The following is a 71729-nucleotide window of genomic DNA, read 5'->3' on the forward strand; positions in this document are numbered from 1 at the left end:
TCCAGTGCCTGCCAAAGACTGCAAGTGGGGGTTACAGAGCTAGCACTGAGTATCCTTAGGACAAGAATCTGGCTTCAACCTCGCTCCATGATCTGAAATCCAAATGTGGATACAAATATGGATACAAATATTTAAGAGTATGAAAAAAACAAAGGTTAGTTATTGCCTAAATGGAAAAGCATCTCTTCAGTTTGGGGGTAGTTTTTGCAGTTAATTTACACAATTCTGTTTATTACTATTAAAATGTTCTGCCTATTTATTCATTAGAAAACCTTGTAAAATAATGATTATTATTGATTTGTATTCCAAAAATTTCAATTGCAAATAAATTCTCATACCTGTCTTAAAAAAAAAAGAGTATGAGTGAGGGAAAAAAATAACCTAGTATTGCCACTCATATAACAATTAAAGGTCTCATGTTTTCATAGAATGTTTATAATCACTCATAAATATAAAATCACCTGATATGTCTGGCCACATTTTATAATGTTGAACTTAGATGGTAAGCATAGATAGCTCTTTAAATTCTACCAAAGCCCATCATGTGGATTCAGAGACAAGAGCTGAATATTCGGGAGATAAAGATTCCTAGCTGTTTCTCAGCATCTCCTTTGCACACTGGAAAATGCTAGAGTTACTCAAGATTCTGTTCTGGATTTTCTCCTCATGTTAATCCTTCCCTGCCTGAGTTTTTTCAAATTTATCAGGTTGAAGAGTGGACTCCATTTTCCTTCCCAAATTTGTGTTCCTTTTGTCCCCCAACTGTGTCAACAGCATCAGCTATGGCCTAAGGTAAGGACTCCACTCTCTCTCACAGCTCACATTCAACTTCCCTCTCTCCAATTCACTTTCTCCAAATTCCCTGCCCTCAGCCCCAGGCCAGGGAAGCACCCACTCCTGCTAGATTACAGTGGTAGCCTCCCTGCCTCTTGGCATCCTCCAGGCTAATCTTGCCTAAAATTCAACTCTGCTCCCATCCTGCCCCTCCTTAAATCAATTCTAGTATCTCCATAGAATTCAGTCCAGATTATTAACATGGCCTGGAAGGCCTCCAGGATCTGACTTCTTTCTTGCTCCTCCTCATCTGGACCTTTACAAGTTCCAGTCATTCCAAAGTTCTTTCACTGCTGATGGCCTCTTGCTGTCTCTCATCTCCAAGCCCATGCTTGGAGACTCACAAGAGTCTTCCTGAACTAGATTCTTATTCCTTTTAGGTTCACAGAGAAGACATCCCTTCCCTCTAAGAAGTCTTCCCTAACCTCCAAGTTGGGGTTAGGCTCCTCCTATGTGCTCTGACATCACTGTGCACCCTAACATTCGCTTACAGCACTATATTCCAACTTTATGTTTTATTGATTGTTTGCTCAACTAACTCTATGCAGGCAGGGCTGTATCCTCCATGCTTGACATGGAGTCTTGGGCATTTCTGGCGTTGTAAGTATTTATTATAATGAATTGGATAAAGATAAACTCCTCTCCAGCCAGGCTGGAGATCCCAGTTGTACACATTCTGGAGAGTTCGGGGGTGGGGGGGGGTGTGCATTCTGTGGCCCATGATTCAAGAGGTCTGCCTTCTCTAGTCATCTTCTTCATTACAGTCTCATGAAAAAATGAGTGTTATTCTAACGGGGGCTCTCAATTGCAGCAGTGAGTCTGCAATGGGGTGGGGGCACTGGTGGCTAGACAAGAAAGTTGTAGCAAGTCCCTCAAGGCAAGGACATTATCCATTCTGTTTACTACTGTAACCCTAATGCCTAATATAGAGCCAGACACAAGGCATATGCTCAATAAATGTTTCTTGACTCAATCAACTCTCTCTCTCTCTCTCTCTCTCTCTCTTTTTTATTTTTGGCTGCACGGCTTGGATTTTAGTTCCCTGAGCAGGGATTGAACCTGGGCCCACGGCAGTGAAAGTGCTGAGTCCTAACCACTGGACCACCAAGGAATTCCCTGAATCAATTCTCTCTAGCTGAGAGGAAACTCTGATTGGCACATGCCATAAGTTTTTTTTTTTTAACTCACTTTAAAAAAATTTTAATTTTATTTTATATTAGAGTATAGTTTATTTACAATGTTGTGTTAGTTTCAGGTGTGCCATAAGTTTTTGATGAATTGAAAAATGGGAAAAGAAACTCTTCCAAAATCAAGGTTGGGGGAAGTCTGGTGGGGGAGGGTGGCTGTCTGGGAGATGCATGCATGGGACACCTTGCCCTACCAAGTGCATCCTCTCAAAGTCCAGGCGTCTGGTGCACAAGACACCCCAGAGGCTCCCTAACAGGTCCTCACCCCAAGGCTAAGGCCTCAACTTCTCTTTTTCCTGACTTTCTTACAGACCCTCTTGTTGGTGATGCCAGGCCCGTCTTCTCATTTCAGTTGCTTTTTCTACTCCTTCCTGGCTCATCCCTGCCTTCTTGCCTAGGCCCCATTTTTTTGAGAGGGCCTGAAACATTGGGGGTTAATAGTTGGGAACCAAGATGCCCCTGACCCACCCTTAATTGTGAATATGAACTAGAAAACTAGACTGGCCTTCACCCAGCTCTGGAGGCCAATCCAGGGGAAGCAGAGAACTGAGGATGACTGTGACAGTGACTTCTTGTGGAAAAGCCTGAAGAAAGACGAGAAAGAGAAAATTTATCTAGTGCCTTCCTGGGCTTCTTATACCTCATTTCATTTAACCTTCACAACAATCTGGTGGGGGGTAATGCAGACATTATGTCCATTCATACAGATGAGGAGACTGAGGCTCAGAGACATGACCTATCTTCACCAGATCACACTGTAACTGGAATCTGTTAGGCAGATCCTGGCACTGCTGTATACAAGTTGCTTAACCCCTCTGACTTCGTTTGCTCCTCTGTTAAACGGGGGTAATCATGCACAACCCAAAGGGTTGTCTTGGGGATTAAATAATACCCTGATTAAATAATGTGGCTCATATTCAAACTTATGTACTATAATTAATGTAGTTGTGGAACCCAGTTTCCACTGGCTTTCCCCTGAACAACGTTTCAGCTGGAAGCTTTTTGCTTTGCTTTTCTTTTTTTTAAAAATAACATCACTGTGCCTTGCTGTACTCCTGGGACTTCCAGAGGACAAGGCCCTTTCTTCAGTCAAGCTGACCTAAACAGAGCCAGCCCCCCTTCCCCTCCCAAGCCACAGCTGTGTGTTGGAAAGCTGGATGCTGAGGCCCCTAATAAAGAGCAGACCTCCCAATCTCCTTGTTCCTTCCCTCTCCCCTCACACGATTTTCAAATTAAAAGTAACTAAAAGCTAAGGCCTAAGACAAGGAGAGGGGAGTAGGAGGTACAGAAACATCCCTAGATTGAGGAAGTGAAGCTCTCTCCCTAGGAAAAGGGTATCCAAAAATCCAGATCCAGAGGGGTCTAGTCCTACCACATCTTTCCCAACTCCACAGTCTCTGGTCCTCAGGTCAGTAAGCAGGCTGAAGTGTTAGAGACCCTAGCAGAGGGTGTCTCTGGTCTCCAACCATGGGGAACTGCTTTCTACGTCTCTCTGGAGACAAATCTCTGGAGAGAGAGCAACAAGGAACCCAGAAGAGACGCTGCCCGCTTAGCCAGCCACTGGGAAGAAGAGGAGGTGTGCCAGGGGCCCCAGAGAGAACTGTCACCCCAAGTTACACAGGCCAGTCTGGACCCTCTTTCTCCTCCTTTTCTAAGACTTGGGCCTCTCTGTGTTCTGAGCGGGCAGAGGCTCGCAGCAAGCTTCCAAGCCTCAGCCGGGGCAGACCCGAGGCAAGGGCGGGGTCCCCGGCGCTCTGCGGGGACTCCACACATCTGTGTACCACGTCCACAAGCCTCCTCCGAGCCTTCCCGACGAAGGTCCCTTCGGTGGGCCCACGGAGGCGTCTCTTCCAGGCCCAATCAAGAATGGAAGGGGGGTGGGAAAAGGGACAGTTAGAGCCTTTTTTCCCCTCCCAACCATCAAACGGCCCTTTATTTTCAATTCAGAAAGCCAGAAATGTGCCCCACCCCCATCAATTTCATTTGAAAAACCAGTTGCAGGTTGGTTTAAATGTGATTTTCGTTAACTAACGGCTTTGATAACTGCTGCAACCAAAGGTCTCCTAAAGCTGAAGGACCTTCTGAATTCTCCGAGGAAAGTAGAATTGGGGGGTGGAGCTGGAGAGGAGGGGAGGAGCAAAGGAGAAACAAAAAGCCAACTCAGCGGGAAACGCCCACGAAAGCCGAAGGTGTGACGCCCTGAGCTGCGGCAGCGGTCTCCCAGGGGTGGGGTGGGGACCGAAAGCGCGAGCCCGGGAAGCAGGGCAGGGGGAGATTTTGTTTTTGTTCTCAGGAACCATTTCGATTTGGTTGTAAACACTTTGTGGAGTCCTCTTTTTGATGGCTGGCTCTGCTACATCTTTTGCCTCCACTTTCATAGTCGCTTGAGCGCCTAGATGCGCAAGGTCACGCCAGAAACACCGCACTCCCCAAACTTCCCACATGGCTCAACTCCCGAGTTGGGCCTCCTTCCCAGAGGGTCGCAGCTGCCCAGACTCCGGGTTTGGGGAGAAAACCCTCATTCTTAACCCCTTGATGATCCCTCAAAGGGAAAAGCATAAGAGGTTGAAAATCAAAATCCGGGTGCAGGCTGAGACCTTCGCTCAGCTGCCCAAGCCGGCGAGGGTCACTCCTCGGGTCGCACAGGGTGGCCTGGTCACCCGCGATGCCCCAGGCAGAAGCCGACGAGAAGAGGCTCCTCAGTCCGCCTCGGCCAGGAGGCGCTTCTTGCCCGCTGCGGCTCCAGGACCACCCAGGACACCGGGCATCGGGGGAGCAATCTGGAGGATCTTAGAACAACACGGGGAGAGCGAAGCTCGGCTCGCCCCACCTCCAGCGACGCCCGGGCTGACTGACGGGCGCAGCCCCGACCTCTGCAAGCCTCTGGCCAGCTGCGGAGGGCGGACAGCAAGATTCAAACCCGCCTATGAGCAGTGGGAGGGGCAGCTGGTCAGGACTCGTCTTAAGGAACGAACATCTTAAGGAACGAACCGCCTCTTTCCGAGGACCTCCAGCCCCGAGGTTGCTCCTGACCACTGGGTTTATTTTGCTTTTGCTGGAGAGGCAGATGTTGCCCTGTCTCCATCTTTGCTCGGCCCAGACTCGGCGAAAACCTCTCCCAACCATTTGCTTCTCTGCGCCACCCCCCACCGGTGTTCTATGCCGGGAGTCTGCTCCCCAGGCCTTTAAACCGTCTGGAATGTCACACATGGAAACCTTTAGCAAATGTTTGTTAATGATCATAACAAAGGCATCATTCAAATTAGGCAGGTAATTACTACCAGAAGGACAACTGAGTGCTTACTTGCTCATCCATTCTCTCTGCTTTAAACTCGCGAGGAGTTATGGCCCGAAGACACCCTCCGCCCAGTCCGTTTTTCGGGCCCCTTTAAGCTTCTCTGAAATGAACTGTGAAGTTACCATTTGTGGGCGGGGAGTGCTGGGGCCCTGCGTTCGGGAGATCCCGGCGTGACCGGTCTGGCAATTTCTTAGCAGCAAAGCAGGCCTTCCTGGGTAGGCCCTGCTCCCTGCCTCGCTTCCTACCCTCTTGGGTACTTGGTATAAAAACTTAAGATCTCAGCTTGACTTTTTAAATTGCATGAAAGCCAGCACCCGCTTTCCACCTATTATTCCGCACTCCGTTTTTTTTTTTTTGGGGGGGGTGTCTTTAGTCCCCGTTCATTATCTACAAACATTACGGTATCCTGTTAGCATTCCGAACAAGGGGCTGTTCATATATTCGCCTTCAATGATTTCCTGAAGGAACATGTGGAAGTAATAGTGAGCAGGGCAGTCACCCGAACTGAAGATGCACGAGAGGCGGTTGCGCAGAAGGGCTGGGGGTATAGGGCCCCTAGCCCAGCCTCAAGCGTCTTCCCCTGCCTGACATCCCAGGAACCGGTCCCAGTTCAATACAGTACCCCTTGGAGTACTTCTCTGTGACCATCCCCTGCAGGCTGTCCCGCGTCCATCCTCGGGATGAGGGAAAGGGTGATGGCTGTCCCACGTTCCGGCCTAAACCAGGCCGCGCTGGCCGTTCTCAGGAGTGTGTGTGTTGTGTGTGTGGGGAGTGAGGGTGGGGGAGGGATGAGCCCCTCCACCCAGCAAGAGAATTCAAAATTAGAGAAAGCGGGGAAGGTGAACGCGCTCCCCTCCCCCGCCCTCGCTAGGCAGCCCCACTCCGCCCAGGTCTGGTTCCTGGAGCGTCAGCGCCCCCTTTCCTTCTCGAGCAGGATCGCTTTCTCCCGGCGCTGTCTCCTGCCTCGCGCCCCCGTCAAAGGGTTTGGGGCTCCGTTCTCAACCCCCGGGCATAGGTAAGGTCCGACCTAGGCGGCGGGAAGGAGCGTAGGGAGAGTCAAATTGCACACACACCCCCCCCACACACACCTCCCCCCCCGCCCCGAGCGCGGAGGTGACAGGCTGTTTGTAGAGGATTCCCCAGATGCTCAAGCCTGAGCCTTTTTGTGTGCGTGATAGAAGCCAGGACAACCTCGCCCAGATAACCATGAAAACAAAGACATGACAAGATAAGTGCTCCAAGGGAGTAAAGGTCGTTCTGTCGGAGAATGTTCCAAACCTATGCAGACCCTCGACTCTTTGTACCCTCCTTCAAACCCGTTTTCAAACAAAACCAAACAAAACCAAAGCAAACCAAAAAACACCCATCATCTTCTTATTAGACTCAACAGTTTGCCTAATCCCATTAAAGGATTAGCAACTGCACGGCACTTTCCCTAAAAGACCCCAGATTCAAAACGATGCAACCGCTCGGAGACCTCTCCCGACGGCCCCAATTATAGTAGGGCTAGGAATTCCTACAGAAGGGACACTTCTCGATTCCGGATTTATATTCTCTCTGGGCATTAACTGCAATTTAACGTGTTCTTTTTCTTCCTTTCAAAGAAAATACAAAGCAACATAGCTGCGTAGGAAAATGTCCCCCAGATCAGGAGGCAAACTCATTCTGGAAATGATGGGCAGTTTGTATCTTCGCGAACCCCTTCCCCGGCAGAGCATCCACACCTCCCCCTTCCACCCCCCCACCCCATCTGGTCTGCTTCTCCCCGCCCCCCAGTTGTTGTCGAAGTCTGGAGGTTGGGGCTGGACCCCCTGATTGCGTAAGAGCGAAAAGCGAAGGCGCAATCTGGAGGCTGGAGATTCAGAGCGCACGGAGTTCGAGGGAAACTCTTATTTTGAAGAGGCCAAGGGGAGGGGGGGGGCTTCATTTCCTGACAGCTATTTACTTAGAGCAAATGATTAGTTTTAGAAGGATGGACTATAACATTGAATCAATTACAAAACGCGGTTTTTGAGCCCATTACGGTTGGAGCTAGAGTGAGAGAAACAGAGGAGGGGACTACAGGAGAGGACTGAAGGCCGTGGACACATTTTTTGCTCCATATGTAGGATTTTCATTGCGAGTTGACATAGGAGGAGAAGGTAAGGGAGGAGAAAAAGGATTTTTGTTTCTAAGAGAAGTCCCTAATCAGGCCTTTTGGGCTACAAGAAGTGAAGTAACTTCACTTAAAGTTTGGGCGATCAGAAAAAAAAATTGGAGTTGAATGCTAGTTGTGTGTCCAGAGAGTAATTTATTTTGAATAAACTTCACTTGGAGGAAAGATAACTATAGAGTTCGAAAGTCTAGGCATTTAAAAAAAAACACATTTTCCAGACCTATTTTTAAAAGCAGTGTTTTTCTAACAACTCTATGGCCTCCCAAAGAAATTGTTTAGGGTTACATTTTTGAGGTTTCTTTTGGGATTGGGGGTGGTATTCCTGTATACTGGGACTAGCACCTAGTAATGCTGGGAGTTGGGGCAGAGGTGTTTGCCCTCTTCCTGGCACTGGGTCCTGGAAGGCGACAGGTTTTTAACGAGTATTTTCATTCCTCGCCCGCGGTTTGGCGCGACAGCGCTGTAGCGGGTGGTGTGGAGCGCGGCCGGTGGACCGAGGGAGGTGGGGAGAGAAGAGCGCGGAGTAGGGCGCGGAAGGGGTTGAGGGGAGAGGAGGCGTAAAAGGATCGGCTGGAGAGGGCCGGACCTTGGGTGCCCGCCGGGTGCACATGGCACCGACCCAGGGCGCGTAATTACTGGACGGCGCTGCGCCCGGTGCGAGCCGGGGCCAGACTCAGCACAGCCTTGGCGGCTTCGAGACGAGCAGAGGAGGCGCAGATTTGGGCGAGGTTTGGGGAGCTCGTCGGAGGTTTGTGGGATCAGTAAAGTGCGAGGGAGAGCGGGCGCCAGCCCCGCAGTGCGCTCTGGTTGCGCGCTCTAGCGCGGGGGCGACGGCGGCCAGGGCAGGCAGGCAGGCGGTCTGGAGTAATGACAAACACATTTGGCCCCGAGTGAAGAAGTCATCGTCGCCTCGCATTCCAGCAACTGGGATTTGAGGAATTTCGAACTGCGCTCCAAGGGGCTCTCATTGTGCGCGGTGGTCCCCACCCCCACCAATCTCTGCGCGCCCCCTTCCTCGGTCGAACCGTTTATGCAAAGCCCGGGGCTCTGCTCCTGCCCAGTCCCGGCCATAGGAAGGAAAGAAGGAAGGTCGCCAAAAAAGTGGAGAACTTCTTGTGGGGGAAGTTAGGGACAACTCGTAACGGAGAAACTTGGTTCCCAGGTAAGACAGGAAGATGGGAGGCGAACTACCTCCCTCGGGGCACCCGGACCCTGCACCCCCCTCGCATGCCCCTTTCCGCGCGAGGATGCGTGGCACTCGCCGCCCGTGCTTCACCCTCTCCGGTGTCCCCGTTTCTGTTCCACCCCCTGCGCCGGCCAGAGTCTCTGCCCGCCTCGGAGCTTTCTCCTCGCTCCCCTCCTTCTTCCACCGTCTATCCCCATGGAAATCGGCTTTTATACGTGAGATTAACTTCTCCAGGCAGCGCCAGGGGAGCGGGCGGCGTCCACTTGGCTCGGAAACAACTGGGATCAGCGGTTCAGGTCGGAAAGGGTCTCGGCCAGCTCAGAGTGAGAGGGAGTGTGGCTTGACCGGAGTACCGCTGTCTGAGGGGGCCAGGAACCCCGGCCGCCTGGCCAGGTGTGAAGGAGCTGCCAGTAGCCTGGCCAAGCGTCTCAGTCGTGGAGGAAGCGAGGGGCTGTCGGTTCGCTGTCTCTCCCGCCGTCAGAGCGCCCCCCCGCCCTTTGCTCCCCCAGCCCTGCTAGGACCCCAGGATGTATAGAAAGAGTGCCTGGAAGAGATTTCCATCTCCAAGGGTGAGAGGCAGACTGGGGCTGGAGAGGGAGCGTGAATAACCCTTATCAGGTCTGGACTGCCCCGCGCCCGGCCCGGCCGCCTGGAAAAGCCCCTGGCTTCGCTGTGTAGGAAATGGCTTTTTGGCTCCCCATCCGAATTGCTCAACGTTTTGGACCGCCTCGCCTCGCCGCGGTCGCTCTCGAACAGAACTAGGCAGCTTTTTAGAGCAGGGAGAGACATCCGGGGCAAAAGGGGCACGACAACTAGCCGCACAGCTCACCGGACTAACACCCCAGAGACCGGCGAGCCCTGGGGCCGCTGGAGGGGAGGAAGGGGCCCCCGGGACGTGAGCACCTCACTTGTTTCCGCTCTGGCTCTGGTTTTAACATTCCCTCCCATCCCCAATCTCCACCTCCATCTGACCGACCCAGGCCCTGGTGCTGCTGCTTTGCTCCCCTTCCCTCTTTCCCTTCTCTCTTGCCTTTCTCCTCTCCACAGTCCTTACGGTAAAGGGGGCCCTTCCTCCACTCCCCGACAGGCGAGGGCCCGACCAGCCTCACTGACACCCTGGTGAGTCCCTGCTTCGGGCTCCTGGACAGTCTTGTTTTTGGTTTGACCCAAGTGTAGCTGGACTCCAGGATTGGAGTCCCAAGAGCGAGGGGTGGTGGCGAGTGGGAGATAGACGAGGTGGGAGAAGGCACCAGGAAGGAGCCCTCAGCTGCCCCTCGGTCCTTGCACCAGCCTTTAGACCGAGAGGGACTCGAAACGGAGCCTTGGCTCCTGGCCCCAGGTCCGCTTTCCTCCGGGGGCACGGACTGGGGAGGGGTGTAGGGGGAGGGGCATCGGGCCGGGCTTTCCAGCTGCAAACGCGTCTGGCGCCGAGGCGGGCCCGTTTTGTGCCTCCTGGGGACCGGCCGTGGGCGGTGCGCAGTGCCGGGACGCATCCTGGGGACGTGGTGACCGGCGCCTTCCTGCAGACCTCGGTGGGTGGGACTCCTTCTGGCCTCCGGGGAGCTGCGATAGGGTTACATGTTGTTGATGGAAAAGTGGCAATTCAGGGGGGGAAATCTAAAAGTTTGCTCGGTCGCCGAAAGGTACGGCTCTCAGCCTCCCTTGCGTCTGGTCTTACGGGGTCCGCGCGCAGCATCAGCCAGCGGGGTACGCGAGGCGGGGGGTAAGGTTTGTGGTCTTGCCTCGAGCGCGGGAGGCAGAGTCGGGGCAAACTGCTTTTCCCCACAACACTCTAGTCCGGGCTCTGCCGGTGCTTGTCTTTTGCTGTAGTGGCTGGGTGGTATTTCCTTTTGTTGTAAACTGAACAGTGAGCCAGGGATCCGTTGGAAAAGTAGATTGTAGGGGATGGACGACCTCGGAATCAGGGTGCTTCCTTCTCCGCCTATTGCAGTCTTCCCCTTCCTCGCGAAAGGGGAGCGAGAGGCGCAGGCGGCGCTTGTGTGCTCAGGGCAGCCTCGGCTGTGCGAGCGTCGGGCAAGGGGGACACTGGGGAAAGGCTGGGTTCTTAAAAGCGCAGGAGGTGCAGCCACAGCGGCCTTCTCTGCGAGCAGCTGTCCGCGGCCGTGTCACTTTCCGGCCCATAGGAGGCGCTAGCGCACGACTGTAACCCTAAACCCACCCGGTCCTTCTCCCTCCACCCCGTCCGGCCCCCTCTCAGGTCTCAGACGAAAACAATGCAAACGCCTAACGTCGTGCCTGGGGCGCAGCGGCGGACGCGGGCGCTAAACCTGGGAGCGAGCGGTCGTTGCCCCCAGCCCCGGGGTGACTGAGCTGCGGAGGACGTGGACCAGCGGGAGGGGGAGAGGCCCGCTCGGTGTTCGTGTGGGCGTGGTGGGGCGGGAGGCCGGACGGTGCCAGCGCGGAACGACCCCGGCGAAGGTGGGCGAGCAGCGGTCCCCGCTGCGCTGTCGGGGACCGGGAGCCAGAGCGGCCGGCCGGAGCGAGGAGGTAGCCGGGTAAGATTCTCGGGGCTACCGCGCCCTCTAGCGGGCGTCCGGCTCGCAGTCCGGCTCTCCGCCAGCCTCCGGCGGTCCGCGCAGCCGCCGGGTCGGAGCGCAGCGCTGAGACCCAGGGGAAGACTAGCCTCGGTCACCTTAACCCCTCCTGGAGGCCTCAGATTGACGCCTCGCAGGCACTTTGTGTGCCCGGATGGCGCTGGGTGGGAGAGAGGGGCGGAGGTCTCCGGGTTTGGGGATAAGGGTAGGGGCGTCATAGTAATTAAATGTGGGAGAAGCGGAGGATGTAAAATCCTAGGCGCTCTTGGGGGCGGGGCGGCGGTGTCAAGCCCCTCGAAAGTTCTCCTGCCGCTCAGGCGGCCTCTTGCTGTTTGTTTTACGACCCTGCGTTATTGTGCAATGGTGAACAGTCGTTTCCAATCAGCCCGCAATTCCCGGGCTGTGCGGCCGTCGCGGCCTCCGCCGGGGGGTTTACGAGGGGTGACAGTGGCATGCGAACAGATTGGGTAGCGCGGGCCCGGCCACGGCGTTGGGACCCCCACCTAGAGCTGCCCAGGTGATCTCCCTCCCCTGAGCGGGTGGAAACTGCAAGGTGGGGAGAGCGTTAGCGAAACAAAACCCTGAACCGCCCGACCTCCTCCCGAGTGGCTCTCCCTGCTGAACTTTCTAAACCTTTGCGACCTGGGATGGCAGCGCCATTTTCCTCGCTCCCGAAGCTCTGTCTCTCCGGCCGACCCTCTAGCAGGGGTGATGGTGATGGTGATGGTGGTGATGTCTGGACTTCAGCGAATTCTCTTGGGGCCCCGCGGAACTTTAAGCCATTTCGCAGGCAGTTACCCTATTCCTGTTTCTATTCTGAGGGCTTTGAGCTGAGGTCACCACGAAACGTAAATGTACAACCCAATAAAAAAAGAGATTGGAAGTTAAGGTTTGGGACATTTTGGATTGCCTGTCCCTTGGACCAATACTGCCACCTGCTGGTTTTACTTGAGAACTGCAACGACCCTTTGCGAGAATGGGCTTCGCGGATATTCTAAGCGAGTCGTGGCACCAGGAAGATGCATTTTCCACCCGGTAGGACCAAGTTTTCTTTTTCTGTGAAGTTGCAAGAATCATTGGGCTGACAACATTTATTTTATGGACTCCTGGGTAGTCTTTCGCCTTAGTTGTTAATCCTTTGTATTTACCTAATGAGCAAAGTGCTGACCTACCACATCTGATTATCAGAGCAGACCTGTGAAGAAGATAGGTGGGTTATTTGCATTTCCTTTTACAGTGAAGCCCTAGTGTTGGGGACTTGATGAGATCAAGTATACTACAAGCTGCTACACCGAAGGTTGTCCCATTAGGTGTCACACCGGTTTGGTGACAATCAAAAGGAAGTGACATTGTAGTCTCCCGTGGTTAAATATCTGGTGCAGGAGAGCAGAAAGGTTTATGAGCTCAGACCGTCCCATAAAATGTTCCCATGTAAAAATACTGCAGCCCCCACCCATCACTGGAATGTCTAATGGAACTCAAGGAGATAAAAACAGTAAAACAGGCTCTGGTGAGGTGCGGATCCCAGTAAACACACCCTCGCTGAAGTTGCCACCAGGGTAGACCAGCATTTGGATTGCCTGGGCTGAAGTTACAAGAACATTTGTCGCAGGGAAAAAGCAGCACATGTAATTTTCACAGTTAGAATAAACTGAAGAGAGCTGAAATTAACTGAACCTCGGAAATCTGAATCTTGAAGTCGTCCGTGGCTTTTGGGACTGTGAGAGAGTCTTCTGTGGCCTCTAATCATGCCAGGGTGGGGTGAAATTCAGTATTCAGTGGCTCTGCAGCGGGATGCATTGTGCAGCTGGTGATCCGGAAGCCAGCTCTCTGGCTTTGTGAGAAGAATGCCATGCTCTCTCTTCTGGAAATAGTGCCCTTGCATTGCTTGCCCTCTGCTTACTCTCTAGCTTAGCATGTTGTTTTTGACTGTAGAGTCATAGTTAATGGCTCTTTGCTTCTGTTTGCAGGGACAGAGATGGCAACCTGTTAAAGAGAAAGAATAGTGGCTGCAAACAGATCTGTTTCTCTGTTTACATGACTGTATATATTGGTTCAACTTGAAACAGTCTTGATAACTACACCAGCCTTCACCACGTGCGAGTTCAGATCCTATTCTCCACTACGCAGGTGGTACAGGGCCAGTCAAGTGGCCTCTGGGGCCTGACTGTCTCAGTAAGTAGAAGCTGCAGTAGCCCCTCTGATGTCCCGCTCATCTAAAACGTTTTTGGAGCCTGCAGAAGAAGAGGCAGTATGAAAACTAACAGCTGCAGTTTCTGAAGCCCTTTCAATTAAACTATAGAATTTAGTCTTTATAATAATGCAGTAAGGCAAGCCAGTAAGTCAGGTGTTCTTAGTCCTGGTTTACAGAAGAGACTGAGATTCAGAGAGGTGGCCTAGGTGTCAGATGTGGGATCAGAACCTGCTCTAATGCCATTTCTATCATATCTTCTGAGAGAAGGAATGAAGGACCAGAGAATGGGGGGTGGGAGGAGAGACCACACGCATTTGTCTGAGAGTGAACACGGAAGAGATCTCTTTTCTCCAGTCATTTCTCTAACCTGTGGCAATGAGCTGTGAGTATAGAGGATTGAGACTGAAGTCCAGCACACGGCTGGCATGAGAGAAATGATTATGATTTTAAAAATTGTTTTTTGGATGAAATCCATTGTTCCTCCTTGCAAAGTGATTTATTCTTGCTGACTCATAACATGCTGTGTTTCTCTGAATCTGTAACCTCAATTACTTATATTTGCATGTCCGACTTTTGGATGAGCTCTAGAATAGGGGTTACCGATTAAGGATGAGCATTTATTTACTCCCAGAGTAAAAAAGCACTGGAAGTAGCAACATGACTCCTAGAGATTCTCACTCCAGGGCCAATAGGAAGGGAAGCCTCCGTTCTTTCCAGTTGTTTTCTATTACTTCCTTGTAGGGCTAACAGTCTGCAATTATTCACGAGTAAATTTTCTGAGTTACAGACGAGTAATGACATGAAACTTCACAAATATGCCTAAATTTCTAGCCAGGGAACCACTCTTATCAGAGAAGAGAGGTTGAAATCATAAGTAAACACATGTTGATTTTCAGTATTTTTATCATTATCGCTTGCTCTGAGGCCCTGTTTTCATTGCCCACTTTGTATGTCAGTAAGTAATCCTCCCTGGCATCGGGTCCCCCATATCTGGATGCACAGAAGGAAACATGGTGGGGCCTGGCCGGGGCAAAACGCTCATCAGAGCCTGCACTGTAAAAGCAGTGAGCCCCTCTCTTAAGCTCGGGAATGCTTTAAAGATGCATCATATTGGCAAGCCCAGCTGAAGGAATGCAGGATATAAATGTGATAAAACCCAAGATCAAGCTGGCTCTGGAGGGCTCCTTTGAAGTTTGCTAAGTGGATTATCAGTGGGAGGCTGATATTTATATGTACAAACACACAGGCCGTTACTGCTAATTGTGGTAAGTCAGTCTTTCCAGCCTGGGTCTGGGGCCCGCTGTGCCCGTCACCGCAGCAGTGAGGAGGCCCTGCATCCCTGGGCACACGCCAGGATCCTTGGAAGCCATCAGCCAGCTAGCATTGTGCAAATTGCATTTGGGTTCACAGCACATTGTGCTGTTCTCACTGCGGCAGTGAGCAGAGGAGGAAAGCAGGGCCCCAGTTTGCATTAGGAAATAGTTGGGGGTGGAGGGAGCACAGAAGGTTGAAACACTGACCTTCCCTTGAGAGAGAACATATGGTGGATTGCAGAGAGCGTGGATTTTGCATTACACAGACTTGGTGTTACAATCCGGGCTTTACCACCAACAGTGTGATTTTGGGTCATTTGCTAAACCTCTCTGAGCCTCAAGCGGCACTTTTTAAAATCAGATATTTCACAGGGTTATTATTAACACACATGGTATGCACATGACAACTTTGGCTTAATAAATATTGGTTTCTCGTTCCTGCTTTGGAGAAAACAGAATTATCATTTTTTCCTGTCCAGCACACTCACTGTTACCAGCATTCCATGTTTCACTCTGTCATTCTTCCTCCTCCATTTAACTGGTAGAATTTAAAAGGGCAGAAATCTGATGTCTGCAGGTAGGCCAGTTGCCACTTCCAAGCAAGAATACATGATGAAGCTGTCAGGCTCCACCAAAAACGACTAGGCTATTATCAGCTGGATCCTCTGCAACCAAAAAAAAAGAAGAAAACAAGGCTAAACACAGGCATACATGAATTTCTTCTTTTGTTTTGTTTTTTAGACAGCTTACTCAGGAATCATGTACACACATCAAAGTCAGTGATGGAACAAATTAAGTCCCATGAACTCATTTCCATTGCATGAGTTGGGGTTTTGAGCAACTCAGAGACCCAGTACCTCCCAGGCCAAGGCTTAGGTGATTTTTATGGGTCATCTTAAACCTTGCGCCCCTGCCCAGGCCCCTCAGCGGAGCCTCTTTAATTGAAACTTGGGTGCTCAACAGCTCCAATACCTGCAAGCACATCATGGTTGACTTCAGGAAGATGACTTTCTCAATGACTTCATGTGGGAAGTGAAGGGGGAGATAATAAAATTTGTGGGGTGTGCATGGAAAGAAAAGGATAAAGGAGAGGGGCCTTTTCAGAGGGTGGACCAGAACGGATTTTTCAGTGGTTTTACTGCAGGGCAATATGGGTCCTTCTTTTCATTTTTCCCTCCGTTAATTTTCCTTATCCACCATTTCTTGCCCACTGCTTTTCCCTGTTTTGTCTTAGGGACATTCAGTTTCAGTCTCTCTCTCTCTCTACTTCTCTTTCATTCCCTAGAACTTGTTGCAGGAAATCAGGGTGGAGAACTTGGCTTTTGCAGGTACAGGTACCTGTGTGAAAACGAATCATCCATTGAATTTCATCCTGTGGTTTACTGCCTCCCTGAAACACAAGAATTTAACCACACTTTTCTCTCGCACTTCCTCTCCGTTTTTCACTTCCGTTACTGGTCCTCCTTCCATGCCTGTGCCCTCGGCTTTTCTGTGCCTTGTTTAGCTTGACTGTGAATGTAGCAGGTCGTTGGAGAACTTGGGCTGGAGGCCCAGGCCTGAGCCTGGTACAGGCCTGCCTATAACATCCTCTAAGTGACATTGGGTTAGTGCAACTTGTAAAACGTCTATACCAGAATGGCTCTTAAGTATTAAGATATTTGTTGGCAGCCTAAGCATCTTTTCCAAAAGGTGCCGAGGATGTGACCAAGTATTTTCTGCTGGCGAAACACGAAGCAAATGACAACACATTTTGAGTGAAAACAGCTCAAGTTTAGAAGTTGACTAAATACATGTTTATTTGTTTTTTGCAATCTTAATTTAAATGGTTTAAGAGGAACGGTCCTTCTGTACTTTTGGACATATTCCAAGACAATAAAGTGAGACTTTTTGGAATTTGAAAGCTGCAGGCAATCAAAAAGGGTTTTGGCTTCAGATGGCTCCTGTCTTGATCTCGGGGCCCAACAAGGCCATCAGATTTCTGCTTCTTAGGCATCTTACTGTTTTAACTGTGAATCTTAAACCAGGATGTTGTTGACTAAAATGATGCTGTTAACATAAAACTGATGAGTAGTAAGAACCTGCTGTATAAAAAAATAAATTAAATAAAAGTTAAAAAAAATAAATAAAATGGCAATTTAATAACTAAAAAAAGAAAAAAACACCATTTTCCATAGCGCAAAGCACAAAGAGAACTAGGCTCACGGGTTGTTTTATTGACTAACATTGTTTCTGTTTGACTTTTGACTTTTTCAGTTTTCCAGAACTATGGGGACTTCCCATTGGGCACTCCTGATCTTAGGCTGTCTCCTCACAGGTATGGATCCCAAGCCTGTCTGAGTTCATTGTCCTAGGGGAAATCTTTTTTTTCCTAAGTTCTGTGCTTTGCGGGTATATGACCTATACTGTGCATACTGCAAACAGTCCAAAAGAGTAAAGAGAAGTAGAAACCTATGGGACATTATCTAGAATGACCACAAACCTTCATTTCTCTCTGCTGTATTGCACTAATTCCAATTCAAAAAGAATGTTCTTTATATGTGTACTCATGGCGTTGAAATATTGTTAGGAATAATAGTCTAAATTTGCCCACCGCCCTCTTCCATTTCCTGGGACATGGGTTTCCAGTAGAGGTGGATCAGGGAAATTCAAGAATGTTCAAAGGAAACAAATAATGGAAAATTCTCATCTAGAAAATCATACCTGTCTAAAGTTATACGTGTCTTAGGTGGAAGATGCTTTAATTGCTACAAAATCTTAGAATCACCTTTGGCCTTGAAATTGAATTAATAGACTATTTGACTCCTGGGGAAGCTTACTAACTGTTTTCCAACAGGAGGATGCCTTTGGGGCCATTTGTTGAAATATTTATTGGACTTTCTTAGTTTTCATCCAGATATTTATAAATTGCAGATGTTCACCATGACACCAGTGTTTTTCTAGTCTGAGGATTTAACTTAAGCCTATTAGTCTCTTTAGGTCTTATCTAGATGGATATGGTAGAACTGAGCATTATCAGTGATTTAGGAGTTCTGAAGTCCACTCAGTATTCCGCATCAGCAGGAAAGTGACCCAGGTGTACTTACCACTTCCCTGTTAATAAAGCTGATAATCATAGTGGACACATACTGAAGTTGGGTGGGATTCCCACACCAGGCTCAGAGGGAGGTTAGAGAACATTAATGAATAATTAATTAAGTCATAATATCTCTTCTACCAGTTTTATAGACAGAGGAAGCTAGACTGACATTTTAAGTTCTAAGATGAACTTAAGAGTTTTTGCTCTCGGGCTTGACTATTCTTTTTGAATTGAAATCCACATCCTTCTGCTTTGGTTTCTGGAAGTCATTAGAGAGGCGGCACGCCAGAGGGTAGAGAAGAACGGAAGATGCGTACTTCTTGAGCACGAATCTGCCTTGTGTCTGCGTTCCCTGTCCACAGTAAAGAATGCACGTGTGCTTGAGCTTACGCTATCTTGGGATATTTCATGGTCACACATAAGAGTGTAAAATATGGAGTTGGAGTCAGATGTCCTCTATCCATTGGAGTGTTTGGAGGGGTGAATCCAGGGGTGCTTGGCGGGACTATTGAGGCCTTAGGAGCATTTGCTGCTCTCAGCAGATGCGGTGCTGTTATAATGGGGGGCCTTTCATGGGCATCCAGGCTAACGGATTTTTGCGTAGAAATGGTCATTGTTCATAGAATCTGCTCTGGGTGAGACTGTCCTTTTGGACTGCATCCTATTCAGAGCATGTTTCCTTTTACAGGGCCGAGCCTCATCCTCTGCCAGCTTTCATTACCCTCCATCCTGCCCAATGAAAACGAGAGGGTTGTGCAGCTGAATTCATCCTTTTCTCTGAGATGCTTTGGGGAGAATGAAGTGAGCTGGCAGTACCCCATGTCTGAAGACGAGAACCCCAATGTGGAAATCAGAAATGAGGAGAACAACAGTGGCCTTTTTGTGACGGTGCTGGAAGTGGTCAGTGCCTCGGCGGCCCACACAGGGCTGTACACTTGCTATTACAACCACACGCAGTTGGAAGAAAGCGAGATCGAGGGCAGACGCATTTACATCTATGTGCCAGGTGAGTTGCCTGGGTCTCCTGGACCAAGCTTATTGTCGTCCTGTCTCTCCTGTTAATTGTATGAGAGTTTTTATAAGTATAAAAATCATAAATTTTCATCGGAGAAAACTATAGACAAACACACTTAAATCAAGATCATTTGTCATGCCGTCATCTAGAAATAGTCACTGTTAATATTTTGGAACTGTATTAAGTTTTGAAAATCATTGTCATTGTGGTATCTTTTTTTTTTTTTTTTTTTGTTTTTTGTTTTTTGTTTTTTGCGGTACGCGGGCCTCTCACTGTTGTGGCCTCTCCCGTTGTGGAGCACAGGCTCCGGACGCGCAGGCTCAGCGGCCATGGCTCACGGGCCCAGCCGCTCCGCGGCATGTGGGATCCTCCTGGACCGGGGCACGAACCCATGTCCCCTGCATTGGCAGGCGGACTCTCAACCACTGCGCCACCAGGGAAGCCCCCCTGTGGTATCTTTTATTGGCATTGTGCAGGATGTCTGAAATGTTCTCATTTCTATTCAGTTTGATCAAGTTCAACAAATATTTACTGTGTATGCTTTGTGTGAAGGCACTGCTAAGTGCTGGGTCCACAAAGTAATTAGTAGGCCTTATCTTGGACTTGCTCATATTTCATTATAATAGTTTCCAAATAACCATGCTATTTCTTTAATTCTATAAAACATATACAGGCGTACCTTGGAGATGTTACAGGTTTGGCTCCTGACCCCCTCATTAAAGCCAATATCACAATAAAGCGAGTCACACACATTTTTTTTGGTTTTCCAGTGGATATAAAAGTTATGTTTGAATTATACTGCAGCCTATTAAGTGTGCAATAGCATTATGTCTTAAAAAAACAACGTACATACCATAAGTGTAAAATATTTTATTGCTAGAAATATCATCATCTGAGCCTTCAGTGAGTTGCAATCTTTTTGCAATAGTAACATCAAATATCACTGATCACAGATTACTGTAACAAAGATAATAACAATGAAAAAGTTTGAAGTATTCCAAGAATTACTAATATGTGACACAGAAACACAGACCGAGGGAATGCTGTTGGAAAAAATGGCACTGATAGATTTTCTTGATGGAGCGTTGCCACAAACCTTCAATTTGTAAAAAATTCAGTATCTGCGAAGCGCAATAAAGCAACGTGCAGTACACCGAGGTGTGTCTGTATTCACTCTTGATGAGTTGGAATAGATTTTTTTCTTTTTAATAAAAATTCAGGTTGATGTTATCTCTTGTCCTCCAAGAAGCACATGCCAGGATAGGAGTAAGGTGGGATTAAGTATGTAAGGATTTTACTAGGAGAGAGGTTTGTGAGAGAAAATGGGGAGGGATCCAGCAGAGGCTGGGAGAGCTGTCTGCCTGCATTGTAAGTGTGACCCTGAATGAAGGAGAGTGGGAAGGAAGGTGACGTAGATGAGTCCTAGACCTCTGGGCAAAGGAAGCTGGGGAGTCCTCCAGCCTAAGGAACCCCTGTTCCACACAGTCATTGTCTGGAAGCATCTCTGGAGGGCATGGCCTAGGGTTGTGATGGATTTCAGAGCCAGACCCTGTTGCTGGAGGAAGGTGTGGCGCTTTCCCACAGCTGCCACCCTAATTAACTAGCCTTAGCCGTGAGCTTGAGATGCATTTGGTCTACCACCCTCCTAGCATTACCTGGGTACTCCTTTGTAATGATCTATGTCTATATCTGTACTGATATCTATATCTGTACCTGTATCTATATTTGTATCTGTATCTATTGGCTTCTTCCAAGGACAGTTGTTAAAAGAAGGACCACCATGTTATCTAAACATTGCATAGGTAACACATGATGGTAGGGGAGACTTGCATTTTAAAGGGAGCTCTGGCTGATGTGTAATGGATATCAAACTGTATATTTTAACCTGAAATTAACTTGCAGCTTTGTTTGCTGGAATCTTTGCTAACAGAGTTCAAGAATTTGGAACTCTAAACACAAATTCAAGTCATGGCAATTTTAATATATAGATGGGTGAATTAAAGAAGAATACAGCCAGAGTACTTAGTTTCAAATAAACAAACATATAAACCATTTACAGCTCTTGCCATCCGTGTCATTTTAGCAGAGGTAGAGTAAGGGGGTTTCAGAAGTGTATCTTCATACCTTTCTGTCTTTTCAAGTTTTAAAAATTGGCTCCTTTTCCTGCCTTCTGTAACTGTGGGTGCTCCATGGATCTAGACCCTCTTCACTTCTGTTCTGACACTCTTATCTGTATCAGCCTTCCTTCCTAGCAATCAAAAAAAATTGTTTCAAAAGTGGTAGGTATTTAGAATGTCACCCATCATTCCCACCATAAATACCGCCCCCCTCTCCCGTTGTGAAGGCAATGGTAGGAAGGTAGGTTTGTTAAAGGTCCCTGGGTCTTGGAGTTTTGATCTGCCTAAGATTGCACAAAGATTTTTTTTTTTTTTTTTTTTTTTTTTTGGCTGTGCTGTGCAGCTTGTGGGATTTTAGTTCCCCGACCAGGGATCGAACCCTGGGCTCTTGGCAGTGAGAGTGAGGAGTTCTAACCACTGAACTGCCAGGAAGTCCCAGTCCAAAGGTTCTTCTTGTTCCTCCCTTGCTGTAGCACAAACATCATCTGGCTACACCCTGCATTGTCAGAGATCTTGTTTGAATTATGAAGAGTTGTACATCCTTTGCGAAACTGATGCTTGAGACTCTCAGTACTTCTTTCCATAGTAGCTTAAGTAGCTGATTTTCTTTTGAAAAGGAAATTCTCAAGCTATGGGATTATACATTTTATTTATTATTTGAGAGTCACTTTTTTAAATAGGTAGGTTTCTGTACTACTTTTCAATAATACTGACTATAGGCCATAAGCATTGTCAAAAGCATTGCATAATTTAAAAATTATAAGTATTTTCTCATGTTTTGAACAGACCTGATTATTTTGTTGTCCATTTTTTTGTTGTTTTTGGTAGTTGTTTAAATTTTTACCTCAATTCCTGACTAATATTTATATTTATCATCAGTATTTTTTATGAGGGTATAGGCAATTTGGTATTGTTCATACTTTTAAAAAGTATGAACCTTCTAGCTTTTATGATGCTTAATGTCAGTGGGGTGACACTTCTATATATATGTGTGAAGGTAAAATTCATACCTTTGAATTTGATTAATGGCAAAGGAATAATTTTTCTGCATATATGTGTAAGATGAAATTAATCCCTAACATGTTTTTCTTTCTTTTTCAAACCTCAGACCCAGATGTAGCCTTCGTACCTCTAGGAATGACAGATTACTTGGTCATCGTGGAGGACGACGATTCTGCCATCATCCCTTGTCGAACGACTGATCCTGAGACACCAGTGATCTTACTCAGCAGTGACGGGGTGGTGCATGCCTCCTATGACAGCAGACAAGGCTTTAATGGAACCTTCACTGTCGGACCCTATATCTGTGAGGCCACTGTCAGGGGGAAGAAGTTCCAGACCATCCCATTCAATGTTTATGCTTTAAAAGGTACTTGTGCCCTTTCCCTCCTTCTTAAAATAAGAGTTACAGGCAAAACAGTCAGATGCATGTAGGTTTTTTTTTTTTTTTTGATATTAGTCCCTGGTGATGGGAGACCCCAAATTCTGATATGGGAACTTAAGATCCCACCTTTACCGTACAATGTTAAGCTGACTTCTGTGGCTGTAACAGTACGAAGCTTAGCAATACCAAAGGCAAAAGCTTTCCTACCCCTGTAAGATTTTGTGTTTCATGGGTTGACTTCAAAATACTCTAAGGAATTCTTTTCTTGCATAAGCCTCTTACTGTTTAGTCACATTCCTGACTACAAAGGCCCTAACAACAAACACATACCTGTGAGGGTTGGACCCCTAGGTTAATTTTAGTAACTTAAGAAAAGTGATTTTGATTTTGAGAAAAGCTGGTGGTTGTCGACTTCACCCCTTTGATGCGAGTGGTTAATGCAAATGGGAAAGTATAAACCATGCTTGGGGCAACAGATTTATCTAACACTTACTTGTAGGTGTGGCGTTAGCAAGAGTGTGCCATTTAACTTTTGTGAAGGGCTTATTTTATGCCTGGCTCTGTGCTAGGTTCTCGAAGTGCTGAAAATACCTGGGAAGCGGAGTGGGAGAGAAGAGGAGAATAAGCGATGGGGTGGGAACTAGTGCCTATAGGGGCGTGCAGGTCAGTAAAGGCTGAGTAGATCCATCAGCAAAGGCGGCTGCAGTCGTAATTAACCCAAATTAACCCAAATGCTTGCGGATTCAAATGTGGTCTTCTCTTTAATTGGAGTTTATTTTTACTGTTGTTATTGTTCTGCGTGTGTGTGTGTGTGTGTGTGTTACTTTGTGCCAAATTATGTATGTCAACGCAAATCAAGGCTTCTGAGATTTTCAATATTTTGTCTTGATCAGGGTGGTCTGCAAATTATTTTCAGGGTCATCTTAAAAAAGCCCAGCCCGTATAAGATCCTAACTATACTGTGGATATTTAGGTCCTTGTGTTTGTTCTTTTTTAAAACAGCAACATCAGAACTTGATCTGGAAATGGAAGCTCTTAAAACTGTATATAAGGCAGGGGAATCGATTGTGGTCACCTGCGCCGTCTTTAACAATGAGGTTGTGGACCTTCAGTGGACTTACCCTGGACAAGTGGTAGGTACCTTCACGGCCCCTGGTGGCATGGAACGGAGTACAGGAGGGGTCCAAAGACGCATCGCTGATGGGGCACGACATTGACCTCCTCTAGACCTCAGCTTCCCATCTCTAAGCTGCTCACTGACCAGATGACTTCATGGCTCTTGGAGCAATGGGAGAGTCTGAGATGATGACAGCTGGCCAGAATGCGTAGATATTTCACACTGAGCCCGTTTTCTCATAAGTATGAAAGAAACCGGAAGGTTCTGTGGCTACAAGATAACAACCAAAAAAATTTAAAAATGAATGGATTTTAAAATATGCTGATTGCTGAGAGAGTCATGAATTCTCCTTTTCTTGGCTTTCATGGCTTTGGATTCTGAGGCATTTGATAATGTTGATTGCCTACCCCCTTCTATTTCTGCTTTGTGGACACCCATGATACTTCTGCCTCCTGCCTGCCTGGTCTTTCTTTGCATGGTTTTCTTCAGTGAACAGGCATAACTTGAGTCATTCAACAAAGATTTAATGATGTTTGCCAAATCCCAAGCACTCTGTTAAAAGCTGGCCCATGTACAGAAAGAGGGAGAAGGAGGGAGGAATGGAGATGGAAACGGGGAAGGGGAGCCACTGTGCCATCTCTGATCCGTGGGAATTTACACATAGGGTCTCATTCATTCTGTTTTTTTTTTTTTTTAATTGAAGTATAGTTAATTTACAATGTGGTGTTAGTTTCGTGTACAGTACATGGATTCAGTTATACATACATATATTCTTTTTCAGATTCTTTTCCATTATAGCTTATTATAAGATATTGAATATAGTTCCCTGTGCTATACAGTAGGTCTTTGTTGTTTTCCTGTTTTATATATAGCGGTGTGTATATGTTAATCCTGGGTCTCATTCATTCTAATGCATTGTAGTAAGTGTATATGAACCGTTGTGAAAGGCTATGATGGTCCCACACAGAAACAATTAACAGTGTTTAATGCAGGGGCCTCATGGAGAACAAAAAACATATATGTATATGTATGCCTTTTTTCCCCCTTCACTCCTAGTTTGCAAATTTCGGCTCCTTGCTCTTTTTTTGGGCATTTTATAGTGTCTCTTCTTTTATTCATTTCTCTCCCCCATGCTTTTGCTGCCCCTTTCCTTTCTCTCCAGGGCATCTGATTGGAAGTTGGGCATTTTCATATATTGCCTTATAAACCTCATGTATTGAAGAGACATTCATATATATATATATATATATATATATATATATCTTCACTGAAATGTAAAGCTATCTGATTTTTCTGTTCATACCTGATTGCCTTTAATCCTTAAAACAGAAACATTTCATTTATTGGAGATAATTTTTTTTTCCCCTCGAAACCAAACTATGTGCTGTTTGGATAATCAAAGTATTGGTTTATGAATCATATTTTTGTTTGATATTTAAAATAATGTAGGTTTATTGTTGTAACTTCATAAAATTTAGAGAAACAGAGGAAAAGTCACTTCCCAGAACACCCCCATTATAATTTTAGGGTAGACCCTTTAAATACTTTATAAATGTAATAATTAATAGCTACTATACTTTATTTTATTTTTTTTTTGCGGTACGCGGGCCTCTCACTGTCGTGGCCTCTCTCGTTGCGGAGCACAGGCCCCGGACGCGCAGGCCCAGCGGCCATGGCTCACGGGCCCAGCTGCTCCGCGGCACGTGGGATCTTCCGGGACCGGGGTACGAACCCATGTCCCCTGAATCAGCAGGCGGACTCTCAACCACTGCGCCACCAGGAAAGCCGCCGATAACTACTATACTTTAAAATAGTACTTTGTTATGTAGTTTTCCTGTGGCAATATAGCACAGACACCTTCCTATGTCTTTTTTTTTTTTTTTTGCGGTACGTGGGCCTCTCACTGCTGTGGCCTCTCCCGTTGTGGAGCACAGGCTCCGGACGCGCAGGCTCACCGGCCATGGCTCACGGGCCCAGCCGCTCCGCGGTATGTGGGATCTTCCCGGACCGGGGCACGAACCCACGTCCCCTGCATTGGCAGGCGGACTCTCAACCACTGCGCCACCAGGGAAGCCCTAAATATCTTTTTAAAACAGGATTTTCAAAGGAGTGAGCTTGAAAAAAACCTTTTATTCAATTAGACTTTATTTTTTAGGGCAGTTTTAAGTTCACAGCAAAATTGAGGAGAAAGTACCAAGATTTCTTGCATAGCTCCTGGGCTCACAGGAGAGCGGCCTCCCCCATAACATCCCCACAGGGCAGTACACTTGTTACCATCCGCGAACCCATATCGGTGCATCATTATCTCCCAGAGTCCGCAGCTTACGTGAGGGTTCACTCTTAGGAGCTAGCTTGTTAAAGTCGGTTTTCCTCCCCTTTATCTGTAGAAAGGCAAAGGCATCACAATGCTGGAGGAAACCAAGGTCCCGTCCATCAAACTGGTGTACACTCTGATGGTCCCTGAGGCCACGGTGAAAGATAGTGGAGATTATGAATGTGCTGCCCGCCAGGCCACCAAGGAGGTCAAAGAAATGAAGAAAGTCACCATCTCTGTGCATGGTACATTCTGCGTTCTAAAATGTCCATCGGCTGTGCTGCTCGGGGATCCACTATGCAGTAATCATTGTTTAACGGAAACTTTTCCCTGTACAGAGAAAGGGTTTATTGAAATCAAACCCAACTTCAGCCCTTTGGAAGCTGTCAACCTGCATGAAGTCAAACATTTTGTGGTGGACGTTCAGGCCTACCCCCCTCCCAGGATAGCCTGGCTGAAGGACAACCTGACTCTGATTGAGAATCTCACGGAGATCACCACTGACATAGAAAAGATTCAGGAAATAAGGTAAAGAGACACCCTTCCTGAGTATGTCTTTTCTTGTTATTGTGTATTCCTATATAGACTGAGGTTTGTGCGTGTCTTACAACCCAAACCAAGAGTCCATATAGAAAATTTAGCAGTCAGAAATAGGAGATAGTGGAAATCAAGTACCTTTCCTGATAACATTGCAGTGCAGTAATAGTATGTTGGTAAGTTTATGATCAAACAAGAAAAAGAAGAACTGAAAATCTCTGCTCCCAATGAAAGATACATTCCTGGATTCAGCAAGGGATGGAGGAAAGAAAGTAAAATTGGACCCACTTGTATGGTGATTACAGTTCCAGGGCAATTAGCACATAAACCTACATGAAACAAAACATTGCTGGCTTAATTTGAAATGCATTTGCCCCAGTGAGGCCTCCATGGGAAATAAGAGCAGTGTCTGGTTAAATGTGGTTAGGAGAAGACATACAGTGAATAGTTTGGATCCCTGCCCTCTGAGGAGTCAGGAGACTGCTGTCATCTCTTAACCAGTGGTGGAGTTTTGGGTAAGTCACCCTTCAGCCTCAGTTTTCCCATCTATAATGTAGGGTTAATAATACCTTGTGTCCTTCAAGGCGAGGAACTGGACCAGATGATATTTTGAGGTCTCTTGCAGTTTTAAGCTGTGATTAGAATTTAAGAGTAGAAGGTACCTCTTGAAGGGCTCAGCTAATCCAGCCCTGCACCTTTGTCAGAAACCATCCCAGGGAGACACAGTCCTCTATTTCAAGCCTTCAGGGAAGAAGAGAAGACAGAACCCCTCTGTCATCTGTTCGCTTAACCTCAGGATTTGCTTTCTTCTTTCTGAACTAAATTCCATGTGTAATTGAGAAGCAACATCTGGGAAAATGGACGTGGAAACCTCTGTGGAACAGTGATGGAAAAAGAAGTGGGATACTGAATCTGGAAGGCTTTCTGATGACACGAAATGGAGGTGCACAAAGAGGTGGGCAGTGCCCAACTTTCCACTAGGCTGTGAGGCCAGAGAGGAATAAGGTGATCCTGGCACAGCCAACACTTGAGACACCTGTCTGAGCGCTGTCTGCAAGCTACAGTCAATAGCGACGGCCAGACAGTGGTCATCAGCTGAGTGGTCCAGGAGAGCGGCCTGTTCAGGTGCTTTGAGAGTTCCTCCAGCACATCTGGTCCCCAGCATGGGCAAGGGAACATAGGATGCATATGATGGAGGGCTGTCTGACTTACTTGAAACTTGTGGATCCAAGCTTCCCTGGTGGCACAATGGTTAAGAATCCACCGGCCAGTGCAGGGATATGGGTTCAAGCCCTGGTCCGGGAAGATCCCACATGCTGCGGAGCAACTAAGCCCGTGCGCCACAACTACTGAGCCTGAGCTCTAGAGCCTGCAAGCCGCAACTACTGAACCCATGTGCCTAGAGCCCGTGCTCTGCAACAAGAGAAGCCACCACAACGAGAAGCCTGCGTACCGCAACGAAGAGTAGCCCCTGCTCGCCGCAACTAAAGAAAGCCTGCGCGCAGCAACGAAGACCCAATGCAGCCAAAAATAAATAAATAAAATAAATAAATAAAAAAAAAAAAACTAGTGGATCCACCAGCTTCCTTGGCTGAACAAGTGCAGAAAATGAATGACAAAAGACTGTCTGGTCATTGGCAGCCAGGTGTGCTAAGGGGACTCTAAGGAAGTCCATTCCAGAGTGTGTCCAGCGTGGTGTGGCAGAGGGAAAGCCAGCCCAGCATGCTCTCGTCACAGGTCCCAACACCTGGCGTCTTGGGCCAGAAGACTACATTAGCAGGGTATTTTGGAGCCTCTGAAATGCTTTCCTATAGGTTATTTCATGTAATTAATGCTCAAAATGACACTTGCATACAGCTTTCCAATGCTACATGTAAGGAACCTGAGGCATGGAGAGGTTCAGTCATGCCCCAGGTCTCCTCCCTTCATGACCAGTGCTCTTCCTCTCACTCCACCTTCCTTTCACTCACAGTTCCACACTGTACTGTTTTTTTTATTTTTAATTATAAATTTATTTATTTATTTATTTTTATTTTCGGGTGTGTTGGAGCTTTGTTGCTGTGCACAGGCTTTCTCTAGTTGTGGCAAGTGGGGGCTACTCTTCGTTGCAGAGCATGGGCTCTAGGTGCGAGGGCTCGGTAGTTGTGGCTCATGGGCTCTAGAGTGCAGGCTCAGTAGTTGTGGAGCACAGGCTTAGTTGCTCTGTGGCATGTGGGATCTTCCCGGACCAGGGCTCGAACCCATGTCCCCTGCCTTGGCAGGCAGATTCTTAACCGTTGCACCACCAGGGAAGCCTATCACACTGTGCTGTTTTGTTAATGACAGTCAAATGGGCCATTACTTTATAGATGCACACACACACACACACTCATGGCCAAATGTCATTTATTATACGTGTAAGAAACCTTTTGGAGAAACTTCCCATTAATGAAGGATGAAGGACTATGTTTCTCTAATTTATTTATTTTTTAAGATGAATCCTGTACTTTAAAATCATTCAAGCCTAAAGACAGTGCATTGTAAGAAACCTTATTCTACTCCTGTCCTCGTGTTCCTCGGTACCCCCTCCTCTCCACCCCCAGGGGAATACTTTTGTTAGGTTCTTATGAAACCTTCCAGAGTTTCTTAAAGCAAATACAAGCAAGCAGGAATTTTTATACCCTAGTGACCTCTTCGTATCACTACAGAGACAGTGTCCTCATTCTTTCTTCCAAGGATGTTCCATTATTTGCCTAATCACTCAAATGATGAATATTTAGGGGAAGCAAGTATTTTTTAAGAAGGTAAAAATCAAGGGTTAAAAAAAAAAGGGTAAGTTGGTGGGTTTATTCCCATTTAGAAGTCTGGCCTTAGCAGAGCTGACTGCTCTTGTAGCCACATAAGCCATTGCTCATCTCAGGTTGTCCCGTCTTATGTTAAAGAATTAAGTGTCTATGACTCAGACCTTCAGTGTGTAGAAAGTGTATCCAAAATCCCAGAAAAGCAATGATATGGGCAAGAAAAAAAAGATGTTTTTACTTTTTTACAAAAAAACAAAATTCGAACTGAATATGGTTATTACTTAATGATTAGAATTTATTTGACTACAACTTGCTGAAACAAAGTCCTTTTCTTTTAAGGTATCGAAGCAAATTAAAGCTGATCCGAGCTAAGGAAGAAGACAGCGGCCATTATACTATTGTAGTTCAAAATGAAGATGATGTGAAGAGCTATACTTTTGAACTGTTAACTCAAGGTATGTAAGGCCATATAAAGATAATGCCAGCTCAGTGGATGCGTGACTGAGAGTCTCCCAAGGAGAGCCTGGCACTTTTCCCCCAGGTCATGGAGGGAAAAGCAGCCCTTTTAGGGGAGAAGCAGGGACTGTAGATGTCACATGTCAGGGATAGCTTTGTTGGACTTATAAATCCACATAATTCTGGGAGGTTCCAGGCTAGTCTGGAATACTTTGGGAATTCCTAGGCTCCACTAGCTTCCTTACCATCTGCTTCTCAATGTGGTCTGGGAAGAGTGACATGATGCTTTTTGGTCTGGATGACCTTAGAGTGTTTGGCCTTTTTGCTTTGCTTTCCTTGTAGACCTCGTGCAGTGGCCCTTCCCAGAAAGGAGTGCCCAAGTCTTTACATTTTGGTTCAGAACCTAGTCACCTACCTTGGGCCACATACTGTCTTAGGTGGGCTCATTTGACCCTCACAGTCAATCTATGATACAAGTAACAGCATATTTCTAAATTATTTGATCCCAGGTTAAAAAAAATCTTTAAAACCTAATAATATCCCATAGATGCACTTTGGTAAATGCTGCTTTAGATTATACCATTTAGATGAATCCATTAGATGATTCCCAAGCTATAATATAATTTTAAGAGCCTTCTTGCCTTTCAGGCCAAATAACCACAGGGGCTTTTTGCTTTCTTCACTGCGTATTTAAAACACCACAGGGCACAAATGCTAAATCACTGAAAATGTGACCATGCTCTTACCCAGGTGGGTCTGTCGAAACTGGAGTGTTACTGTGCACATGACTCAGTGGCTGCTTGATTTGTAGGTTTGAATGTCACGCGGACGAGTTCTGAACTCATGGAATTCCACTTCGTAATAATTCCCAGAAGTTCTGGGACACGAACCATTCAATTCTGATTTCTTTTCACCTCTTGCAGTTCCGTCATCCATTCTGGACTTGGTCGACGACCACCATGGCTCTAATGGGGGCCAGACAGTGAGATGCACAGCTGAAGGAACCCCTCTTCCTGATATTGAGTGGATGATTTGCAAGGATATTAAGAAGTATGGAAATCACACATTCCTTTTCCATTTGTGGTCAGCATGTTTCTTCCTTGGGACAAAGGACCTCAAGTGCATTTTACTTCTTTTGCTGGCCCCTTTTTTTGAGTTTGTGATTCTTATGTGGCCTAAGTCTCATAAACTACAAGACAGGGTTCCGAACATGGACCTCGTGTGTGTGTGCAGCATGCACGCAGGTGCACTTCTGTGTTCTTGAGTAGCTGCAAGAAGGTCGACAGCTTTCAGCAGATTCTCAAAGGGTCTAATCTGAAAAGAGCATGAATCTAAAGAACTGCTGTAAGAGGATTTTTACTACCCTGGCCCACAGTTTCACCTCACATTTCATCTGTGGTGAATGTTATTTAGTGGCTAGACTGGCATGTGAAAATAAATGAAGGTACTGCCCAGGTGACTTCTCACTACCTGCTCTGTGGTGGGAGTTAAGGTACCTGTGCCTCCTTCAGCCCCCATCCCTCACCCTTCTCCGGCGGGCACATGAGCAGCACATTTGCACTCCCACCTGTAGTGACTGCTGTGCTCAGAAGCCTCATTGCTTCTCCTGGAGACAGAGACTCCTAGACCTGCGCCCCCCACAGGCCACAAGGCAGCAGACTTGGATCCAGACTGGAGCTGGAATTGAGGTCTAACCCTAGTGATACCTGAGGGGGTCCTCGCAGTGTGGGTGGAGAGAAGAGAGGGCAGCAGGCCTTTTCGGAGGGGTGGGACATTGGGATAGTTAAACATTCTTGAAGTCCAGGTTGCTCATGGGTTCAAGGCTTGGGATGGGTAGTTCTATTGGATTGAACTTGTTTATCTCTGCCTCGTCTTCATAACCAGTTAACTTTTAAATACCCACATGTAGCTTATTCTCTCTTGGAGAACAAGGTGTTGAATGTTAATCTGCACATAAAATAAGAAAATCGACCTGTAACCCCCCAAATGCAGACAAAGTCAGGGCTGCTTGCCGTCTTAGATGATTCTCACTGCTCCACCCACCCCCATGACTCCCCGTAATTGGCTCTATACCTACACCCTTTTTCTCCGTCTCCAGATGTAATAACGAAACTTCATGGACGATTTTGGCCAACAATGTCTCAAACATCATCACGGAGGTCCACCCTCGAGACAGGAGCATGGTGGAGGGCCAAGTGACATTTGCCAAAGTGGAGGAGACCATTGCAGTACGATGCCTGGCTAAGAATCTCCTCGGGGTGGAGAGCCGAGAGCTGAAGTTGGTGGCTCCCAGTGAGTAGCTCGTGGGTCAGGACAATGCTAAATCAGCAGCCGAGCCCTTCCTCTCTCAAGCAGAACTTTGAATCCCAGATGGGGTCCTGTAGGAATGAAGGTCCCTCGGTAGAAATTTAGCTCCGGATGCTCTTAATGGGCCTTCTCTGGGCATCTCTGTGGGAGCCCTTTCTTTCAGATTCAAATCCCAAACCGCATTGTGCAGAGGCCCCTCGGCATTTTGCTTGTCTAACCTTATAGCTACCCAGTCTCTTTGGTCTGAGCGTGTGGGGATGGAGGATGGGGAATTTCCACCTTGTTGCTCTTCATAACAGTTGAGACAGGTTGAATTCTTAAAAAAAAAAAAAAAAAATCAATGAAGCCAAAAGCAATATAAGTAAACTGCAACCTTACATAATAACTGAACTTGATTTTCTGAACTTATGTTCTAAATTTATGCTACTAATGGTAGCTGTCAATCTCACTTATTAATATTTATATTCCAATTCATATTTTGTCCAGAAGGATAATGTTGGAGGACCTTTGGGGAAAGTATTTTGTTCCCAACTGAATTTTGTCCCTTTCTCTTCTAAGGGAAGAGCTGGAGTAGTTTCATACATGTAGATAACTGAGAGATGGTCTTGCTCATCTCCCAAATAAGCCTGGCAGCTCTTATGCTTCTCCACCAGTAGTGGAAGATTTCTGGCCCAGAAACAGCCACCCTGCCTTCCTGCCTTCCCGCGTGTTTGTGCAAATTCTCCACCGTGCCTCTCTCTCTCTCTCTCTCTCTCGTCCTCTAGCTCTGCGTTCTGAACTCACGGTGGCGGCCGCAGTTCTGGTGTTGTTGGTGATTGTGATCATCTCACTCATTGTCCTGGTTGTCATTTGGAAACAGGTATATATATATTTTAAAGAACTAAAAATATTTGAAACCAATAAGAACAAGAAGAAGAGCAACCTAGTTCAGGGCTTGGCACAAAGAAGGAGCTCAGTAACAACATGATGAGTGAATGTTATTGAATCCTACTGTGTCCAGTCATTTTGCTGCTGTGGTTAAGCTTTGGTACATTCAGACGTTGGTAATTCACCAGCTACCTGTCCTGGTCATTTATAGAAACCAAGGTATGAAATTCGTTGGAGGGTCATTGAATCAATCAGCCCCGATGGACATGAATATATTTATGTGGACCCGATGCAACTGCCTTATGACTCGAGATGGGAGTTTCCAAGAGATGGACTAGTGCTTGGTAAGCTCCCACTGGGGTGATCTCCCAAGACTCCATTTGATTTGTACGCAACTTTACTCTTTACAGGCCTGTGGAAGAATAAAGGATCTGAGCTTGTGCTTAGTAAAAGCTAAGCATTAGAAATTGGCTTTCAGAAATATTTTTCTCTCTTGAAAATGAGTTAATTGAATCACAGCAATGATTTTTTTTAACCTCCTTCCCTAGCAAATTACAGTTAAAGAAAATTTTACAAAGGGAGAAGAGAATATGAGGAGGCCTGCCAAAGATACCATTAAAGTGGCTTTGCTTTGGAAATGACACCAATTGAAAATGAGACAAATTTCTACAACTAAAAAGGAACAGATGAGAAATGAATTAGGACAGTCGGAAAATATATTTTGACTCAGTACATTCTGAGGATTATTAGATACTTCTTTAAAATATAGAATATAAAAATATAGGTTCCTTTTAAAACAAACATGAAAAAATCATCAAGCCAGCTTATCACAAGCTTTTCAAATATTTCAATCTTGGGCCGAGACCAAGAAATGAAGCTTTAGTCCAAGGGATTTTTTTTGTTTTTTTAAAATCACATTCTGAATGAATGAAAACAGGACAAAGACAAATGAAAGTTAGAGCTAGAGGTTGTGTCATCATGACTCTTCTGACAGTATGTACTTCAGAGGATGCCAAAGGCATTTTAAAATTATCCACTCATCTCATTCCAAAATACAGCCAAGTTAGGTCTTCTTAGAGAGTTACTTAAACTGAAATCAAACAAGACACCCTATTCACATACCTATACCTGGGAACTAAGCTTTCTTTATTATATTTTCTCCCTTGTTTTACAAAAAGGGATGAGGAGCTTAGGGAAGTTAAAAAGTAATAAAATATGGAGAAAAAGGGCAACATCCCTAACGTACCAAGAGACATTCCTGTGTCTCTCTGCTTCTGTGTACTATCAAGTTGCTAGGGAAGCAGTACCTTTCCAGCAACAGTTTCCAGCCATGCAGACACGCAGTCACAGGCAGTGTTGGATGTTAGTGCCCTTTTATGAGCCGAGTCTTTCCCTGGCTTGGCAGAAACATCTGTTTTAGACTGTGAGCTCTTTTAAGCGTGGGGACCAGAGCTTCCATTTCATTTTGTATCTCCCAGCATGTGGCAAAGTGTTGTGCTCCTAGGGCATGTTTAGCCTTTGCTCTTCCTAGTCTTCCTAAGAAACAGGCAGTGAGGGAGCCAGCCCGAAGCTGTCTTCATCACTGCTTAGAATCCGTGATATCTTGAATACTGAAGTATTTCCAGTGGATAAAGGCTTATTGATGCAAAAGATGCCCCTGTTTGTGTGCGGAAAACAGAAGGGTAGAGAACCAGGAGGTTTGGGCCAGAGCCACAGAAAGCAAGTGCCACAGAGCCCACGATTTGGCCCGGTTCTCCAGCTGGTAGACAGAATGCTCACACCAGGGAGGGCTATACCCTCCTTCTTCCCGCCTGTGTTTTCCTGTCCTTTGCAAATGTTATTTGACAAAAGCAGTTATACTAATTTCCTCCCCTGTGGGCTCGATTCTGGTTTTGACATGATGACTTGGAGGAATCATTATGCTTCCTCCATATGGGAGAAACACCACCCAGCTGTGTACCCATGAGCGCTGGCCGCGATAAATGAAGCTGATGAGATGCCTGATTCTGCATGTGTTGATGGTGCTGGTTGCCCACAGGTCGTATCCTGGGCTCTGGTGCATTTGGGAAAGTGGTTGAAGGAACTGCCTATGGATTAAGTCGGTCCCAACCTGTCATGAAAGTAGCAGTGAAGATGCTAAAACGTAAGTGCCCCTTTCTGGGGATTTTTTGAACATGGAGATATTAAGTAAATTGCTCAAAATCACACAGCCAGTAAATGCCAAATTTAGGACTAGATCTTGGTTCTTTTGACTCTAGGTTTTATGCGTATTTAGACTCTTTTGTCAGTTAGGTTTATTTAGATTGTTCTTGTTGCCTATATGTTGGAAAATCAAGAGTTATTTTTAGTGGCTTCTTTTTACCCTGAAGACTAGGGATTAGTTTTTAGCATCTAGACTGAGTCACTGTTTCTCTTTTAGACTGTTGTTAAATAAAATGATGTCCAATCGTAGGATTAGCCATGTTTTTGGCTTTTTCTGGGTAGTCAATAGTTTAGTCGAACCGATACGTGATTTATTTCTTCAATAGCCACAGCCAGATCCAGTGAAAAACAAGCTCTCATGTCTGAACTGAAGATAATGACCCACCTGGGGCCGCATTTAAACATTGTGAACTTGCTGGGAGCCTGCACCAAGTCAGGTAGGCTTGCTCACCAGAGAGTGAGGATTTTCATAGAACACTATGGTTGTGAAGACTGTCTAGGCTTTTTAATTCCCAAACATGCCAGCAAATATCAGTCCCTTGAATCGAGTTGTTGACTGGATTCTATTGAGGGAAGCTCACTGTTCTTGAGCAGCATCTCTTACCAGTGTAGACACAGTAATTCTTGGCTCTTCTGTTCTTCATTTTCATGCTCATCTCCAACTGGGTTTGGACCCCACAGGCCCTATTTACATCATCACTGAGTACTGCTTCTATGGGGATTTGGTCAACTATTTGCATAAGAATAGGGACAGCTTCTTGAGCCGCCACCCAGAGAAGCCAAAGAAAGAGCTGGACATTTTTGGATTGAACCCTGCTGACGAAAGCACACGAAGGTAGGTGCAAAGAGAGACGCTGTTGTGAATCGTTGTCTTATGAGCTTCACCAGTGGAGAGAACCCATGTCCTGATAGAGTCTGTGTCTGCAGATTCAGTGCCAGGAGGTAGCAAGACTTAGAGTCAACTACCCTGCTCCATCATCCTGTAACATGGTGCTGAGAGATACCTGATGTCTGCAGGTGTTTTGAACCAGGATATCATGTTGGGGATGGTTTGCTGATAGGTTTGAATGAGAGTGAGAGTTGGAATAGTTCTGGTAACCAGTTTGCTGTTTGCATGTGTTCTACTTAAGACCTCTAAATGCATCTCTGGCCAGGGATGCCCCAGTACTTATATCTTGTGAGAAACTATCTGAGGATTTCTAAGTTTGAGATACTGGTCCTTGCTGAACCTGTGCCTATTAGTCAAGCCAATGAAGTGACGATCCCCACCGTAGAAGTCTAAAGTGGCTAAAAAGATCTCTGTAGACACGAAGTTCTGTAAGATCAGAAAGGACGTGAGTTCACTTCATATTAATTTACTCAATGAACACCAAATTGGTGCTAAATTTATGGAGTAGCAGGATTTGTCTGTCCAAGCCACTTGGTCACGTGGTGCAGGTTTGTGACCCGTGAACTGAAAAACAGAATAAAGACAGACACAGCTGAGTTGAGATGGTCCATGTGTTTGTGTGATCATCGATTGATGCTCATCTCCCCGACTAGACCACCCTCGTGAAGGGTATGGGTGGCTGTGCTTTCGTTCCCCGTGCTGCCCCCATGCCCACCACTGCCTTGCATGTGGTGGGCACCTAGCTGTCATCTACTGAATGTCAGACGATCACTCCAGAGGACACCCTGGTTAAGGTTTCTTTTTCTGTTTTTACAGTTACGTTATTTTATCTTTTGAAAATAACGGTGACTACATGGACATGAAGCAAGCTGACACTACACAGTATGTCCCCATGCTGGAAAGGAAAGAGGTTTCTAAGTACTCAGACATCCAGAGAGCGCTGTATGATCGCCCAGCCTCATATAAGAAGAAATCCATGTTAGGTAAAGGTGTCTTTGCTTATGCTTTGGGTGTTGTGATCTTCCAGTGGTTTAATTTGATACCTAAAATACTCAGAAGATGGTGAGCAGGCCTGGTAAGTAGGACTGCCAGGCCACATGGTTCCTAACTGCAGATTTGCACAACTGAGTCTATGACATGCTTTTTGAAGGTCTGTGGCCTGTGAATTGAAAAAAGAAAAAGAATAAAGATAGACTTAATGTAATAAAATTTTCAAACTTTAAATGTAATTATTTTATTTTATTAATTTAGTTTAATTTTATCTTATTGTCCAGTTTTATTGAGATATAATTGATATACAGGACTGTGTAAGTTTAAGTTGCACAGCATAATGATCTGACTTACAAACATCATGAAATGATTACCACAATAAGTTTAGTGAACATCCATTATCTCACACAGATGCAAAATAAAAGAAAAAGATTGTTTTCTTTGTGATGAGAATTCTTAGTATTTACTCTCTTAACTTTCATATATAATATACAGCAGTGTTAATTATATTGTTCATGTTGTACATTATATCCCTGTAATGTACATTTTAAAATGTGTAGTCATTTTAGGGCTTCCCTGGTGGCACAGTGGTTGAGAGTCTGCCTGCCGATGCAGGGGACATGGGTTCGTGCCCCGGTCCGGGAGGATCCCACATGCCGCGGAGCGGCTGGGCCTGTGGGCCATGGCCACTGGGCCTGCGCGTCTGGAGCCTGTGCTCCACGGTGGGAGAGGCCACAGCAGTGAGAGGCCTGCATACCGCAAAAAGAAAAATAAATAAATAAAATAAAATAATTTTAAAATTTTAAAAATGTAGTCATTTTAAAGAATTGTTTATTCTGACATAATGGTATTCATTTTTTGGTGTTAACATGACTTTTTTTTTTTCTTCTTCTTTAAATGAAAGTATGGTGGTAGTTGATGTTTTTTCTCAGTACCCTTACTTGGAAAAATTAAAAGCTGGCAATCTTGTATTGGTTCCTAATATTACTTTTTAAAATTTAATTATATAAATCTCTAATATCTGTGAGTTCAGTAGCCCTTGTTTTTAGCTTTGCTAATATCCAGTTTGTGATAGAAACTGGAAAGTGGACAATTTGAGGTTATATTTTCTGACAAGGGTGTTGGGTGTTTCTACTGAATGTTGTTTGAAGGAAGATCCATTTGTTTTCAAAGCAGATGAGCATGTGGCAGGGTTGAATTGATTTGTAAACTCCGGGGAGCCTAGCTGATGCCCATAGCAGATGGACCACCCCACATCTGCTGGGGGGTGGTCCTTCCAGGCTTCTACTCTCATCACAGGCTTGGAGTGGGGAGGAGGCTGCTAGATAGATCTGACGATGCGTTGTTCCATAATCTTGTATTATTGGGTCTGAGACCTCCTGTTGGTCCCTGAAAAAAGGTGTTGAGCTGTCATGGAAATTGTTTTGAAGATCATTAATGTACTCTGGATGCTTTCAGGGTTCTTAAGTGAAAGGTACAGTCATTAAAAAAAGAATGTGCTTGTTTTGCAAAGTGCAGTACAGAATAATATTTTCCACTCCTGCAGCTCCAAGGTCCATTCACATCTCATTGCCAGCTGGGTAAACTTCCAAGCCCTTTTAAAAGATTAGCCAATGAGACTTGTCGGAACCAGTCCTTCCTCTCCCCTCCTGTATTGTTAAAAATAGTTTACGTTGCTTCCCAAGCTGGACGTGGCTCTAGATGTCAGGGGAACCTGATTCATGCTCAGCCCAGGCCCAGTTGGCAGGCAGACCATTGCTTTCTGGCTGGAAAATTGTGAAGGGCTGCAGCTACTCTTCACATGCCTGAACTTTTTCAAAAAGTGCTGAGAACTGCTGGCCTAGATTGCCTCCTTCCTCGAAAACCCTGGGACCCTTCCAGAGGGGACCAACTGGGGAAAGTGGACAAGTTACAAAGAAAGGGAACTACGTGCAAAGTCTTTGGCACTGACCTTTAAGATCACTACCTCTAGTTGGACTGGTGGCTAATTTTATTCACAAAGTAAGCCAAGTACTATGAAGGTGGCTTTAAAAAGAAAAAAAAAAAAGCAATTCCTAGAAGCTGCTTTTTCAAAGAGCCCTCATGTACATTCCTCACGGAAGATTTGTGTGTGTGTGTGTGTCTGTGTTTAAAGTGGCTGAGGTGATTTGCTAACTAAGATTGAAAAAAGAAATTTGGGAGGCAAACAACAAAATATGTGTGAGGACGCATGATACTGGTCCTTATGGAATCATATATACATATATATATATATTTAAACCAGGTATATGTTTCTACAGATGTATTTCTTTTTAAAGAGAGCACTTTTGCATATTTTACACACCCACCTGTGAGGTTTAGAAACTATAACAAAATGATCTTAAGTGTGTTCTTTGGACAGGCCTCCGCGGTCTGACGAGTGGCCCAACCCTTCGGGAGTATCAAGGTGGGTGATGTTTCATGCTGTCCACCAGCACCCACATACTTAATTCCTTTCCTGCAGACTCAGAAGTCAAAAACCTCCTTTCGGATGATAACTCAGAAGGCCTTACTTTGTTGGATTTGTTGAGCTTTACCTATCAAGTTGCCCGAGGAATGGAGTTTTTGGCTTCAAAAAATGTAAGTGTATTCAGGGGACAGAGACTTCTTTAGACCCAGGCCACAGATCTGAGCAAGGTGAGCATGGAAGGGAAATCGTGGGGAAGCCTGTAGCAATGGCTGCTTCTCTCTTCCTCATCCCCAAAGCAGAGCGGGGCATCCAACAGGATCAGGTGTCTACTTTTCTCCAGAGTTTTGTCCCTCTCGAGAGGGACTGAGATGAGAGCCTGAGAGAGGGGAGCTCTTTATGCCAGGACAGCCTCCCTGAGGCTGTGTGCCAGGCAGCTCCAAGCGCCCCCATGAAGTGGCCAGTCTTACAGGGGTGATGCTGTCTAGCGCAGGTGGATTGACATTCCCCGTCATTTCTTCCCTTTCTGTGCAGTGTGTCCACCGGGACCTGGCTGCTCGCAACGTCCTCCTGGCGCAAGGGAAAATCGTGAAGATCTGTGACTTTGGCCTGGCCAGAGACATCATGCATGATTCGAACTACGTGTCAAAAGGCAGCGTACGTGCTCTCACCTTGTTTGGCGTGCTCGCCCTCCCTCACTTGCATCTCTGAAAGCAGGTGTTGCTTCCAGCCATTCAGTGCCCAGATTTTTAACACAGAGTCCGTAACATTCATGAATGGGCTCCAGGGGTCAGTATGAAAAGCACAGGCTCTACAGACAGGCTGCCTGGGTGTGAGCACCATCTCCAGCACCTACTAGTGTGGGGACTTGGGGCAAATTACTTGGCCATTCTGTACCTCAGTTTCCCTCTCTGTATCAGGGAAGTGACATTAGTACCTATCTCCTGAGTTGCCACAGAGTATTAGATCACTGGATTCATGTAAAATGCTTAAGACAGTGCCTGGCACATACAAAGCAGCTCGTAAGTGTTAGTTATTAATACGTAAGTTGTGCATTTATTTCCAAGGAGAGCACCTCTTTTATCAAATTTTCAAATGGTGTCTATGACCCCTAAAATGTTAAAACCATTTGAGTTAATGCATCTTAGAGGCACAGTTTCCTTAAAGATAGTCATTCTGTCCTACACTTGAACCTTCTCCCCACTATTTCTTGTAGTTCAAAAATGTAATTGGCTCTCAGGTTACTAAGTCTGTTCTTAACTTTGTTCCTAGGAAGACCTGAAAATAGGGGACAGGTCCATTCAAGGCTCACGCTTTTGGGGTAAAAATTCAGGATTAAATATCTTGGCATGTTATTCCTTGGAAGGGTATAAGAGGCAGCAGTGACCATCCATCATTCATTAAATACGTATTGAGCACCCACTAGGTGCCAGGCCCTCTTCTGAGTGCCGAGAGTACAGAAGTGAACTAAAGAGACACTCCTGTGGGGCAAGGTTGCCAGTGCAAGCTATTAGCCCAGAGAAAACCCCTTGCTATTCCTGCTGCTGTAGATCATAGCTGCATATGCTGGGTTTAACGTCCTCCTCGCTTCCCTGCAGACCTTTCTCCCCGTGAAGTGGATGGCTCCTGAGAGCATCTTCGACAACCTCTACACCACACTGAGCGACGTCTGGTCTTACGGCATTCTGCTCTGGGAGATCTTTTCCCTCGGTATGGGCCTGACACCTCTGCTTGTTTGGGTTGTTCTGCAACAACACTGAAAGGGAGATGCTGTGTTTTCCAAGCTCTAGGATGTAAACAATGTTAAGATACCTAGTGTGGGTCAAGCGCACTGCAGCTGATTCACATGTTGTGCACTTAACGATGGCTAGTGTGTGTCTGAGCAGACTGAGAAGGGGTCTTGGGGAGCTGTGCCCTCACCCCTGGCCTTTGCCCCCCTTCTCCTTTGAGCTACATCAGAGGGACTGTCTCCTACTGGAAATGCTCCCGATGACATCCACTCACCCGCTGCTTCTTCACCTTGGACTTTGGGTTAAGTGGGTTCACCAGTGGGAATTCGCCCTCCCTCAACTCATGGTGATGGACACTCAGTGAAAGTAGTGCAGTGGGGGAAGGGGAATGGTGACTCCCTTCCTGGTCATCATTCTGGAAGGAGAGAAACCTTCTAGTCATTCAGTAAGTCAGGCACTGGTTACTGAAGAACACAGGTGCCCCGAGCTACCAGGTGAGGGCCCTGCCAGGGGGTGATTCACGACCCTGACTTCCAGACAGTTCACCTGGGGAGATGAAACTTACACATTTAATGATAAGCTGTGTGGTCCTGATTTAAAATTGTAATGCAAGCCCAGAGAACAGAGGAGTCCTGGAATAGTTTTGGAAGGAAACTAAACTTGACCTGGCCTTGGCCACAAAAATGTGAAATGTTTCATGAATCCACTATTGTCCTGATGTGACAGTAAAGGGCTTTCCCTGCCTGTTCTCCTTTTTCGATCCTAGTTCATCTCTCCATAGATGTCACTGGATCATCCAAGTGTGTGGCTTAACTGAGTCTCGTATTCTGTTACAAACAGAGAATTATCTAGACATTTCAAGACTTCTGCCTTAATTATTTGAACATTTCTGATGAAAAAGACTTTCTTGGCCTCAGTGATTCAGAATTTCTCTGGCTTTTCTATTTTGCTTTGTATTCATAGATCCAGTAGTCAGAAACATTGAAAAACACTTTTGTGCTTTTTCTAGACATGGAGTATTTTTGCCTAGGGTGTCTGGACTTGATCAACCTAGAAGTCCTGGTTAAATTTAAGATTTGGGCAAGGCTGTGAAATCAAGCAGATGGTAACACTTAATTTCTTTGGAAGAACCGATACTTCAAGGCGGGGATCCCCAAACATTTTCTAGAGGTGCCAAGTGTTTCAACAGTGTACCACACACTCATCAGCCCTGGTCATTTTCTCTTTGGGTCCTCAGGTGGCACACCCTACCCTGGCATGATGGTGGATTCTACTTTCTACAATAAGATCAAGAGTGGGTACCGGATGGCCAAGCCTGACCACGCCACCAGTGAAGTGTGAGCCCCCTTGCTATCCCGTGGACCTGTGTTCATGCCCAGTGGGTCTGTGGGGGTAGGGGGTGCCCTGACATTCCTCCCTGTACCCACTGTGAGTCCTGTGCTTCTTCAGCTACGAGATCATGGTGAAGTGCTGGAACAGTGAGCCAGAGAAGAGACCCTCCTTTTACCACCTGAGTGAGATTGTGGAGAATCTGCTGCCTGGACAATATAAAAAGGTTTGTCTGAGCCTCTTAAGATGGGTGAGTGGAAAGGAATGGACAAAGGGAGGAGACAACAGCTGGTCATTACACAGGAGAGCAGTACTGTTCAACACTATTTTAAAGGAGCATTTTCAAAGGAGGAAAAAGATTGTGTGATCCAGTGGCCGGGGCTTCAGGGAGTGCTCCCGGGGCCCTTGGTAGCAATGATGTGTAGAAACCCTCCTCTTCCTGCACGGCTCTCTTTCCTCCTAAGTGTGCAACACCTGTAAGCACTTCATTCTCCATATGTTTCAGTATCTGAAGCAACTGTGCAGTTAGAAGTCTCAGAGCATCCACAGCCATTAAATCGCTAATTTGAATGCACTTAAATCCATGCGAAATTGGCTTTTACCAGCTGACTGCAAGGAACAACCTCAGCTGTTATCTGTGGCTCCAGCTGGTTTTCTGTGGAATAGGAAGCATTGTTCAAAGGAACAAATATAATTTCATGGAACCAAGCAGGATACGGTAATGAATGAAACAAATTTTTGCTGAGATGCTGAGAAGGAAACCAAGACACACTTGTGTAATAAACTCAGTTTCTTAGATTCAGTCACCATGTAGGTTTTCCATACTTATTGCTTCTCTTCTTGTCAAGGAAGAGCGGTGTTAGCTGAACTGGAAGTTAAATACTTTTGTTTATCGATTATCTCACTGCCCATTACAACTGCCATAAGTGAGGCAGAAGGAAGGAAGGTAATTAACGATAGGAAAGTCAGAGACACTCTAGTTGGTGAAATTGCGTTGATGGGAACAGACTGGAACTATTGTTGAAAATGGGGTCTTTTAAATTTATTTTTTATTTTATTTTTTTGCGGTACATGGGCCTCTCCCGTTGCGGAGCACAGGCTCCAGACACGCAGGCTCAGTGGCCATGGTTCACGGGCCCAGCCGCTCTGCTGCATGTGGGATCTTCCTGGACCGGGGCACGAACCCGTGTCCCCTGCGTCGGCAGGCGACTCTAAACCACTGTGCCACCAGGGAAGCCCGGGGTCTTTTTTAGATCAATGGTCCCTAAGTTTTGAATTAAATTTCTCCAATGTTTGGGGATCAGGAAGACTTCTGGTATGGTGCTCCCAGTGGAAGCCATATTCACCTCTTATTGGGACCCATCCAAGCTCTGGAGAGACTATGTGATGGGGACGAGAAGGGCCCATGCTAGTCCCAGAGAAGGGAGTGTGTGCGTATGACGGCACAGTGGTAGCTACTGACTGAGAAGGGGTTCTTGGTATCTCAAGACCTACCAGCAGGAGATCTCTGCCACTGATGGCCGTTTCTTCATGTTACACACCTCTGGGGAACAGTTAACATCTGACTCTCCTTCAGTTATCAACAGTTTAAAAATAGTAAGTTCTGAGCATCTGTGTCCTTTTTTTGCAGTTCTATCAGTAACCCTTGTGTAAGTAACTATGTGAAATGAACATTTGCAGAGTTATGAAAAGATCCACCTGGACTTCCTGAAGAGTGACCATCCCGCCGTGGCACGTATGCGCGTGGACTCTGACAACGCCTACATTGGCGTCACCTACAAAAATGAGGAGGACAAGCTGAAGGACTGGGAGGGTGGCCTCGACGAGCAGAGGCTGAGCGCGGACAGTGGCTACATCATCCCTCTGCCTGACATCGACCCTGTTCCTGAGGAGGAAGACCTGGGCAAAAGGAACAGACACAGGTAGACACGAGACCTCAGCTTCCTGCCGAGCTCTCTCCCCTCCCCTCCCCCAGCGCACCTGAAGGGGAGGAGCTATTGCCCCATTGTGAGGCCCTCCTGGTGCTGAATCTGTCCTGGGGGAGCCAGTGCCAGAACCCCCAGGGGTCTGTTTAGTTTTGAAAATGCTTCCCAGGTGATTCTTTACATTTTTTTTTGTTTTGTTTACTCAAATTTAGTTGGCTTACAATATTATATTAGTGTCAAGTGTGATTGGATATTTTTATAGATTATACACCATATAAAGTTATTATAAATTATAGATTATTTCCCTATATGTGCTGTATATTACATCTCTGTGACTTATTTATTTTATAACTGGTAGTTTGTACCTTTTAATCCCATTCACCTACTTTGCCCCTCTCCCCTCTGGTAACCACTAGTTTTTTCTCTGTGAGTTTGTTTCTGTTTTGTTTGTTAATTTGTTTTGTTTTTTTAGATTCCACGTATACGTGAAAACGTACAGTATTTGTCTCTGACTCATTTCACTAAGTATAACACCCTCCAGGTCCATTCACGTTGTCACAAATGGCAAGATTTCATTCTTTTTTATGGCTGAGTATTTCATTGTGTATATATACCGTATCTTCCTTATCCATTCGTCAGTTGATGGGCACTTAGGTTGCTTCCATATCATGGCTATTGTAAATAATGCTGTTAAGAATACTAGGGTGCATGTATCTTTCCGAATTAGTGTTTTCATCTTCTTTGGATAAATACCGAGAAGTGGAATTGCTGCGTCGTATGGTAGTTCTATTTTTAATTTTTTGAGGAACCTCCATATTGTTTTCCATAGTGGTTGTACCAATTTACGTTCCCACTGACAATGTACTAGGGTTTTCTTTTTTCCATCCTCACCACCACTTGTTATGTCTTGTCTTTTTGATGATAGCCATTCTGACAGGCATGAGGTGATATCTCATTGTGGTTTTGATTTGCATTTCCCTGATGATTAGTGATGTTGAGCATCTTTTCATGTGCCTGTTGACCATCTGTATGCCTTCTTTGGAAAAATGCCTATTCAGGTCCTCTGCCCAATTTTAAATTGGATTGTTTGGGTTTTTCTGATATTGAGTTGTATGAGTTCTTTATGTATTTTGGTTATTAATCCCTTATCAGACATATTGTTTGCAAATATCTTCTCTCATTCAGTAGGTTCCCTTTTCATTTTGTTATTGGTTTCCTTTGCTGTGCACAAGCTTTGATCAGGTCCCATTTGTTTATTTTTGTTGTTGTTGCTCTTGGCTGAGGAGACAGATCCAAAAAAATTGCTGAGACCAGTGTCAAATAGTGTACTGCCTATATTTGCTCCCTGGAGCTGATGGAGGTCTAGGGCAAGAAGGGACATGTTTCCCTGATGGAGAACCTTTGACCTAAGTCCTCAAGTAATTTGATCAAACTGACACAGCAACTACGATTACTGAAATAATATAAGCCTCTCTTGCTTTTTTTTTCTTTTTTCTTTTCTTTTTTGGCCCCGCAGCATGTGGGTGGGATCTTGTGGGATCTTAGTTCCCTGACCAGGGATCTAACCCACATCCCCTGCAGTGGAAGCTTGGAGTCTTAACCACTGGACCGCCAGAGAAATCCTTCTTGCTGTTTTCTTATTTAGTTTCTTAATTCAAACCGAGGAGAAGGTTGAGAGGTGGGCTGTACTGGGCTATTTGACGCTACATCAGTGGTTTCATTTATTCATTCATTCATTCATGCTATGTTGGGTCTTTGTTGCTGCGCCTGGGCTTTCTCTAATTGTGGAGAGCGGGGGCTACTCTTCGTTGTGGTGCGTGGGCTTCTCATTGCGGTGGCTTCTCTTGTTGCGGAGCACGGGCTCTAGGCATGCGGGCTTCAGTAGTTGTGGTGCACGGGCTTAGTTGTTCCGCGGCATGTGGGATCTTCCCCACCCAGGGCTCAAACCCATGTTCCCAGCATTTGCAAGCGGATTCTTAACCACTGCGTCACCAGGGAAGTCCCCATCAGCGGTTCTTAACCGTAGCTGCAAGTTGGCACCACCTGGGGAGATGTGATAACTACTGCTATACAAGCCTCACCCAGACCAACAAATGATAATCTCTGGGAGTGAGGCACAAGCACTCTCTGGCTGATTTGTTCTTTCTTTCTTTCTAACTTTGTATTATGAAAGATTTCTAATGTGCATAATTCAAACAGTATAGTGAGCTGTCAGGTACCCACCACTCAACTTCACTGTTAATGAACCCATGACCTGTCTGCTTGCATAGCCATATCTATTCCTCTACCACTTCCCTCTGGATTATTTTGAAGCAGATCCTAGACATCATATCATTTCATCCATAATATTTCAGCATATATCTCAAAAAGATAAGGGCTCTATTTTAAAAAATAACTATACTTATTAAAAATAACTACAGTACCATTATTTCACCCCCCCAAATTGAAAATAAATAGTTAAAACATCAGATATCCAGTCAGTGTTCAAATTTCCTTGATTCTCTCATAAATATTATTTTACATTTAGTTTGTTCTGTTCAAGACTCATTAAATAAGAATCACACATTGACTTTGGTTGATAGAGCTCTATAAGTTCATTCTGCTTCTTTTAGCCCCCTTGCATATTGTTTGTGTAGAGTTCCCACATTCAGAATTTTGCTGCTTGCATTACTGTTGTGAATTTTATCATATGCTTCTGTCTCCTATATTTGTTGGAAATTGGTAGTTAGTCTAGAGGCTTGATCTGACTCAGTAGATTTTTGGTAAGTGTGCTTCAAAGATGATGCTGTATAAAGGAGGTACATGCTGTACCGTTGTCTCTTTTTGTGACAATAGCAGCCACTGGTGATCATACCTAGACCCATTAATTTATTACCAATGTGATACTAATGCACAGCCAGCACTAGAACCATCGGTTTGTATGGTCCAGGTGGAGGGGCCATGCCCCACTTCCTTGCTCTCTTTGCATAACCCTTGGACAGAGGCAGGAGAAGGTAGGTGGTTCAGGTCCAAGTTGCTTATGAGTTTCTCTCTCTCTTCATTCAGGATATTGCTGTCACTCATTCAGTTGAATACATATAAATATTTAGGCAGAAGCACATGACATTATTATTTTGGAGGCTTATAACTGTGACCTCTCTCAACCAATTTAGGTATAAGATATAGATGGCCCTTGTTTATGTGTATTCATTCACCAGGTAATTTTAAAAGTATAGGTTTTTTTTGTTTGTTTTTGTGACGAGATTTGGAGATGGGGAAAAGTGGGCTGTCTGACTTACCTTTCTATTTATCCTCTGCTCAGAACAATTTTTAAATGTGTTTATGTTCCTTTAGCAAACAGTGTTCCTCCAAGTTTTGGGTAGTTTTTGTAGAACTTCTTGGGGGTGGGAAGAAGGTTGAACAGTGGGTCTTGGAGCACTATACCCCAGATCTGTCATCCATTTGGTTACTTTGTGTTTGAGGGCCCTGAATATTTCAACTGTAAAAAAGGAGTTCTGCTTCTAAATAAAGTTAGAAAATCACTTTGGGATAAATAACATAAGTAAGGTGCCAAGAACTGTTCTAGGGGTACACAAGGCTGGACTTCAGAATTTGACACGTATTCCACAGAGAGAGCAATTCTAGTTGGTAGGTAGTTGTTGTATTAGAAAACTGGAACTTCTGTAAGGGTGATACATTTGGTCTTCTCTGAATCACACAAAGTATGTCCCAAATGACTACACTAGGTCAGTGAGACTGTGGCCCTGACAGGTGGGCGGAGATGGTGAGTGTCTTAGCTTGTGCTGCCTTAATGCAGTACCACAGACTAAGGGGCTTGAACAATAGGAATTTCTCACAGTTCTGGAAGCTGGAAATTCAAGATCAAGGTGTTGGCAGGTTTGGTTTCTCTCAAGGCCTCTCTCCTTGGCTTGCACATGGCCACCTTCTTGCTGTGTCCTCACGTGGGCTTTTTCTGTGTGTGCATCTCTGGTGTCTCTTCTTATAAGGACTCCAATCCTACTGGGCTAGGGCCCCATCCTTATGACTTTGTTTAACCTTAATTACCTCCTTAAAGGCCCTGTCTCCACATTTGTCACATTGGGGGTTGGGGCTTCAACATATTAATTTGGTAGGATACAATTCAGCCCATAAAAGATGGGGGATCCCAGATCTGGGATGCTCTGGGTATAGGCAGGCAGGAGTGAGCATGGTGGTCTTGTGGAACACCCTCCTCAGGCTCCGGATGCTTGGCCTTGGGAGGTGAGTGGGCCTGAGGAAGAAAGGACCTTGCTGTAGAGGACTTGGGGGTGCTAGGTCAGAGCCTATCAGGAGTCAGGTGCTGGGCTACAAGATGAGCACTATGGCTTGGGAACCAGAAATAAGCCCAGTCATCAGCATTAGGAACCACCGTCTGTGAAGCCTGATGAGCAGCAAGGATGATGTGGTGCTGAGTCTTGGTGGAAGCTAGCTTCTTCTGTGCCCACAGTCCAGCCATTGGCCAAGGTCCCAGGAACTGGGTTTGGCCTCCTGGGGAGAGAGGCTGCCAGGACTAGATGTTTATTAAGACCAGCCAAGTGGACTAGGGTTTACAGTGAGGCTGTAGGACCAGGGTATAAGTGGGGAGGGAAGGTGGAGTGCAGACTATGAACTGAGCAAAAGCTCAGTCTTAAGGAAGGGCCCAATCTGGAGGGTTATGAAGGGGAACTCAGTCCAGTAGCCCCATAGGTTCTAAGACCTCTGTGAGCCACAGGGGCCCCATGGTGGAGGGTAGCAGACTGCTTCCTGTGGGCTTCTATTGGCCAGGCTTGGTTCTCTGCTTGGAAACTGATATGGAAAGGAGGGGAGAGAGGCAAGAAAGGGGTGAGAGCCTCTTTTTTGGTATGCATGTGTGAGACTCTGTCATGTGGCCACCCAGCTGATGGTATGGTTTCTATGCCGTGTGTGTAGTGTAGCACGGTGCTGCAGCCTCGCCATGAGGAGGTGAAGCCATGGTCCTGCCTATCAGCAGGTGATAATCTGCTTGGAGCTAAAAGAGATACATAAAAATTTAGCAACACAGGGCAGGATAACAGTAAGACAGTAAGAGTTCAAAGAAGGGAAGACAGGCAATAGTGACAGTCTGGAGACTCTAGAGAATATTTTCTAAAAATTTTTGTGAAAAATTTTAAGTGTCCAGAAAATTTGTAAGAATATATCTAACACTTAGATTTAGCTGTTGTTAACACTGTATCACATTTGCTTTACCTATGTATTATATATATAATATACATATATATGGTAGGTGTTGTGTGTATCACAAACATACACTCATACTTTTTTTTCTTGCTAAGTCACTTGAAATAAAATCATTTGAAATTCCAGCACACATCTCCTAAGAATAAGGAGACTCTCCTACATAACCATAAGAGCATGACCACACATGAGAAAATTGACAAATATTCCTTGATATCATCTAATATCCGGGCCCTATTCAAATTCAGAGCTTGGATAACAGCAACAATAATCATAACTAACATTTATCGAGCACTTATTTTGTGCTAGGCACTCTGCTCAGTGCTGTATGGTTATTGCCTTACTGCTGTATTTAAGCTCCCTAACAAACAGGAATATTGTCAGGCACTGTTGTCATCTCATTTTATAGGCAAGGGAACAAGTTCAGGAGGTTAAGGGACTTGTGTAAAGTCCCACAGCTGGTAAGTGGTGGACCATTCCAGATCTAAGGCTTTCTGACTCTAGAGCTCCCTTCTCAGATGCTACTCTAGTAAGTAAAGAGCCTTCACCTGGGCCTTTAGGACTCAAGGGGGGATTGGATGTAAGAGGAGGGGAAGGAGGGCATTCCTGGGGCATGGGGTGAAATCCTGAGATCACAGTTTGGACATTCAGGAGCTTTCAGGGCTAGCAAGTGACTGACCCAGCTGCACTTTGCCCCAATTTCATCCCTCTGCTTTTTCTTCCCCAGTCATTTTGATCGGGCATTGCGTCTTTCCTCTTCCACTGGGGTTGAGTAGGGAAAATAGAAATTGTCACAGCTTGTTAGCAACTTTGGTGGAAGATCTGGCAGAAGAGAAGGGAAGCTGAAGTGTGGAGATGACCTGTGGATCTGGGTTTTCCATATGGCCCACTGCAGTGTGATGGGGGCTGCGTCCGGCTTGGTGGCAAAATCTTTCCCGGCTGGGTAGCCTGGGTTTGGGGGGCTGCCTTGGAAATGCCCCTATGGCCTAGCTGGTCTGACTGTGATCTTTTCTATTCTTTCCCTTCTCCAGCTCACAGACCTCTGAAGAGAGTGCCATTGAGACAGGTTCCAGCAGTTCTACCTTCATCAAGAGAGAGGATGAGACCATCGAGGACATCGACATGATGGACGACATTGGCATAGACTCCTCGGACCTGGTGGAAGACAGCTTCCTGTAACTGGAAGATTCGGAGGGGACCTTCCACTCCTGGAACCAGCTTGGATCCTTTTAAGAAAACCACTTTACTGCAATGCAGAGTTTGAGGGGAGGACTTGGATGATGTGTAAAGAGAAGTTCCCAGCCAAGGGCCTCAGGGAGCCTTCTAAATACGAATGAATGGGATATTCTGAAATGAACTTTTTTGTTGTGGCCTCTGGCAATGCTTCAGTAGCATCTCATTGGCATGTGAAGTATGGAGGTAGATGGACAAGGAAATAACGGGCCACAGGAGACAAACTTTGCGATTCAGGGGCATTGGTGAGATTCCAACGTACACAACTTTTACTGCAACAAAACTCCAGCATTGTAATTATGTAAATAACTCTAACCAAGGATGTGTTTTGATTTGTATTAACTCTCTTCTCTGGACTTCTGGAGAGGCCACTCAGTCCACCCATGTACTTCACGCTTGAAACCTGGTATCAGCTGCTGTTGGACTTTCTTATGAAGTACATGCAAAACCACTTTTGAACCTTAAAAGGTACTGGTACTATAGCATTTTACTTTTTTTTTTTTTTTTTTTTAGTGTTGAGGAGATAAAAGATAATAATTAACCAACTTTGTTTATTAGATTTGGGTCATTTATAAGCCCAACAACTCATTTTCATATTGTAATCTACGTTTATAATAATGCTACTGTTATCAGTAACGCTAAATGTGTAATATGTAACACGTTTTCCCTACAGAAAAAGCACAATTTTAAAAAAATCCTTACTAAGTAGGTGACAAGTTTGACAGTTTCTGACATTTATATTAAATAACATGTTTCTCTATAAAATATGGTTATAGCTTTAGTGGATTAAATTTAGTTGAACATAGAGAACAAAGTAAGAGTAGTGTCTTCCAGCAAGTCAGAGTTTTTAACTATGTACTGAATAGTTCCCTAATCCATTGTACTAAAAGCAATTAACTGCCCTTTGAAGTAATGCGATTTGGAATAAATAAACAAAACCCCTAAATCCTAAATGTTCTCAATATGAAGGCATGAGTCTCTGCCTAACATGACTGCTCATATTATTACCCAGTGGAAAAAGTAATCGTCAGCAAAAAGACTGGATTTGCAGAGATTTTTTTCATGCCTGGTGATATTTCTGGTGGATCTCAACACACATATATTTTTGATTCTGCGAACCCTGAAAAAGTCAGAAGGATGCCCTGAACGGGAGCCCCCTTCCTTCATTTCTCACCCCCAGGAGAAATAGTTTGGAACTCTGAGACAATAAAGGCATTGTTTAGTGAAGGCTGTGTGAGCCTTAGCCTGGATCCTTGGTCCCCATATGTAACTGGCAACCAGAATCATGAGATTCTATGTCCCCATCCGAGAGATTCTGAATTAATTAGGTCCGGGGGAGCAGAGACCTGTATTTTTATAAACATCCTGGCTATTCTGATCAGCCAGATTTGGGGAACACTGGCATAGATGACAGGAAGTTGCCATGGGAAAAAAATAATTTGAAATAGAAATCAACCACGTAGGAAGACTGCTATTTAAATCTTTGGCTTTGGGTCAGTGACATTTAATGCTATATATCTGGCAATTGCTACCCTTAATTTAATTTTACAGTCTTAGCTGAGACTGAGCAAGCCAAATCTTGGTTTAGTAGATCTTCTCACTGCATGGGGAACTGAACTCCCTCCCCACCAGTTTCCCACCAAAAGGCATGTACAAAAATGATGCAATTCAGCGTACCAAGTCTCTGTATGACCAGGTCACTATTTTGGTGAAAAAAATTTTTAAGTTTTACTGATATTTTGGGGTTAGATGGGAGGACAGATTGTCACATCCATCCAGATCGTCAAACCGGTTGTTGTGGGTTCATTGGCATTCTGTGCAATACCACTTAATTGCTGACACCATATGAATGAAACATGGGCTGTGATTATTGCAATCACTGTGCGTACTCATGGCAGGTGATGCTTTGGAAGATGTAGAAGCAATAACAAGGTACTTGACTACCTACTGGCGTAATCTCAATGCAAGCCCCACCTTTTTCATGGTAAGTGTGAAGACTGAGCCAGATTGGCCAATTTAAAAAGAAAACCTGACTAGGTTCTGTAGAGCCAATTAGACTTGAAATACATTTGTGTTTCTAGAATCACAGCTCAAGCACTCTGTTTATCGCTCCCTGTCCCTCGTACAGCCTCCTTTTGTTGGTGCTTTGCATTTTGATGTCCTTTGAGTCTTGCATGACATCATGAGGCTGGATGAAAATTCTCAGAGCAGCAGGATCTAGTCCTGACGAATGCTGTCACCTGAATTTGTATGTGGCTGCATTTATTTTTCTCTCTTAAATAGTGTTTTCAATGTATGACAGATTTGTTTCCTTTCTGGCCTCCTGCAAAGACCCCAGATGAAAATTTGTCAATCCTTCCTGCTTTCTATTTTTATGAAGACAATCAAAGTTGGCCTGAGAAACACAATTTGTGACTTTTTAAATGATTGATGCTGTCCTTAAAATGTGGTCTGCCAATCTGTACAAAATGGTCCTATTTTTGTGAAGAGGGACGTGAGATAAAATGATGTTATACATCAATATGTATATATGTATTTCTATATAGACTTGGAGAATACTGCCAAAACATTTATGACAAGCTGTATCACTGCCTTTGTTTATATTTTTTTAACTGTGATATTCCCCACAGGCACATTAACTGTTGCACTTTTGAATGTCCAAAATTTATATTTTAGAAATAATAAAGAGAAAAATACATAAGTGTTCCCAAAACAGTGGTGTGGTGAATGTTGGAGAACTAACTCGATAGGAAGAGTCTGCCGATACAATTGTATTACAAATTGCCCCGTTCATGTTTTTGTTTTAAAACGTGTAAATGAAGATCTTTATATTTCAATAAATGAGATATATATATATAATTTTAAATTATGCTAAGGTTTTAGCATTTTTGTCTTCAGTTTAACCATAAATTAAACCAATCCTATTTAATTTACTTTAGTGACATTCTAGTAGGACTCTGTATTATGGTTTTAATGAAACTAATAGAAAATTCTAGTTTCAAACATTATTTTAGGTCGTTAGTTCTCAGAACCAGCATTTGACTTAAAGATGACTGCCACCTAGCTCATCTTTGATCCTGTCTATTGTTTGTTATAGTAGCATTTTGTGCATTTTCCCCTGCACAAGGAATACAAGACTGCATTTACTCTGGACACAGTTAAAACATTGTTCAAGTATGTAAAATAAAAGGTTAAAGTCTTTTTTCACCATATCTTCTTCCCTGTCCCTGTCCCGTTTCCCAGAGGAAGAACTGCATCTTTTTTTGTGTGTCTTTTATCCTTTCAGCCCCCTTTTTGTTCATCTGCTTATATACATATATACACATCTCTACTTTGCTTTATATTTTACCTAAATGGGATTGTACTTTATGTAATGCTTTGTAATGTGCTTTGTTTTCTTTATAATAGACTTAATTTTTTTTAGAGCAGTTTTAAGTTCATAGCAAAATCGAGCAAAGGTACAGAGATTTCCCTCATACGCCCCTGTACATGCACCGCCTCTCCCATTATCACTATCCCCCACAGAGTGATACCTTTGTTAAGACTGAGGAACCTACATTGACACATCATTATCACCAGAGTCCACAGTGTTCTTTCTCTTTAAGTGCTATCTTTTAGAGATCTCTGTCACAGTATATATAGGTAAACCTTCCTCATTTTTTATCAGCTGCATAGTATCCCATTGTGTAAATATACCATAATTTATGCAATCTCGTTCCTATAGATAGATTTATAGTTTCCAATCCTTTGCTATAAAAATGACTTCATGGACTTCCCTGGTGGCACAGTGGTTAAGAATCCGTCTGCCAATGCAGGGGACACGGGTTTGAGCCCTGGTCCGGGAAGATCCCACATGCTGCAGAGCAACTAAGCCCATGCACCACAACTACTGAGCATGCCCTCTGGAGCCCATGAGCACAACTAGTGAGCCTGTATGCCACAACTCCTGAAGCCTGCCTGCCTACAGTCCGTGCTCCACAACAAGAGAAGCCACCGCAATGAGAGGCCTACACACCGCAACAAAGAGTAGCTCCCGCTCACTGCAACTGGAGAAAGCCTGCGCACAGCAACAAAGGCCCAATGCAGCCAAAAATAAATTAAATAAAATAAATAAAATAGAGGGAGGAGCTTCAAGATGGCGGAAGAGTAAGACATGGAGATCATGTTCCTCCTCACAAATACATCGGAGATACATCTACACATGGGATTGCTCCTATAGAGCACCCACTGAATGCTGGCAGAAGACCTCAGACCTCCAAAAAGGCAAGAAACTCCCCACGTACCTGGGTAGGGCAAAAGAAAAAATAAACAGAGACAAAAGAATAGGGCCGGGACCTGCACCAGTGGGAGGGAGCTGTGAAGGAGGAAAGGTTTCCACACACTAGGAAGCTCCTTCGCAGGCGGAGACTGCGGGTGGCGGAGGGGGGAAGCTTTGGAGCCACAGAGGAGAGTGCAGCAACAGGGGTGCAGAGGGCAAAGTGGAGAGATTCCTGCACAGAGGATCGGTGCCGACCAGCACTCACCAGCCCGAGAGGTCTGTCACCCGCCGGGACAGGCGGGGGCTGGGAGCTGAGGCTCGGGCTTCGACTGGATTGCAGGGAGAGGACTGGTGGCGTGAACACAGTCTGAAGGGGGCTAGTGCGCCACAGCTAGCCGGGAGGGAGTCCGGGAAAAAGTCTGGAGCTGCCGAAGAGGCAAGAGACGTTTTCTTGCCTCTTTGTTTCCTGGTGTGCGAGGAGAGGGGATTAAGCGTGCCACTTAAAGGAGCTCCAGAAATGGGTGCGAGCCGCGGCTTTCAGCATGGACCCCAGAGGCGGGCATGAGACGCTAAGGGTGCTGCTGCCGCCACCAAGAAGCCTGTGTGCGAGCACAGGTCACTCTCCACACCTCCCCTCCCGGGAGCCTGTGCAGCCCGCCACTGCCGGGGTCCTGGGATCCAGGGACAAGTTCCCCGGGAGAATGCACAGCGTGCCTCGGGCTGGGACAACATCATGCTGGCCTCTGCCGCCGCAGGCTCACCCTGCATTCGTACCCCTCCCTCCCCACGGCCTGAGCCAGAGCGCCTGAATCAGCTGCTTCTTTAACCCCATCCTGTCTGAGCGAAGAGCAGACGCCCTCAGGTGACCTACACGCAGAGGCGGGGGCCAAATCCAAAGCTGAACCCAGGGAGCTGTTCGAACAAAGAAGAGAAAGGGAAATTTCTCCCAGCAGCCTCAGGAGCAGTGGTTTAAATCTCCACAATCAACTTGATGTACCCTGCATCTGTGGAATACCTGAATAGACAACCAATCATCCCAAATTGAGGAGGTGGACTGTGGGAGCAACGATATATATATATATATATTTTTTCCCCCTTTTTCTCTTCTTGTGAGTGTGTATGTGTATGCTTCTGTGTGTGATTTTGTTTGTATAGCTTTGCTTTTACCATTTGTCCTAAGGTTCTGTCTGTCCGGTTTTTTTGGTTTTCTTTTTTAGTCTAGTTTTTAGCACTTATTATCATTGGTGGATTTGTTTTTTGGTTTGGTTGCTCTCTTCTTTCTTTCATTTTTATAATTACTTAAAATTTTTTTTAAATAATTTTTTATTTTAATAACTTTATTTTATTTTATCTTTTTCTTTCTTTCCTTCTTTTTTTTCTCCCTTTTATTCTGAGCCGTGTGGATGACAGACTCTTGGTGCTCCAGCCAGGCGTCAGGGCTGTGCCTCTGAGGTGGGAGAGGCAAGTTCAGGACATTGGTCCACAAGAGACCTCCCAGCTGCAGGTAATATCAAATGGCGATAATCTCCTAGAGATCTCCATCTCAACGCCAAGACCCAGCTCCACTCAACGACCAGCAAGCTACAGTGCTGGACCCCCTATGCCAAACAACTAGCAAGGCAGGAACACAACCCCACCCATTAGCAGAGAGGCTGCCTAAAATCATAATAAGGCCACAAACAACCCAAAACACACCACCAGATGTGGACCTGCCCACCAGAAAGACAAGATCCAGCCTCATCCACCAGAACACGGAAAGCCCAGGAAGCCTACACAACCCACTGAACCAAACTTAGCCCCTGGGGACAGACACCAAAAACAACGGGAATTACAAACCTGCAGCCTGTAAAAAGGAGACCCTAAACACAGTAAGTTAAGCAAAATGAGAAGACAGAGAAACACACAGCAGATGAAGGAGCAAGGCAAAAACCCAACAGACTTTACAAATGAAGAGGAAATAGGCAGTCTACCTGAAAAAGAATTCAGAATAATGACAGTAAAGTTGATCCGAAATCTTGGAAATAGAATGGAGAAAATACAAAAAACGTTTAACAAGGACCTAGAAGAACTAAAGAGCAAATAAACAATGAAGAGCAACACAAAAAATGAAATTAAAAATTCTCTAGAAGGAATCAGTAGCAGAATAACTGAGGCAGAAGAACAGATAAGTGACCTGAAAGATAAAATAGTGGAAATATCTACTGCAGAGCAGAATAAAGAAAAAAGAATGAAGAAAATTGAGGACCAGAATCTCAGAGACCTCTGGGACAACATTAAATGCACCAACATTCGAATTACAGGGGTCCCAGAAGAAGAAGAGAAAAAGAAAGGGACTGAGAAAATATTTGAAGAGATTATAGTTGAAAACTTCCCTAATATGTGAAAGGAAATAGTTAATCAAGTCCAGGAAGCGCAGAAAGTCCCATACAGGATAAATCCAAGGAGAAATACGCCAAGACACATATTAATCAAACTATCAAAAATTAAATACAAAGAAAAAATATTAAAAGCAGCAAGGGAAAAACAACAGATAACACACAAAGGAATCCCCATAAGGTTAACAGCTGATCTTTCAGCAGAAACTCTGCAAGCCAGAAGGGAGTGGCAGGACATATCTAAAGTGCTGATGCAGAAAAACCTACAACCAAGATTATTCTACCCAGCAAGGATCTCATTCAGATTTGACAGAGAAATTAAAATCTTTACAGACAAGCAAAAGCTAAGAGAATTCAGCACCACCAAACCAGCTTTACAGCAAATGCTAATGGAACTTCTCTAGGCAAGAAACACAAGAGAAGGAAAAGACCTACAATAACAAACCCAAAACAATTAAGAAAATGGTAATAGGAACTTACATATTGATAATTACCTTAAATGTAAATGCATTAAATGCTCCAACCAAGAGACACAAGCTGGCTGAATGGATACAAAAACAAGACCCATATATATGCTGTCTACAAAAGACCCACTTCAGACCTAGGGACACATGCAGACTGAAAGTGAAGGGATAGAAAAAGATAGTCCATGCAAATGGAAATCAAAAAAGAGCTGGAGTAGCAATTCTCATATCAGACAAAATAGACTTTAAAACAAAGACTATTACAAGAGACAAAGAAGGACACTACATAATGATTAAGGGATCAATCCAAGAAGAAGATATAACAATTGTAAATACGTATGCACCCAACATAGGAGCACCTCAATACATAAGGCAAATACCAACAGCCATAAAAGGGGAAATCAACAGTAACACAATCATAGTAGGGGACTTTAACACCCCACTTTCACCAATGGACAGATCATCCAAAATGAAAATAAATAAGGAAACACAAGCTTTAAATGATACATTAAACAAGATGGACTTAATTGATATATATAGGACATTCCATCCAAAAACAACAGGATACACATTCTTCTCAAGTGCTCACGGAACATTCTCCAGGATAGATCATATCTTGGGTCACAAATCACACCTTGGTAAATTTAAGAAAATTGAAATTGTATCAAGTATCTTTTCTGACCACAACACTATGAGACTAGATATCAATTACAGGAAAAAACCTGTAAAAAATACAAACACATGGAGGCTAAACAATACACTACTTAATAACCAAGAGATCACTGAAGAAATCAAAGAGGAAATCAAAAAATACCTAGAAAAAAATGACAATGAAAACACAATGACTCAAAACCTATGGGATGCAGCAAAAGCAGTTCTAAGAGGGAAATTTATAGCAATACAATCCTACCTCAAGAAACAAGAAACATCTCAAATAAACAACCTAACCTTACACCTAAAGCAATTAGAGAAAGAAGAACAAAAAACCCCCAAAGTTAGCAGAAGGAAAGAAATCATAAAGATCAGATCAGAAACAAATGAGAAAGAAATGAAGGAAACGATAGTAAAGATCAATAAAACTAAAAGATGGTTCTTTGAGAAGATAAACAAAATTGATAAACCATTAGCCAGACTCATCAAGAAAAAAAGGGAGAAGACTCAAATCAGTAGAATTAGAAATGAAAAAGAAGTAACAACTGACACTACAGAAATGCAAAGAATCATGAGAGATTACTACAAGCAACTATATGCCGATAAAATGGACAACCTGGAAGAAATGGACAAATTCTTAGAAATGCACAACCTTCCGAGACTGAACCAGGAAGAAATAGAAAATATGAACAGACCAATCACAAGCACTGAAATTGAAACTGTGATTAAAAATCTTCCAACAGGCCTTCCCTGGTGGTGCATTGGTTGAGAGTCCGCCTGCCAATGCGGGCGACGCGGGTTCGTGCCCCAGTCCGGGAAGATCCCACATGCCGCGGAGCGGCTAGGCCCATGAGCCATGGCTGCTGAGCCTGTGTGTCCGGAGCCTGTGCTCTGCAATGGGAGAGGCCACAACAGTGAGAGGCCTGCGTACCACTAAAAAAAAAAAAAAAATCTTCCAAAAACCAAAAGCCCAGGACCAGGCGAATTCTATCAAACATTTAGAGAAGAGCTAACACCTATCCTTCTCAAGCTCTTCCAAAATATAGCAGAGGGAGGAACACTCCCAAACTCATTCTATGAGGCCACCATCACCCTGATACCAAAACCAGACAAAGATGCCATAAAGAAAGAAAACTACAGGCCAATATCACTGATGAACACAGATGCAAAAACCCTCAACAAAATACTAGCAAACAGAATCTAATAGCACGTTAAAAGGATCATACACCATGATCAAGTGGGGTTTATCCCAGGATTGCAAGGATTCTTCAATATACGAAAATCAATCAATGTGATACACGATATTAACAAATTGAAGGAGAAAAACCATATGATCATCTCAAACTATGCAGAGAAAGCTTTTGACAAAATTCAACACCCATTTTTGATAAAAAACCCTCCAGAAAGTAGGCACAGAGGGAACTTTCCTCAACATAATAAAGGCCATAAATGACAAACCCACAGCCAACATCGTTGTCAATGGTGAAAAACTGAGACCATTTCCACTAAGATCAGGAACAAGACAAGGTTGCCCACTCTCACCATTATTCAACATAGTTTTGGAAGTTTTAGCCACAGCAGTCAGAGAAGAAGAAGAAATCCAAATCGGAAAAGAAGAAGTAAAGCTGTCACTGTTTGCAGATGACATGATACTATACATAGAGAATCCTAAAGATGCTACCAGAAAACTACTAGAGCTAATCAATGAATTTGGTAAAGTAGCAGGATAATAAATTAATGCACAGAAATTTATTGCATTCCTATACACTAACGATGAAAAATCTGAAGGAGAAATTAAGGAAACACTCCCAGTTACCATTGCAACAAAAAGAATAAAATACCTAGGAATAAACCTACCTAAGGAGATAAAAAACCTGTATGCTGAAAACTACAAGACACTGATGAAAGAAATTAAAGTTGATACAAAGAGATGGAGAGATATACCATGTTCTTGGATCGGAAGAATCAACATTGTGAAAATGACTATACTACCCAATGCAATCTAAAGATTCAATGCAATCCCTATCAAACTACCAATGGCACTTTTCACAGAACTAGAACAAAAAAATTCACAATTCGTATGGAACCACAAAAGACCCCGAATAGCCAAAGCAATCTTGAGAAACAAAAACGGAGCTGGAGGAATCAGGCTCCCTGACTTCAGACAAAGCTACAGTAATCAAGACAGTATGGTACTGGCACAAAAACAGAAATATAGATCAATGGAACAGGATTGAAAGCCCAGAGATAAACCCACACACATATGGTCACTTATTTGTGTGTGTATGTGTGTGTGCAACCTATGGCTTTTACTTTTATTGTAAACACAGAAAGTACATGAAAAGTATCAATTATTACTTTTTAACTCTCTGTCTGCTTATTATTTCCAGATGCTTTAAATAGGATAGAAAAAGCAAAGCAACAAAACAAATTCCATCCACTACACTGAAGGTTGACATTTCAGTGTTTCACCTGTAAAGAGTTAATAGTAAAGTCATAACTATAAAAAGAAGGAAAACAATTATCATTTAAGTGCTTCCTTAGTTCCTGAATTATTTTTCCACAAAGAAATGGTAAATATGAGCCATATATTACTGCAGAGAAGAGTTACTTTTTTCTTTTCATAAACTTTTTCACTTCTTTCAAAAGCCCTTCCATATCTTCCTTTTCTAGGTCTTCCTTTCCTGGTTCCCAGTCGGAATCTTCATCTGTTGGCTCATATTCTTCTTCCTCATCATCTATAACGCTGTCATTCAGGTTGTACTTGCTGGGTTGCCCAACATTGTCATCTTCATCTGAAATGTTTCTCATTGGAAAATGCTCTGAATCAATGCACCTGTTGATCTCAATTATTTCATGATTTCCTGAATCGTGGGAATAATCTCAGGAGGCATGGTTCTGAAATAAATATGATTAGCACCTAACCTGGAAATGTACTATGTCTATATTCTATCTTGTGCTGGGGATTCTTCTTTAAGAAAAAAAAAGGGGAGGGGGAGAGAAAGAAAGCAAATATAAGATCTAGTTTGACAATCACTGAAAAAGAATAGGACTATTTAAATTAAACTAGAGCACTCACTAACCTATGAATAAAATTAGCAGTAAACCTCTTATTGAAAAGCATTTGCTTTGTTATTGTTGTTGCTGTTAACTATGGCCACCATGCTGTACAAAGCATTTGCTTTTTAATTACATTTACTGAGTGCCTACTCCATGCCAAGCATAATTCTAGATGCAAAGACAGAGTGATGAACCAGATAAAGTGCTGCCCTCATGACTGACATTCTACAGAAAGGCAGTATGAGACAAATAAAATATATTACAATATACTGTATTTCTAAAATGTCAATGCCATATATCACATATATAAATATATGAGGTAAATTAGTATATAACACAAAATATCAAATTGTGTGTGTGTGTGTAATATCTAAAAGGATACTTCTAAGGCTCTTCTAGAATCCAAAGACAAAAGCATGTAAGTCATGTCTCTCCAAAGAACACCAATCAACTATAAAAAGATGCTTCATAGGGACATTTGGGCCGGTCATCAGCCTCACCTTGACACGTGATGTGTACACCTCCATAATCACTATCACTAGGGTGACTGACATGTTGAAAATGGACAGGATTCTTCCTGTAGCAGTTTGCCCCATACATGCAGGATGTCCTCTTGACCTTATTTTCTTCAGAACCCTGTGGAACTGAACCAGCTGCCTTTGCATGCAAAGTTTCAGGATTGGAGGGATCAGAGCCAGACTCAGGATGAGATCTTTCAGGCTCGTCATGAAAGGACTTGCCTTGGGCACTCAAACAACTCTCAGAACAACTCCTCGCCTTGCTGTCTTTATTTGGTGTTCCCTTAGTGGTGATTTTATGTTCAGGAACCTTACTAAGTTCCTCTACTGGGATTTCATTTCTCTGTGCATAAGCCTTCATGTTATTTACCTCTGTGTTATCTAACGTGATTGCAGAAAATGACTGTGACATTTCCTTGGATGAAATGATAGACTTCCTTGTCAGCATTTTTGCACTTTTTTCCTGTGTCTTGCTCTGCTGATATACTTTCTGTACTTCCTGATGAAATTAATCGCTTTCTTCCTTGCTGTGTGATGTTTACTTGGGTTTTGTCTTTGCAGATTCCTTCTTTTCCACTTTCCCGGATTACATTATTATCTCCATTGATGACTGGTACTGAAAGATTCTGATCACTTAGATTTTCTGTTAACATCCACGCTGGAAGGATTCTCTTCCTCTGGGAAGGGTTTGGTTGTTGCTTACTCAAGTCTCTACTTTCATCTAGGAAAGACATACTATTTGCAGCGGTCTGGGTCTTTCCTATTTCTGTGCTTCTTTCCAGCTGTGGGGCACCAGGTGTCTCATCAGGCAAATCAATCGAGGAAGATTTTGATGTTTCATTCAATATATCATCTTCATCAAGTGTTTGACTGTTTCTTAAATTATATTCCACTTCCATTTCAGAATGTGTAGACAAAACACGGAAAATGTATTTGTCAACTAATAAAGAAAACTATCTCCAGGATTCAACCAGTGACATAGATTTGTCTTCAATGGTAAGAGCTGGCTTTTCTCAGAAGACTGATAAAAGCATGGATTTGTATGTATCGGTTTGATTCGAAGCTCACCACCCACCATTTCAAGAATGGCATGTCTTCTGGACACTCTCTTATCTGTTATTCCCAGCAGCGGTCCGCGGCCAATCACCGGCACCAAGGCCACCCAAGGGCTGCCGTCCTGCGGCTGCAGCTCAAAGACCTGGGACATGGTGGCGAGGATCAGACCCCTTCGCGAGGAGCCGGACATTGCAACCATTTCCGCCTTCCATGGACAGGAGCGGGACCTACGCAGGCCCCCAGAAAACACGGGGGAGGTGGAGCAAAGACTGCCCCTGAGTGTGACCAGGCCGCATGGAGCTGGGGCCCCAGCACCTGGTCACTTATTTTTGATAAAGGAGGGAAGAATATACAGTGGAGAAAAGACAGACTCTTCAATAAGTGGTGCTGGGAAAACTGGACTACATGTAAAAGAATGAAATTAGAACACTCCCTAACACCATACAGAAAATAAACTCAAAATGGATTAAAGACCTAAATGTAAGGCCAGAGACTATAAAACTCTTTAGAGGAAAACATAGGCAGAACACTCTATGACATAAATCACAGCAAGATCCTTTTTGACCCACCTCTTAGAGAAATGGAAATAAGAACAAAAATAAACAAATGGGACCTAATGAAACTTAAAAGCTTTTGCACAGCAAAGGAAACCATAAACAAGACAAAAAGACAACCCTCAGAATGGGAGAAATTATTTACAAATGAAGCAACTGACAAAGGATTAACCTCCAAAATTTACAAGCAGCTCATGCAGCTCAATATCAAAAAAGACAAATAACCCAATCCAAAAATGGGCAGAAGACCTAAACAGACATTTCTCCAAAGAAGATATACAGATTGCCAACAAACACATGAAAGGATGCTCAACATCACTAATCATTAGAGAAACGCAAATCAAAACTACAATGTGATATCATCTCACACCGATCAGAATGGCCCTCATCAAAGAATCTACAAACAATGCATGCTGGAGCGGGTGTGGAGAAAAGGGAACCCTCTTGCACTGTTGGTGGGAATATAAATTGATACAGCCACTATGGAGAACAGTATGGAGGTTCCTTAAAAAACTAAAAATAGAACTACCATATGACCCAGCAATCCCACTGCTGGACATATACACTGAGAAAACCAGAATTCAGAAAGAGTCATGTACCAAAATGTTCATTGCAGCTCTATTTACAATAGCCAGGACATGGAAGCAACCTAAGTGTCCATCAAGAGATGAATGGATAAAGAAGATGTGGCACATATATACAATGGACTATTACTCAGCCATAAAAAGAAACAAAATTGAGTTATTTGTAGTGAGGTGGATGGATGTAGAGTCTGTCACACAGAGTGAAGTCAGAAAGAGAAAAACAAATACCGTATGCTAACACATATATATGGAATCTAAAAAAAAAAAGGTCATGGAGAACCTAGGGGCAAGACGGGAATAAAGATACAGACCTACTAGAGAATGGACTTGAGGATAAAGGAAGGGGGAAGGGTAAGCTGGGACGAAGTGAGAGGGTGTCATGGACATATATACACCACCAAATGTAAAATAGATAGCTAGTGGGAAGCAGCCACATAGCACAGGGAGATCAGCTTGGTGCTTTGTGACCACCTAGAGGGGTGGGAGGGAGGGAGACCCAAGAGGGAAGAAATATGGGGACATATGTATATGTATAACTGATTCACTTTGTGATAAAGCAGAAACTAACACACCATTGTAAAGCAATTATACTGCAATAAAGATGTTAAAAATAAATAAATTAATTAATTAAATTAAATAAATTTTTAAAAAAGTAAAATGACTTCCTGAACGTCCTTGCACATACATCCTTGTGCACATACAGAAGTGTTTTGTTAGGACAGATTCCTAGAAATAGATTGCTAGGCCAAAAGGTGTGCAGAAGTAAACTGATATTGAGCCCATGTCTTCAGATATGATTGTCACAGTAAATTCTTGAACGTCTGCATGTGAATCATCTGCTTTGCTAATTACCTGCAGTTTTACAGGGTTTCCTCTGCCTCACAGTGCTCAGTGATGTGACATGTGGGGGGATGTGGGGTTTTGGGGTCTGAAGCATGCCAATCAAAAGACTTTAGGAATTAAAAAAAAGATACAACTCATCGTATTTTCAACTCATGGATAATGCAGGTTGATTATGTTGTTAATTGGAATATAGCCTCCTATTCCAAAGTAACTCCTTATTGCCCATGTTCAGGTAGGCTGCAGATTAAAGCACGTCTCCTTAGAATTGAAGCTGAAAGGAGTTTGGCTGCAGGTTGGGTATTGGCTCAGCCTCTGTTCCAGCCCCAGGAAGGAGGCAGATCATCAGGAACAATAATCCTACTGATTAAACAATAGCTGCCTAATCTAGCATCAAATCAGTGCTCCAAGCACTGAGAGAGATCTTTTTGTTCTCCTTTTTTAATGTATAATTCCACCTCTTAATTTAATGCAGGCAATTCTCCTACTTCATACAGTCATGATAATAAAAACGACTTTTACTGTTGGAACGTTTTAAAACTTTTTCAAAGATCCTTTTCATGTTGACTTATTTTGAATCTTACAATAACATTGAGGCAGGGAAGACTTTTTATAGCTGAGGAAAACACATGATTTCTAAAATTCATACAACAGTAATGAGCGCACTGGGATTAGAAATTCCAAATATACTAATTCCAGTGTTGTTTGCACTACAACAAACCATGGAAAAGCAAGAGTTACTGGGAAATGTCAGTATTCAGAAATAGGTTGCTTTGCTTCTTGAAATATTTCAAAAGACAAGTGATGGACTAGGCAGCCTATAGAGTTGTTTTACGCATTTGTATAAGAACAATCTCTTTTCAGGCTGTACTACAGTTCTAATAATGGACATTAGGATTTTAATAGACTATGTGCTTCATAAAATACAGCTCAGGGAAATAGCTTAGAATATCTGAAACCATCATAAACTGGGCAATTTTCCCTGGGATAACAGGGCGATAGAAATGCTTTATTATCTCTGACTCAGAATACATAGAAGGATTAAATCCAACCCCATTGTTATGGCAAAATTAATATACTGTGTTTATAACAGACACAATTTTTTCACCCTCATCATTAAAATATATGTGAAAATATATATGTGGCCTTAATTAGCAGATTCCAACATTCTGTTCCACCCAGTTACATAAATAGCACCCGTGTCCTAAAGAATAATGGATGTATCCTCCTAAATGTATTCATACATGGGTAATGTTTCCATCACCCACATTCTTGTCTACATTTAAAGCGATGGAGACGTCAAGGACACATGGTCTCACGTGGCCAGGGAAGCATATTTGCTCACTGTTTCTGCTTTATAGGCTAATTGGAATTTTAAAAAGATTTGCCACATTATCCTGGCAGATGGTATTTTGCTTTATCATTATTCATGGGTATTAATGACTTCCCTCTGGAGCATGTGTATCCTGTCTATTTTGAATTTCATTACATTTCATGCTGACTGCTCCAAACAGAATCAGATCCAGTATTTTCTGTGTGGCGCATAAGCTGCCGATTGTTTGGTTGGTCAAAGTTTTAGGCTTGATTAGGAATTCAGTAACTCTTTGAAATGAAGAAAACCTTTTTCTTCTCTGTCCTGAGGATTACATTGCATTTCTTATTTTGTTGAGCTCCTACAGGATAACGTGTGATATCTGGGATATATGAAGACAATTCCAGAATGGATGTGTCTTTCATTAGCCTGAGATAATTAGACATTCTTTCTTTGTAGAAAGGTTGGAGTTTCCTTCCTAAATGAAGAAAATGTGTGAGAACATGATGGAATAATCCGGCCCCAGAAAGTCATTTTTAAATTAATTCCTTCAACAAATACATATTAGAGAACAGCCTTTTCTTTGTTTCCTTGATCTCTAGAATGTTTACGCCTAAATGAGGCAGCTGGCACACCTGATTCCAATGAGCTAATTACCTGAGGGGAACCGTATGTGACAGTAGAGCAGCACAGAGCAGAGAACTGTAGTACGTGGAGGCCACAGTTCTTACTCGGGGGTAACAAAAAGCCAGAGGAGTAGGATGTAGATGGAACCTTCTGATAAAAAGAAAGCTTTTCTGCAACCAGAGGACACAAGTGTTGTTGGAACGTTCGAGAATGGGAGCTGGGGCTAGGTAGCCAGACCTGGTGGCCTCGCTTCCTGAAATCCCCTTGCTGGATACCAGACACCATGGCCACCTTCACACCCATCCTCCCAAACTTTCAAGAATGATTGTATTTTAACTAACCCAACACTGTAAATCAATTGCACTCCAATAAAAATTAAACCAAAACAAAACACAACTTAGGGGTTCAATGTGGCAAAAAAAAAAAAAAGAGAATGATTGTGTTTTGGTGCTGCCATTCAGCTGCTATCATAACTCCTTTTGCAACCAGAGTGAGACTATAGTGATGGTAGAGTCTAAAAGATGTGGATGGTGAGGTAATATCATCACCATATGGTAAGGTTGTGAGTTTCTAGTTATGATTTTGGAAACAAGGATCCTTCCAAACTGAAATATAAAGTGATACTTTGGCATACTTTTCTAAAAAGACACTTATTTAGTCATCGTTCAACAACCATTTTCCATGTATGTTAAGTCCTAGGGATACTAATAGCACTAAAGTACAGTGAACATTGTGGTTAATTGAATTATACTTTGGAACTATATTCCTCCTCCTCACCCTCATAGGAGCAGATATTCTCCCTTCTTTGATGTTGGACTTGACTGTGTGACTGTCTTTGACTAACAGGATGTTATCAGTCATGACACAGTAGACACTTGAAGGTTGCTTGTGTTGAAGGACCTATGCTCTTGACATCTTGACAATACTGAGTCTTCCAATCTGTAAACATGCTATATCTCTTCATTTACTTAGACTTTCTTTTTTTTTAATCTCAGTAATATTTTGTAGTTTTTAGTGTACTTTCATATATTTTATTAATTTATTTTTAAATATTTCATTTTTTGATGAATGGTATTTTTCTGTTTCTATTTTTAGCTATTATATAAAAATGTAATTGACCTTATATTCTGCAACCCTGTAGATTCCAAAGGATTTTTTTTTTAACATAGACAGTGATATCTGTAAGTAAAGACAATTTTATTTCTTCCTTTCCAATTTGGACATCTTTATTTTACTTACCTTATTGCAGTTGCTAGGAATTCCAGTACAAAGTTGAATGGAAATGGTGAAAGCTGATCAGGAAAGTTTTTTCCTGCATCTATTGAGATGATCATATTTTTGTTGGATTATCATTCTTTTTTCATTTATTAATATGGTGAATTATATTGATTGACTTCCAAAAGCTAAGCAATTTTGCCTTTCTGGGTTAAAATTCTCTTAGTTATGATTATTATCCTTTTTATATATTGCTGGATTCATTTGATAATGTTTTGTTAAAGATTCTAAAATCTATATTTATGATGAATATTGACCTGTGGTTTTCTTTTCTTTTTAAAAATATTTATTGGGCTTCCCTGATGGCGCAGTGGTTGAGAGTCTGCCTGCCGATGCAGGAGACATGGGTTCGTGCCCTGGTCCGGGAAGATCCCACATGCCGCGGAGCAACTAAGCCCGTGAGCCATGGCCGCTAGGCCTGCGCGTCCGGAGCCTGTACTCCGCAACGGGAGAGGCCACAACAGTGAGAGGCCCGCATACCGCAAAAAAAAAAAAAAATTATTTATTTGGCTACGCCAGGTCTTAGTTGCTGCACGTGGGATCTTTTAGTTGCCGCATGCAGGATATTTAGTTGTGGCCTGAAGGATCTTTTTAGTTGTGGCAAGTGGGCTCTTAGTTGCGGTATGTGGCATCTAGTTTCCTGACCAGGGATCGAACCCGGGCACCCTGCAGGGGGGGAGTCTTAGCCACTGGATCACCAGGGATGTCCCTACCTGTGGTTTTCTATTCTTGTCCTGTCTTTGCCTTGCTTTGGTATCAAGGCAATAATAGCCTCATAGAATGAGTTGGGACATATTTCTTCCTTCTCTAGTTTCTGGAAGAGCTTTATGTAGAATTGGTATTATTTCTTTTTTAAATGTTTGATATAATTTACCATTAAAGTCACTTCTGCCTGGAAGTTTCTTTGTTGGAAGGTTATAAATTAGGAATTCAATTTCCTTGATAGATATAGGGCTAGTTAGGCTATCTATTTATTCTTAAATAGTTGGGTAGTTTGTGTTTTTGAAGGAATTTGTCCATAGCAATTATGAATTTTTTAGCATAAAGTTATTGAATTTATTACCATAAAGTTGTTGATAACACCCCTTATTATTCTTTAGTATTGTAAGATCTGTACTGTCATCTCCTCATTCATTCATGATATTGAAAATTTGTGTGTTACCTTTTTTATTGATGATATTGACTAGAGGTCTATCAATTTTAGTGATAGTTTCAAAGAATTAGCTTTTGGTTTCATTGTTTGTCTATTCTCTATTGTTTGTCCCATTTCTACATTTCTATTTCATTGATTTTTTACTCTTATCTTTATTACTTCTTTCCTTCTGCATACTTTAATTTGTTCTTTCTCTTCCAGTTTCTTAAGGTAGAAGCTTAGATAATTTATTTGAGATCATAATACTTTCTAATGTAAGGATTTAATGCTATAGTTTTCCCTCTAAGCATTATTTTAGATGCATTCTACAAATTTTGATATAATGCAGTATGATATATAATTCAAAGTATTATCAGAATACAGAGAAAAGAGCCTTTAATCAAGCTAGGGAATGTTGCAAGGAAAGAAGCATTTGAGCTGGGCTTGAAGGACTTTTTTTTTCCAGGCAGAGAAGAAGGTAGGAGCATTCTAAGCCAGAAGAACAACACACCAAGATTCATGAATTGACCTTTCCTTTATAAAATGTGCTCATAAATATTTAATAACTATAGTCTATAGATAGAACATGTCTTTGAAAGGCAGGGACAGAGCCAGTCATTTCCATAAACTAAAAATGATCAAGGGGTTGAAAATTTGTTTGACTCTTGAAGTCGTCTTAGTTGATACCATTTTAAATGAGAATAGTATTGGTCCAATACGGAGTCAAGAAAAGGACTGTAATGTGTGAAATTCTTGAGTAGTGATCAGAATAAAGGTAAAATGAGATACAAATGAAAGCAATAGAGCAGTGATCTGGTTACTACTCTTAATTATGGGTACAAAGTCATTAAGATGCATTCATTTATCAGAGAGATATTACTTTGGAAGCTCCAACTTCTCATCTACTTCTACAACCATGAGATCTTAATCTTTATATAATTTCTTACCCTCTGCAGCAGATATAGATTGGCTCACTCAACATCTTTTCTATATATTGTTTTTATTGCTTTTTCTAATACAAAAATTGGAAAGCAAAAATACTCAAATTTTTCTGCAGCCAGGATTTGGCCATGACATGATCTAGTCCATAGGATATAGGTGTAATTTCTGAGGACTTCCATATTGCATTAAAAGGGGAGAGACTTCAGAAAAAAGTGTTTGTCCTTCCCATATCTTCCTTCCTGGAACTTGAAGACACTGATTGGCATATTGGAGCAGCCATTTTTTTGACCATGAAATTAAAAACCACACATTAAAAATGGCAGTCCAGGAGAAAAAGTCAGGCTCCTTGATGACAGTCTTGCACAGGTGCATTAGCTCTGACCCACCTCCTTCCAGATTCCTTTTTTTGCATGAGAAAAACACACATTTAAGTGACTATTTTCATGTTTTCCGTCACTTGCAACAAATGCATTCTTAAGTGATGCAACCCTTTTGAAACAAATGAAAAATTTCTATGGAAATGCTTGTAATTCCCATCTTTAATATATTTTCTTCACTGGGTTTCCAAGACATTAACCTCTCTTGGTTTTCCTCCTGCACTACTGGTGGCTTTTTTTTTTTTTTTTTTATCAGTTTCTTTGCTGATTCTTCTCTTCTCCTGGCCTCTATTTGTGTTGGAGTGCCCTAAGGCTAAGTCTTTGAATTTCATTTTTTTGGTCTCATCTATCATCATGGCTTCAAATAGCATCTTACACTGGCAGCTCCTAATTGTATGTTTCTAGCCGAGACCTCTTTCCTGAACTACAGATTCATGTGTCCAACTACCTGTTCAACATCTTCCTTTGGATATCAGAGTTGACCTCTTAACTTCAAAACTTGACTCCTACTTCTTCCCTCAAGCTGATCTAGCCTCAAGCTCCCTCATCTTTGTTAATGGAAACTCTATAATCTTCCAGTTGCTCATAACCCAAATCTCGGAGTCATCCTTGACAATTCTTTTTTCTCTTTCTCACACTCTGCATCTAATCTGTTAAGACTTTGGTTCTACCTTAAGCATCTCCAAGATGTGTTTAGAATCTGACCATTTCTCACTACCTCTGTTGCTACAACCCTAGGCCAAGCCACCATCACCCTTCGCCCGGACTACTGCAGTTGCTTCCTGAAACGTCTTCCTTGCTTTACTCTTTCCCCTTCTACAACAGACTTTTCAAAACAGCAGCCAGAGTGATCCTTTTAGAATGAAGTAGGATCATGGTTACCCCTTTGCTCAAAATCCTGCAGTAACTCCCTACTTTACTCAAAGTAAAACATAAAGTGTTTCAAATAGCTGTCAAAGCCCTTCAAGATCCAGCCTCTGGCATCTCCCCAGCTTCTCCCATTCTCTCCTTTGCTTACTCCCTTCCGACCTCACTGGCCTCATTGCTGTTTCTAGAACACAAGAAGGATACACCCATG

At 43.9% G+C, this 71729-nt stretch overlaps 2 protein-coding genes across 10 annotated transcripts; one reads left to right on the top strand and one right to left on the bottom strand.

The window, feature by feature from the left end:
- The first annotated feature begins 7262 nt into the window (after positions 1 to 7262).
- On the top strand, positions 7263 to 53492 carry PDGFRA (platelet derived growth factor receptor alpha). 9 transcript variants are annotated; one of them, XM_067036093.1, is made up of 24 exons: positions 7263 to 7460; positions 13186 to 13390; positions 16976 to 17036; positions 18487 to 18804; positions 22039 to 22299; positions 23317 to 23447; positions 25819 to 25990; positions 26084 to 26273; positions 29402 to 29517; positions 30442 to 30568; positions 31617 to 31810; positions 32590 to 32684; positions 32904 to 33036; positions 34731 to 34835; positions 35221 to 35331; positions 35576 to 35729; positions 36600 to 36766; positions 39256 to 39371; positions 39733 to 39855; positions 40797 to 40908; positions 42166 to 42265; positions 42378 to 42483; positions 43938 to 44179; positions 50425 to 53492. In XM_067036093.1, exons 3-24 carry the CDS (start codon positions 16988 to 16990, stop codon positions 50570 to 50572), a joined length of 3270 nt encoding a protein of 1089 aa, XP_066892194.1. In that variant the 5' UTR covers positions 7263 to 7460; positions 13186 to 13390; positions 16976 to 16987; the 3' UTR covers positions 50573 to 53492. The 9 variants fall into 9 exon arrangements, with proteins under 9 accessions (XP_066892194.1, XP_058923606.1, XP_066892197.1 ...); XM_067036094.1 differs by lacking the exon at positions 7263 to 7460 and adding an exon at positions 10229 to 10303; XM_059067623.2 differs by lacking the exon at positions 13186 to 13390 and having other exon boundaries at positions 7280 to 7460.
- Positions 53493 to 60915: 7423 nt separating this feature from the next.
- LOC131758964 (aprataxin and PNK-like factor) lies at positions 60916 to 63159 on the bottom strand. The gene is given in 5 exon segments (XM_059067668.2): positions 60916 to 61196; positions 61312 to 61345; positions 61879 to 62386; positions 62388 to 62907; positions 62910 to 63159. Coding segments are annotated over 5 exon segments (1527 nt in total). The 3' UTR covers positions 60916 to 60981.
- Between the last annotated feature and the right edge of the window lie 8570 nt (positions 63160 to 71729).

This window comes from Kogia breviceps, chromosome 6 (assembly GCF_026419965.1).
Source record: "Kogia breviceps isolate mKogBre1 chromosome 6, mKogBre1 haplotype 1, whole genome shotgun sequence".
Taxonomy (NCBI): Eukaryota; Metazoa; Chordata; class Mammalia; order Artiodactyla; family Physeteridae; genus Kogia; species Kogia breviceps.

Coding starts and splice junctions, on each gene's coding strand:
- PDGFRA (XM_067036093.1), top strand. CDS start 16,988: ATGGGGACTTCCCATTGGGCACTCCTGATCTTAGGCTGTCTCCTCACA. Junction 42,266..42,377: donor GACCACGCCACCAGTGAAGT/GTGAGCCCCCTT, acceptor GTGCTTCTTCAG/CTACGAGATCATGGTGAAGT. Junction 42,484..43,937: donor TGCCTGGACAATATAAAAAG/GTTTGTCTGAGC, acceptor GAACATTTGCAG/AGTTATGAAAAGATCCACCT.